The sequence below is a fragment of the Urocitellus parryii genome, chromosome 11 (genome assembly GCF_045843805.1).
Source record: "Urocitellus parryii isolate mUroPar1 chromosome 11, mUroPar1.hap1, whole genome shotgun sequence".
NCBI lineage: Eukaryota > Metazoa > Chordata > Mammalia > Rodentia > Sciuridae > Urocitellus > Urocitellus parryii.
Window position 1 is genome coordinate 80,157,632 of NC_135541.1, and position 72,089 is coordinate 80,229,720.

Consider the following 72,089-nt stretch of genomic DNA (forward strand, 5'->3'; position numbering starts at 1 on the left):
ACCCAGATGCATTCCCTCCTTTCTGATAATGAGAATTATACAATTCATTGTAGAGTCATGTGCTGAATGCAGATGCTTTGATCAACAAGGCAACCTTATACTTGGTAGCTAGAAGATACAGCTTAGTATGTAGTGGGGCTATGCCACCTAGGTTTGTGTATGTGCACTCTGGTGTTCACTCAATAACATTGTCTAAGGATTGGTTTTTTAAAATACATCCCTGTCATTAAGCAACATGATGTCATTTCCCTTTATCATCTTTTTAAAGTTCTTTAGTCTTAATTTTTATTCTCTGAAAACTCTAAAAGTGTCTCTAAGATCATGTGAATTCAGGGCTGAGGTTGTAGCTCAGTGGTAGAGAACTTGCATGGCACATGTGGGGCACTGGGTTTGATCCTCAGCACCACATAAAAATAAATAAATAAATAAATAAATAAAGAAAGAAAGAAAGAAAGAAAGAAAGAAAGAAAGAAAGGTGTTGTGTCCATCTACAACTAAAACAAAAATGAAAAAAAGAAGAAGATAATATAAATTGAGGTAGAACTGGGTTGGTAATTGGTTTCATACTTTACCCGGCTGCAATTCTCAAATGGGGACAGGGTAAAGGTGTGCAGGGTGAAGAGTGCTCTGTGATTATTTAAGGCTTTTTAAATTTAATGTATGGTACAATTTTAAAATAATTTGTTTCTTATACATTTTATAAATGTAAACATAAATTAAAATACACATTAACTGGAAATCTCCTTGAGAAATTTTTTTTTAACCTTGCAATAATGTGGCCATAATTTTTACATAATAGAACTTTTTGGACTCTACTTATAGTAAAATTTTACTATATCTTCCTTTATTTATTAATTCTACAGGGTTAATAAAATTTACACACTATTTGTTGACAATGATCAGCATACATTTTATGTTATACTTATTGTATAATGAATGGGTTATCTTATTATACACTTCAAAACTCCTGTACAAGATAACATAAATATCATGAATATGAAAATAAGGTAAATAAAAAAAATTAGTTGAGCACATTTTGGTATGTATCTATTTTGATAGAATATAATATATTTGGTACTCATTTCCATAGAGAAAATACTTTTCTTCCTTTTAAATATTTCTTTGAAGACATACAAAATAGCCTTACTATTTGTAGTGGATTGAAAAAGGAATCTGCAAAATTCATGTCCATTGGAACCTCAGAATATGATCTTGTTTAGAAATAAGGTCTTTGCAAATGTAATTATTTAAGATGAGGCCATACAGGATTAGAATGTGCCCTCAAACCCAATGATTGATGACCTTGTAAGAAGGTCATGGGAAAACCCAGAGACACGTATAGGGTGAATACCTCTTATGACAAAGGCAGAGATTAAAGTGATGCAGCTAAAAGTCAAAGAAAACCAAAGATTGCTGGCAGCCACCACACATTAGAAAAGGGGCTAGGGAGAGAATCTCCTCTGAGCCTTTAGAAGGAACACACTCTGCCAACACCTTTATTTTGATCTTCTGCCTCCTGAACTAGGACAGAGTAATTTTCTATTGTCTTAAGTCATGGGGTAACTGGTAATTTGTTACAGAAATCCTAGGAAACTGCCCTAGCTCAAATTTAAAACATCATCTTCTGTGAATTCTTATAAGTTGAGCATTTACTGGAGCTCCACAAATAACTGCCAGCTGATAACTTTCCAAATGAGAGTTAACTAACTCACTGGTACCTATAGGAGCATTTCCACAGTAATCTTAAAATATGATGAGGAAAAGCCATTTTCCCCTTCTTTTTCATAGAAAACAAAATGTGGATTAATCTAAAATGCTTTAGTGCAATTTAAATAGCTTTGATCACATGAATATTTTTATATGAATTATAGTCAAAGGAGATGACATATATAAAGCTTGTCAAATTTTATGATGTAAAGAGATGCTACTCACAAGTAATTTGAGGAAATTTTTTTATTCTTCTGTCAAAACCCACAGATGGTGACCACATTGTGTTTGATTACTTAATCTTGGGAAGACATCAATAAGAAAGAAGTGATCTACAATACTTATGAGAAAAAAAACAGATTAAATGTATTTTCTTGAATGATGAATTTTCATGATTTTATAACACGGAGAAAAAAATATAAAAAATGATAAATGCCACAGGAATAAATTAAAATTATTATTTTTAAAAAATATTTTTTATTTGCCAATGAACTTTTATTTTATTTATATGTGGTGATGAGAGTTGAATCAGATGCCTCACACATGCTAGGCAAGTGCTCTACCACTGAGCTACAACCCCAGCCCCACAAAATTGTTATTTTTGTCAAGTCATGAATGTATTTTATTCAGAATGAATTTGTGCAATTTGTATATTCATAGTTAAATATGTTATTGAGTCTGGGGAAAAAAAAAACACTTGGTTGAATAAATTGCTTTTATAGAAAAAGGCCTACAACATGGTCCACAGAGGCTAACTCAAGCTGTCATTTTGATGTTCTGTTGCCCTCTGCTGCTCAGAGAGACAAATTACAGTTAGCCCTTTTCTCTACCAAAGTTGATTTCTTTTCTACAGGTTAAAAAAAAAGAAAAAAAAATTGTCCATTTGCTTAATCAACTACTTATGTTCAGAAATAAATAAATAATACTGGAAATTAGAATACATAAAATCATCTGTTTATGTCTCTGTGAACTCCTCAATGATAGGGACTCCTTGTTTTATCTTCATATCCCTGGCAGCCAATATGCTGTTTAGTATGGTTGTGTACTCAATAAATGTTAGGTAAAGAAAATGCTGAGGCAATCTGTGCAAATATTCATGTCTTCATTTATCATTTTTTATGAAATTCCTTATTATAAATATCATTACCCTATATTTATAAAATTAGTAAAAAAAATTCTAATATATGAATTCCATAAAGAATTAAAGTTATTTTAACATCAATATTACTCACCATTTCAGACCCTTTATTTGTAGACATTTTGACTGTGGTTTAACATGAGTACTTTTGTGGCTATGTTATTCTTTTTAGTTAATTAGAGATTTTTTGCTAGTTAGTTAGGATCAACTGTGGGAGGCAGAAAATGTGAAAATACTAGTGACTTAAGATCTGAGTTTGTTTCTGTTACACACAAATCTATGTATATCAGGTCTGACATAAAGTTTCCATTGTCCACAGGATCCTGACTCCTCCTGTCTTATAGCTCTGTCATGTATCAGCCATGTGTACTAAGTGTTACGAACAGACACAGAGCCTCTGTGAGAGTGCATTAGGATGTCTGTATGCCACATCAGAGTGGAGGTTGGCATATGGGTATACTGACAGAAGGTGTGATGTAATTGTCCATTACAACTCTATAAGATTGGTGTGCTCAATGCTTTTTATTTTTTATTTATAGACAGAGTATTCATAATTTGCTTTCGGACCTCACTATGCTCAGGCTAGCTTTGAACTTGTGATTCTTCTGCTTCAGTCTCCCAAGCTGCTAGGATTATAGTCATGTGTCAGGGCTGGTGTGCTCAATTCTGAGCTACATGATGCCCAGTAAATTTCAGAAATTGATATCTATAAATTCATAGCCCTAAATTAGTACTCATAGGGCCCAAATAACTTGTTTCTTTTGTAACATAGCCTTCTCATTCTTCACAGTAATGATCTTGAATCTCTTATTTCCTCAAATTTCTGGTCCTCGCACCCTGTCCTTCTGATACTTTCTGCTTTACATTCTTACATCCTCATTTTTTCCATAGTTCTTCATTTTTCATTTAAGAAATGGAAGCTACTGAATGGGCCCTTTCTCCACTAGGTCATATCTTTTTTTCTACTGTTATATCTCCAAACTCTCAATAGAGTTTGCACCTATTTTTTTTTCTTTTTTTGCATTGAAGGAGGACTATCTACAGCTGAAGTCAGCTACAGGTGTGAATACAGAGAATTGGATTTTCTCAAGAACAGGGTTTTGAAAATGAGTAAGATAAATGGATTATAGAGCAGGGAATAAAGGGATGTGTAAGATACGGATTAAGATGATGGATCATGGAATCTAAGTGGGACTAAACAGAGAAATGAGGACATGATGAAGTGAGGACTGTGACAATATGGAAACATTAATAAATTGTAGGTCCTGTGAGGTCCTTTTTCTTTGACTTTAGGTTATTCGTCTTCTTATTGATTTATAGAATTCCTTGTGTATTCTGAGCACCATATTTTGTTGGTTTTAAGGTTTGTAATTTCACTCTATCTGGGGGTTTCCCCCCAAATTTTTATGATATATTTTGATGCACAGATGTTTTAAACTTTACCAAATTTATATTTTATGATTTGTTTTTTATGTTTGAATTTGGAACTCCTTTTCTATATTGAGGTTTTAAAGGTTTAATTTAAATCTAGGAGATTAAAATTCTCCTAGAATTTAAAGGTTTCACCTTTTTACATTTTTAGAACTTCACCTAAAATGTATTTTTATTTTTAGTCCTTAATGCTCATTAACTGATTTCTGTCCCATCAGTTCATCAAAGATGCTTAAAAAAATACTGATGCTTTTTTTTTTTCCAAATTCAAAAGACACAATTGAGGAACGGGCTCCAAATTTCCTTGTTCAGCTACTCTGAATGTGTGAACATAAATTTATATATTGTATACATTTGCAATTGTCAATTCATGTTATATATCAGAAAGTTAATTTTTCCCTTAGATGCACACGCACACCATGAAAGACACACACAGACACAGACACACACACACACACACACACACACACACATTAGGATTTTGTTTTAGATACATACACATGCATATATATTCATATATATGTAATACACACCCCCACACACACAGACACACATCCAAGGAGAAAATAACATTAGGACTTGTTTGGTATTATATATGCATATGTATTTCTCCCTTGGCCCAGGAGGACCAAATGGGAGCTTATCTACAGCAGCCTTGATTTTGAGCACAACTGAATAAAACAGCCACCTCATGAACACAAGCACTCACAGTTTAGAGGCTGAATCAAAATTGTGTGGGACTCTCCAGCCAAACACAACTAGGGGGAACAATGTGGTCCTCAGCTGAGACCTGAGTGGCCTCAGGATGGGAAGGGTCACAGCCTCCTGAGCCCTGCGTTCTGTTGGCAGTTGCAGCGCTGCGGAAGCCCCCTGGTGCCCACTACCCAGCTACAGGGCTGGGGCTCTTCTTCCTTTTCGGGCTCTTTGGCACTCTGTCAGCATGCTGCGCTGGGTGTGGGGCTTTCTGCTGCCCATGGTGGCCGGGCTTGATTACGATGAAACTTACTGCGCTTTTGAAGAGCTCTTCCGGAAGCTGGAACTTCATGGGTCGGGGATGGTGGACATCGAGGAACTGCCGAGAGGCCTGGAAGTCATGGGCGTCCCTCTGATGGAGGACTGCAAGGTGGGGTGAGGTGGCATCTGGCCAAGGGGGGGCTGCAGTAGGCCACTGGAGGCCTCTCCATCCTTCCCATCTCTCCTCAGGGACTCAGATGTTCTTTCCCAGTGAGTAGCTTCCTGCAAATGATGGGGCTCTGGGAACACTTGGTGCAAGTTCATGTTCTATTATTAAGCTGCTCTGTGAAATGCCCAGGGAACCTTACTGTTCTGCCTGAGGGCCCAACACCACCCAAATACACAGAAGGAAACATGAACCAACTAAGCCAGTGGAGGGCCCCTCTTGGTGGCTGATGATGGTTCATCCAAGTGCTCTCCTCAAGGGCATCCCAGCTTGGAAACTGGGGCCTGCCCCCCTGCAGAGGAGTTGCTCCCAAGGCCCCATCCCTGGGCAAGTGCTCATCAGGGAGCAGGAGCATGTCTTGGGCTTTCCCCTGTGCAGTCACCTTTTGGCTGATGCAGGGAGGGGGCATTAATTACAACCACAGATTTACAGCACAACCATATACTAAAGACATATCGATAGTATAATACTGTACACTATGCTATAGAACTGTCATAAACAAATGACAGTATAATTACTATTGTATTTTCAGTGTCTCTTCATTTCTATAGCTGTGTATTTAACCAGTTGACCCAATAAAGTAAAAAAAACAACAACACAACAGTGTTTTACTTTAAGCTTCTCTAAGAGATTACATGGCCCAATGGGCAGTGTGAGAGAGGTTTTGGGGGTGCAAAGATGTTTAAAAAGGACTGTGACCCCAGATTTTGTAGAAATCTATTTTCAAGATAAACAGAATTATATTCAGAAAGAGAAAAGAAATAAGAAATCTACTAACTTTCTCTCTGGAAGACTTGAATTAAATGATGGATGTGAAGGCAAGGGTCTCTGAGTCCAGAAAAAAAACATGTTAGCATAGTAACAATCAACATTAACTGTATCATCCTTAAGATTTACAAAGTACATGCCAGAGAAAATGAGACAAGTATGTAGTATGAATAATGCTTTCTCACATTTTACTTATGGAAATTGATGGATTGTTCCCTGAGGCAAATCAAGCCACAGATGGCAGTGTTAATAATAGTCAGTATGCATTGGTTACACTGGATTCTGGGAGGCCACGTTTTCTTTCTAGTTTTTCTGCATTCACCTTTCATTATACAATTCAAAACAAACAACAATAGCAACACCCTCCCCAGTGGTTATATCATTCTTCCCGACTGAATTTAGCCCTAGAATCTTACAATAACATTTATCTTTTCAGCAAGAGCTAGATCCTCTCCTCTTCTTCATCAGGCTGCCTAGAGTTAGCGCTGTCTTCTGTACCTCCACCTAAGGGATGACTTGGTTCCCCAGGGCATTGGAATTGTTTTGTTACATTTTTGAAGATTCTGACTGTGTATGTGCCTGCACATATGTGTGCAAAGGGACAAGAATATTGCTAAACATGTCATATTGCACAAGACAACAAAGAATTACCTGAATCCAAATGTTAATAGTATTGACATTAAGGTACCCTGACTTATTTCAACTGCAAATTCCTAGTGTTCCTTGCTCCTCCCTTCCAATGGATGAACATACCAATTACTTCACTGACTACAGGGAGGTGGCCTGAACAAACCTCTTCAGAATTTTGTTACTCTCACAGTTTACTCAGTTGTAAAATGGGGACAATAATGGTGCTTACCTTTTAGGATTATTTTGATGGTTAATGAGCAAACATATGGAAAATGCTTAAAATTGCTTGCTGAGATTTAAGCAGATAATTAGCCTATATATTAAATATGTCAAGTATTAGTTTATCTTTATTTATGCCTGTGCTTACTTTCTTTCCTTTAGTCTCAGGGAGTGAAGTGTTTCTTCTCCTTTTCAAGTTTGGTACTTCTTGGTCTCATGTCCTCTTATCTACTTTAAAAGAGGAAAAGTAAAACTTTCTTTTGTTTTTCAATGCTTTTGGTGTGTTTTTGTTTTTTTTAAACAGTGCCGAGTATTATACCCAGTGTCTCTCTACCTCTAAAATACATTCCCAGTTCTTTTCATTTCTTTCTTTCTTTCTTTTTTTGAGAGAGGGTCTTGCTAGGTTGCCCTGGCTGGCCTCAAACTTCTGATTTTCATGTGTCAGTCTTCTGAGTTGCTGAGATTATAGGAATGTTCCATGGTCCCTAGCCAACTTTCTTTTCTTTATTCTATATTTTCAATTTCTTCCTGTCTCATAACAATGATCCTCTCTTGACCCTGGCCCTCTCATCTTTCCCTTTTCCAACTCTCTGCTCCACTTTCAGTCAAGGTTTTGACAGAGCAAGGTCTACACTTTCTGTCTTATTTCCCTTACTCCATTTGTCTGTTTCCTTGGTCCCAGGCTTGTTCACCACCAGGTTCTGACTCAATCTGTGTACACTTTGCATTTCATCACACTAGAAGCACATCAGAGAAGGTACCCCGAGCACACTGCTTACACTGGACATCTTTGTTCTCTGTCCCTTTATTGTGCACACCCCAGCCCACAGGACACACTGTATTGGGGGGGGGAGAGGTACCATTAGACTAGAATGTGCCAAGTGGGCAAGTGCATTCTCGGTCAGTCAAGGCAGCACAAGGTAATTTCTCAACTATTGGCCTTGGGCATGGCTGACTACAGTCATAGCATCACTCTATGCCATTTTCATGTCTAGGAAAGGTCCCTGGAAGACAACTGCTGCAAACACGCAGGCTTGTGTTGGTACAATGCTCAGAGACATAGGTTCCTACTGGACACTTGTCACAGGTTAGTACATGGCCAGTGGCATGGTCAACATGGTGGTATGTGCAAGTGAGACTTGGGGCCTTTGGTTATGGCTGAGCCATGATGGTGGTGCTAAGGAATCTAAGCAGGAGAAAGGATCCAGTGATCATAGTGGCTCCAGTTCCCCATGTGATGCGGCTGCAATAGGCAAGAGTGGTGCTGCTGCTTGCAGAGGTTCCCAGGGCTGGGTGGGGGGGCGCTCGCAGGGATGCCCAGGGAGGGGCTTGTGGCTCCATGGTAGCTGGAATCTGTGGGTGCTATTGCCCAGCGCCATATCCACAGCCGCCTCCTGGGTCCGGAGCCCATCTACCTCCAACACCCCTTGTGCACTGCGGCAGCCAGGCAGCCAGGCAGAGGAGAAAGGTGGCAAAGGAGGTACTCAGCAACTGCCAAGTGGCTCACCTGCCGGGGCTGGGAGAAATAGCCTCGTCTGTAGCCTGGGCCTCCTGGTGCACTCTTCAGCGGCTGAGGAGAACCAATGAGGAGGGCTGGCCCAGAGAGAGCAAAGGGACAACTTCCCATAGCAAAGCCTCCAGCCACTACCAAATACCCTCCTCCACTGCCCAGACCCACAGGCAAGGAACTGTCCTTTCTTCTTTAAGTTAAATATTTCTGGTATTTTGTCACTTTGAATGGAAGCTAATTAACACAATATCTTTATAATCACTTTAGAATTAAGGTCCTGTCTTACTTTCTTAAACTTCAATAGCACCAATCCTATTCTTGGTCCTTTGCTCTTATTATCTTATAAGCTTTCATAAATTCTATATAAATTTTAGAACCAGCCTGTTTAGTTACCTACTTAAGCATACACACACATATACTCCCTTTTTGGATTTTGATTATAATTTATTAAATGTGTAGAATGATTTACTGGTGAATTGGCAAATTTATAATATTAAATTTTCTCTCATAAACATTACATCTTGGGGCTGGGGATGTGGTTCAAACGGTAGCGCGCTCGCCTGGCATGCATGTGGCCCAGGTTCGATCCTCAGCACCACATACAAAGATGTTGTGCCCTCCAATAACTAAAAAATAAATATTAAATATTCTCTCTCTCTACCTCTCTCTACCTCTCTCTTTAAAAACAAAAACAAAAACAAACAAAAAAAAATTACATCTTCATTTATTTAGATTTTTTTTTAACATGAGTACCTATTTATTAAAAAAAAAAAAAAGCAATAACAGTTCCAGGGTATGAGTGGCTACCATCCTCCTAGGACACAGCAGCACAGTTGCAGGGGAGTCAGACCCTTGAGTTCTGGAGACATGGGGGTTCACCAGGGATAGCCAAGGCCAAACCACTTTCTGGATGCTCACTGGATCTTATACTTGTCCCACTTCTTTTCAGGGTCATAGGGCTCCCAGCAGATGGCAGGGAAGATGTGCTTGTTCTTCTCATAACAGCTCCTCAGCATCACTTTTCCTGCATGAGACTCATACTTCTCCACAGTGGCATCACTGAGTAGCCACCCATCATCATGAAGATCAAAGTTAAAGAGTGGCCAATTCTTCCCACGTACCTTGGTAACAAGAAAGTCACAGAAACTGTGATGATTAGTCCTCCTTGATGTACATGAGCTGGTCCACCCCTGCTGACCTGAGCTCACAGAAATCTTCATGCAGGATCTCAAGTGCCTTCTGGAGGAACTGCTGCATTGTATTGCTCTTTTCCATGTTGACTGTCTGCTGGTGTCCAGAGCCAGCCCAGTAACTGAAGGTGATTTCAATCTCTTCACTCTTAATCTTCTCCTGCTTGACTTCTCACTCGTGCTACAGCTCTTCCCAGAGACAATTTTCCTCCTCCTCCCTGTCTTGGTCAAGCAAGAAGCTGGTGTCCACATCTGGGTTCTTCCCCAATTTCTTTCTCTGTGGTGATCTCTTCCCTTTTCAGCTCTTCCTCATGCATGGCCACCTCCTCCTCATCTTCTTCTCCCTCCTCTTCTTTTTCCCAGGTGAAGGGCAGGCTAGAGATCTTCTGCTTGGCCTCCTTCTTGTGCTCTTTTCTCGCAGCTTCTCCAGCTTTAGCTGCAGCTCCTTTGACTGCTCCCTCTTGGCCAGCTGCTTTTCCTGCTCCTTCACCAGTGCTTCCTGTTAGGCTTACATGTCATTCAGGGTCACAAGATGGTGCTGTACTTGAGCTCTACCTTCACAGCATCGTAGTGTGCAGAGAACTTCTTGTCAATGTTGGATTTTACTACATTCTCTTCTGAGATCTGCTGCTTCCTCTGCTCCATATGCTCCCGCTGCTCTTCCCATTTCTTCATCCGATTTTTGGTGCATCCTGCCTCGCTTGCGGCACCCTTGTACTGAGCCTTGGTGGTGGCAGAGGTGGCGGCAGTGGCAACAACTGTGACAGCAGCCCTGCTAAATCCTAGATTTTTTTTTTTTTTAACAGAAGGGATCAATGCTGAAAAATGTCCATTGGGAGATTTCTCAGTGAAAGCAGTTTCAGCAGTGTGACAAATGGCTACATCAGACTGCAGAGGGCTATTGAATGAAAGGGAGGTGAGGAGGTGAGGTCTGTTATTGTGGTTTATTGATTTAGAAATATTGAGATAAAGAAAGAGAACAAATGAGCAAGTCTAAATGTTATTTATTTTTTTAAGGATAGGTGAGCTTTGAGGAAGAATATCTGTCAGAGAAGGACATGTTGCACATGATGTAGAGAGAGGAGGTGGCTTATAGCTGACAGGGAGAGGTTGGAAAAAACAGCTCAAGACGTGTGTGTGTGTGTGTGTGTGTGTGTGTGTGTGTGTGTGTTGAGGTGGAAACAGTTTATCCATGGTAAATAGAGAAGACCTTGAAGGTGACATTTGAGTAGATCTGAAGGAAGTGACATGGAAGACTTAATGAATCCTGGGGTGGGGAGCTTTACAGAAAAAAAAGAAAGATGTAGGGGCTGAAGGGAGTTTGGAATAGAGTGAAAGAGAATGAGGATGCCAGGAGGTGTGTGATTGAAGAGGTAACAGGCCAGATCACATGAGGTCTTGCAGGAAATTGTGAGGACTTGGACTTTTACTGATATATTATTGGATGGTTTTAAACAAGTGTGTGACATGATATAACTTAAGTTGTAACACCCTCACTCTTGGTGGTGTATTGAGAGTAGCTAGGGTAAGGATGAAACCAAGGAGAGCAGTTAATATAGTTTTACAACACAGACAAAATTTGAGGGTGGCTTGTACTAGGATGGAAGAAGTAAGAACTGTTTGGATTATTGATGTATTTTGGAATGGTGACAGGATTTTCTTCTGGGTCATGTGTATGATACAAAAGAGGGTAGTCAGGAGTTTTGATATGAGCACTTAGAAGACTGTGGCTGCCATGTAGTGGGATGGACAAGATTGTGAGAGAAACTGGGTTAGGACAGAGTGCATATCAGAATCTAGTTTTGTTTTTGTTAAGTTTCAGATGCTAATCTGACATCTAAGTAAAAATGTCAAGTAGGCAACTTGAACTAGTAATCTGGAGTTCAAAGAAACACCCTAGCAAGAGAGAGGAGGTGGCTGATAGCTGACTGGGAGGGGTTGGAACCAACAGCTTTCAGAAAGTCTTTAAAGCCATGAGACTGGGAGAGATGACTACGGAGAGAGAGAATACAGTGTACTGAGTCCTAATGTTTTCCAATGTTAAGAGACAGGGATGTTAGAGTCTGTAAACAAGTCAGGATGGCACCTGGCATTTGCCAGAGGGAGTGGTTTGTGAAGTAACGCCAGCGTGCCATTAAGTGTGGAGATTCCTTATTGGTTGACTGCTGTATCTAGTTTATGTTAATTAAGATAAGCTGTGTGTCATGTATATATATCCCTCCTGTGCTACAATAAACGGCTCCCACTCCTGCTGTATCAATGTACACAAGTTGCAGGTCACCCACCAGTTATTTTGCTGAGCCATGCTGTGGCAGATAGTGTCCCATACAGGGAACCCCGGGACACTTGGGGGTAAGTGATGAAAACAAAAGTTGCCCATCCATAGATAGGATGGGAGTAAATCTACTTGTTCCTAGGCAGATGGGCAAGAGGAAATATGGTCATTTTGAGAAAATGGAGAAGATTGATACAGTATGTTTTTGTCTTGATTTGTCTCAGTGTATTGAATTATCTTTGTGATGAAAATATGGAAGGGGTGTTAAGAAAATTACTAAGGGAAGAAGGCACCCCAGTGGAACCAAGAATAGTTAGGGCATGTGTTGATGGAAGCCCAGGAACTCTAGTCAGAAAGAAGAAAGTTCAGAGGAGGAAGGATTATCAGAAAAAAAAGTTGCAGCAAAAGGCTATTACTGAATACTTTTCATTACTGGAGGGTGCGTGAATTGGTGCGGCAGCTGCCACGTGCGCGAGCAGGTCATGGCACAGCAAGGACTTTCCAAGTGGTGGCAGCGGCTCTTCCCCGCCCCCTGCCCCAGGAGCAGGATGCCACTGTGAGAGCCCAGATAGAAACCTGACCGGGAGGCACAATCTCCTAGGTTCTTGCTCCCTGTGCCTAGTGACAGTTTGAGTCTGGAATACTCCCCGGACTCTCCCCAGGACCATCTGGGGCTGCCCGGGATGCTTCAGGTGGAAGACAGCCGCATCCCTGAAGTTTGATCATTTCCAAGGCCAATAACTACAATGGTTCTCTCACACCTGGAAGCTAATGAATAATGAGCACTATTAAGGCTTATTTCAAATGTAAAAAACCTTGAGATAATGTACTAAATTGTTCAGAAGGTTGTTTTCTTAGTGGAATACTACAGGATTTTCTTTAGCATCATTGCCAGAGTTCCTGCCTTCATCCCAATGCTGGTTAAGACAAGGGTGGAAAAATTTCCAGTGTTGCTGAAAACTGGACAAAACTTCAGGTGAGAAATGGACAAGACTTCTGAGCTGTTGCTGTTTCTGCTGCTACAGCTTAGGCTAGCTGCCTGCAGAACTTACCTGGACTGTGATTTACCTGGACTGTGAGTTAATCTATTGAGACACTGCTTTACCTGGACTCAGACAATAAATTGTAATCTACAACAAATTGTAACTCAGTATCTTTGCTAGCAGTGTTATTGCTGCTATAATTTTTCCAAGGGCTTCTTGCATTGAGCCATCAATTGGCTTGTTATTGTGGCGTTTGGTATCCTCCCCTTCGGCTTGTAGCAGATTATTTATGGTGTTTGTGTAAAAACCACTATGGTCATTATTTAAATTAAACAAAAGGGGGAAATGTTAGAGTCTGTAAACAAGTCAGGATGGCGCCTGGCATTGTGACAGAGGGAGTGGTTTGTGAAGCAACAACTATGAGGCATTAAGTGTGGAGATTCCTTATTGGTTGACTGCTGTATCTAGTTTATTTTAATTTAGATAAGCTGTGTGTAATGTATATATACCCCTCCTGTGCTACAATAACAGGCTCCTGCTCCTACTGTATCAATGTACACAATTCACCCCCCAGTTATTTTGCTACAGCTAGACTGTGGCATAGGGGAGATGGGCAGAATCAGACAAAGTTACCCAGAAGGAGCAACTAGAGAGAAAAGGTGAAACCAGTAGAATACTCTGTTCTGGAAGCCAAATACAGATGACAGTTTGGGAGGAGATAGTTCTTTCTGTCAAATGACTCTGATAAGCTAAGACAAGGACAGGGGATAGACCAATGGATTTAGCCCTGTGGAAGCCATTGGTGGAGTAATGGTGGTAAGATCTTAGTGGGTTCAAAAGTGGCAAGGAGAGATTGGAGACAAGGGAAGTAACTGTTGATGAAGTGTTGTTGCAAGGACAGAGACAGAAACAGAGTGATAGTGGGGAAGGTGGAGACAAGAGTCTTTTGTTTTTATTTATTTATGATGAAACTGCTTGAGCACTCATGTTTTGGGAAGAATTGGGATGACTTGGGGCTTGAGAATGAGTGTTAGAAATTGAACTGGTGGCTTGAGGAGATGCTTTAGGATTAGCAATAATTCCTGAAAAAAAATCAGGACAGAAGTTGGCTGAGGCAAGAATTTGAAACCAAAATTAGTAAAGCAATGTATCTCACTGTCTTTCTTCAAATTCTTAATTTCATTTAGTTATTTGAGAAATTCTTTGCTTCAATTTTTTTTTTCTACTGAGGTACTGATGATTGAACCTAGGGGTGCTTAACCATTGAACTATATTTCCAGCCAGTTTTTATGTTTTATTTAGAGACAAGGTCTCTCTGAGTCTGGCTTTGAACTAGCGATCCCTCTGCCTCAGCCTTCCAATCCACTGGGATTATGGGCTTGTGCCATTTTGCTGGCTCTGGTGGCAAATTTAAAAATTCATGAAATTGGCTTGAACAGTATCATCTCAATGGGAATTATAATCCCATGGCTATTTATATTTCTTTTGACATTTTGGATACTAGATATTTCAGATCCATAAAAATGGAAATTGTCTTTTAAGATCTGCAACCACAAAGGGTATTTGTCAGCCTGACTCTATTGCTAGAGATATTAGCAATGAAAAGAAGTTATAAGATGAGGTTGTAAGCAGAAAGAAGGAGAAATGTTGAAGAAGAACCACTAGCAGATTGGGATGTAATAATAACGACTTAAATTTCTGCAGTTCTTTATAATTTATGGTGACAATGTATATACCATCTCATTTAATACTCTGAATAGTTCCTTATTGTATGAATTATCCCCACATAAATTGGGGTTCATGGATGTTAGGTGGCCTCCATATCACAAAAGTAACAATGGACAGAGCTCTAGTATAATCCAGATTTTCTGACTTGATGTCATTTTGAAGTTTTTGAAATGTATAAATCACAATTTCTATTTGAGCACATACTTTCTTAAAAAATGTATAGCACACATCTTGATGGGTCAATGACAGTGGACCTTGATGAATGGAAGAAGCATTTCCTATTGAAACCTGTCAGAAATATTGAGGAAATTGTTCATTACTAGAATCATTTTACTGTAAGTGGTCTCTTTTTTACTATTTGTTTATTTTATGTCATGGGCATAAAAATGTAACACAGGGTGTAAAATGATGTGTCAATGTGACCTATGCCTTAGGTCTTGGTGGGGATTAAATAATTAATAAAAGAAAATCATTTAGAATAACAATTGACTTGTTAAACACCATACTTTTTTAGGTATTATGATTACCAGTAGAAAGTAAAGAACTTTGAACTGAAACTGGTATTTCAAAGCTGTGATGTCTGTTGTTTCTTTGTGAAATTTACCTTTTTTTCTTCAACACTTAATTTTCTCTTAACATTCTGTGTTATGGCTGGGTGCTGTGGTGTACCTGTAATTGGGAGACTGAGGCAGGGGAAGCACAAGATCTAGTACAGCCTGGGATTACAGGTGTGAACAACTGCACCTGTCTTGTCACTTATAATCTTACAAAGAAGGTGTTAGTATTGTTTATACTTCACATTTGAGGTAACCGTGGTCCAGAGGAGATTTTCAGTTAGGATTAGGGAGGTCAGGATTTGATTCCATCTGATTCCTGGGTCCAGGTTCTGTCCCCTCAAAAATTCCAAGTTATGATACTTGTATAACAGAACTTATTTTCTGCTTTAGGTATTAGGTGGAAATTATCAGACTTTCACCACTTCCACTATATGTCGAGTTCTAAAATAAAACTATTTTAAATATGTTTTATATATTTTATATATTTTTTGTTAAAGTATATTCTGACTGAAGATAACATAGCCATCCACTAGATCTTGAACTCTAATGAGACTTTGACATTATTGCCAATTAAATAGATATTAGCTCACTAGTAGTTTGTTTGATTTGAGTTTTGCCATAGCTAAAAATATTTATTAGAATTTGAAAGAATATTCTTTTAGTATTCCATATTATATAAATAGTTTTCAATTAAAAATATGATAGATTTAAAAATTGGTAATGTAAAGATTGTCATAAACATGATAATCTAGTTATTTTTAATTTACAATTGACAACATTATTATCTACCACTAGTGTTCTAGGGTGGGGCAAAATTAGAGAATTATCTCCTTTCTTTTGAAGATGGGTGATAAACATACAGTATACTTTGATTCATGGAAAGAATCAAAATTGTGTCATGAAGAGACAGAGACTGGTCCAGGAGTTACACTCACTCTTTATTCCCTATCAAATGAAAGAACCTGTAATTGCTTGTGGTCCCTTTGAAGTAGGCCATACCTTAAATTGTTTGCCTCTGCCTTGGGGCCAAGTTTCTATGGATCTGGTGATATAACTGTGACAAGGGGAGAGGAAGGGTTTCCACTCTTTCCATGTTGTACTTAAGGCAGAAATTATGGGACTCTAGCAACAATCTCTATCTACTTTTACCTTTTTGAGCCATGGAAGAACATATTTCTATCTAATTTTTAAAGAAATAGAGATGAAGCAAGTGTGCTTGGTTGCAGCTATTCTGAATTTAAAGAAGGGAAAAGGGGCACAAGACTTTTTTCAGTGTGCATATTTTTTCACCTGTATTCAGTCCTGTGCCTCATTGAATGAAAGAAGGGAGTAATTGATTTATAATGGGAATTGCTTCCTGTGATTATAGAGGGTAAGAAGTTCTGTGATGTACTTTCTGCAAACTGGAGAACAAGGATACCTGCTAGTGTCCAAATCCACAGGCCTGAGTACCATGGTTCAACTCTCAGTCCAAGATCAAAGACTTGAGAACTAGGGTGAAGGGTGAGTCTACTGGCATAAGTCTTTGAGTTCTGAGATTCTGAGAGCATGAATACAAAGTTGTCCCAGCTCAAGAAAATAGAATGAATTTGCTTTCCTCTACCTTAATGTTCTATGATGACAGTCAAATGTTTGGATGATGCCTACCTATGGTGTATCTATGAATTCAAAACTAATCTCTTCTAGAAATACCCTCATAGAGACACATATGAAACCAACTACAGGGCATCACTTAGCCCAGTCAAGTTGGCACATAAAATTAAACATCACACTCTCTATGCATTTTATTTTTTCTTACGTATTTTTTATTAAAATGTCATTTTACTCAACATTTTTTGGAACTTTCCTCAATCATATTTTTTAACTCTTCTGTCAACCTTATTATTTTAGCAATCAATACTTTAATGGTTCCTATTTTTTGGTACTTTCTATTGAACTCAAGTGTTATTAACCACTGATCCATATCCCTAGCCTTTTTTATTCAACTTTTAAATTTTTGAGAAAGGGTCTCAAAAAGTGAGGCAGATCTCACTAAGTTTCTTAGGATCTCACTAAGTTGCTGAGGGGGTTGAATTTTTGAACTTGCATTCTTCCTGCTTTAGCCTCATGACCTTCTGGGATTACAGGTGTGTGCCACCACACCTGGCTTTTATACTTATACTATCTTTCTTTTCTTCTTGTTCTTCTTCTTTTTTTTTAATTGAGAGGGGTTTTGCTATGTTGCTCAGGCTGTTCTTGAACTGAACTCAGATGTTCTTCCTACTAAAGCAATCACATAAGTTCTAGTAAATTTTTCCAAGACCTGTTGTATTTATTGGCAAAACAAAGTATTTTCTTCTATGAGTAGTAAGTAAATGTATCTATTACTTGTTGTAAGCAGTTACTCTACTCCATTTTCACTCTGAGCTGTTGTTCCTTCCTCCTCACTTAATTCCATGCCTTTGGACACTGTCAGATCTGTTTCCTGAAACACTGTTCCATCATATTTTATTGTTCAACAGTGGTACCAATATTTACTGAGCAACATTCACCTTTCACAAAAGTTTTAGGACATATGTAGAATGTTATTTTATACTGTCTTGCTTTCCAGATTTTTTGTATTTAAGCTTTATTTCCCAAATTTTTCTTCCCTTGAAGGAAAAACTTTATATTAAGTTTATTTATTTCTCAGAATATACCATATACATAGTTCATAGATTCATTTCTAACTAAATTTAGTTTATATCACTGAAACTAAAATAACATTTTTAATAAGATGGGAATGATTATTTTTTAATTTTTATTTTTATTGCTTCTTTTTAGTTATTCATGACAGCAGAGTGTATTTGATATAATTATATAAGCAGGGAATGTGTTTTATTCTAATTAGGACATCATTCTTATGGATGTACACCTTGGTGGGATTCACAGTGGGGTATTCATACATTACATAGAAAAATTATGTAAGGAGTAAAGATTTGTTCCCAGGATGTAGGCTCCCTATTTACCTCTATTATTGTTTCTTTTGCTGAGAAAAAACTTTTTAGTTTGAGTAAGTCCAATTTGTTGATTCTTGTTATTAACTCTATGTGCTATGGGTATCCTATTGAGGAATTTGGAGCCCGACCCCACAGTATTTAGATTGTAGCCAACTTTTTCTTCTATCAAATGCCGTTTCTTTGATTTGATATCAAGCTCCTTGATCCATTTTGAGTTAACTTTTGTGCATGGCGAGAGAAAGGGATTCAGTTTCATTTTGTTGCATATGGATTTCCAGTTTTCCCAGCACCATTTGTTGAAGATGCTATCCTTCCTCCATTGCATGCTTTTAGCCCCTTTATCAAATATAAGATAGTTGTAGTTTTGTGGATTGGTTTCAGTGTCCTCAATTCTGTACCATTGGTCTACCCACCTGTTTGGGTACCAGTACCATGCTGTTTTTGTTATTATTGCTCTGTAGTATAGTTTGAAGTCTGGTATCACTATACCACCTGATTCACACTTCCTGCTTAGCATTGTTTTTGCTATTCTGGGTCTTTTATTTTTCCATATGAATTTCATGATTGCTTTATCTATTTCTACAAGAAATTCCATTGGGATTTTGATTGGCATTGCATTAAACCTATAGAGAACTTTTGGTAATATAGCCATTTTGATGATGTTAGTTCTGCCTATCCATGAACAGGGTATATTTTTCCATCTTCTAAGATCTTCTTCTATTTCTCTCTTTAGGGATCTGTAGTTTTTATTGTAAAAGTCTTTCACCTCTTTTGTTAGGTTGATTCCCAAGTATTTTAATTTATTTTTTTTGAGGATATTGTGAATGGAGTGGTTGTCCTCATTTCCATTTCAGAGGATTTGTCGCTGATATACAGAAATGCCTTTGATTTATGCATGTTAATTTTATATCCTGCCACTTTGCTGAATTCATTTATTAGCTCTAATAGTTTCTTTGTAGACCCTTTTGGGTCTGCTAGGTATAGAATCATGTCAACCTCAAATAGTGATAATTTAAGTTCTTCTTTTCCTATTTTTATGCCTTTAATTTCTTTTGTCTGTCTAATTGCTCTGTCCAGTGTTTTGAGAATTATGTTGAACAGAAGTGGTGAGAGAGGGCATCCCTGTCTTGTTCCAGATTTTAGAGGGAATGCCTTCAATTTTTCTCCATTCAGAATGATGCTAGCCTGAGGCTTAGTATAGATTGCTTTTACAATGTTGAGGTATGTTCCTGTTATCCCTAGTTTTTCTAGAGTTTTGAACATAAAGGGATGCTGTAGTTTGTTGAATGCTTTTTCTGCATCTATCGAGATGATCATATGGTTCTTATTTTTAAGTCTATTGATGTGGTGAATAACATTTATTGATTTCCGTATATTGAACCAGCCTTCCAGATAGAGCCCTAATAACCAGAGTATACAAAGAACTCAAAAAATTAGACAATAAGATAACAAATAACCCAATCAACAAATGGACCAAGACCTGAACAGACACTTCTCAGAGGAGGACATACAATCAATCAACAAGTACATGAAAAAATGCTCACCATCTCTAGCAGTCAGAGAAATGCAAATCAAAACCACCATAAGATACCATCTCACTCCAGTAATATTGGCAGCCATTATGAAGTCAAACAACAAGTGCTGGCGAGGATGTGGGGAAAAGGGTACACTTGTTCATTGTTGGTGGGACTGCAAATTGGTGCAGCCAATTTGGAAAGCCTTATGGAGATTTCTTGGAAAGCTGGGAATGGAACCACCATTTGACCCAGCTATTCCCCTTCTCGGTCTATTCCCTAAAGACCTAAAAAGAGCATGCTACAGGGACACTGCTACATCGATGTTCATAGCAGCACAATTCACAATAGCAAGACTGTGGAACCAACCTAGATGCCCTTCAATAGACGAATGGATAAAAAAAATGTGGCATTTATACACAATGGAGTATTACTCTGCATTAAAAAATAACAAAATCATAGAATTTGGAGGGAAATGGGTGGCATTAGAGCAGATTATGCTAAGTGAAGCTAGCCAATCTCTAAAAAGCAAATGCCAAATGTCTTCTTTGTTATTAGGAGAGCAACTAAGAACAGAGTAGGGACTAAGAGCATGAGAAGAAGATTAACATTAAACAGGGATGAGAGGTAGGAGGGAAAGGGAGAGAGAAGGGAAATTGCATGGAAATGGAAGGAGACCCTCAGGGGTATACAAAATTACATACAAGAGGAAGTGAGGGGAAAGGGAAAAAATACAAGGGGGAGAAATGAATTACAGTAGAGGGGATAGAGAGAGAAGAGGAGAGGGGAGGGGAGGGGGGATAGTAAAGGATAGGAAAGGCAGCAGAATACAACAGACACTAGTATGGCAATACATAAATCAATGGAAGTGTAACTGATGTGATTCTGCAATCTGTATATGGGGTAAAAATGGGAGTTCATAACCCACTTGAATCAAAGTGTGAAATATGATATATCAAGAACTATGTAATGTTTTGAACAAGCAACAATAAAAATTAAAAAAAATTAAAAAAAGAAAAAATTTCGTAAGATTAATTCCACTACATTTTCTTTTTCTATTCCCCCTCCCTTCCCTTCATTCCCCTTTGTCTAATCTGAACTTCTGTCTTCTCACCACCCTGCCTTATTGTGGGTTAGCTTCCACATATCAGTGAAAACTTTTGGTTTTTGAGGATTGGCTTATTTCCCTTAGCATGATAGTCTTCAGGTCCATCATTTACTGGCAAATGTCATAAAGGCTGAGTAATACTCCATTGTGTATACATATAACGTTTTTTTATCCATTCATCTTTTGAAGTGCACAGAGATTTCATTTCACTCCAGTGAAATTGCAATCATCAAGAATCCAAGTAACAATAATAAATGTTGGGAAGGATATGTTGAAAAAGGTACATTTATACATTATTGGTGAGACTACAAATTGGTGCAACCACTCTGGAATACAGTATGGAGGGAGATTCCTTAGAAAACTAGGAATGGAACCACCATTTGACCCAGCTGTCCCACTCCTTAGCATATATCCAAACAATTTAAAATCACATAATACAGTCATGCAGGCACATTATAGCAGCGTAACTCACAGTAGCTAAGCTATGATTATCTTGTTGAATGATAAAAGAAATGCAATTGTTCTTTCATTGAAATAACAGACTCATCTATGTACACATGGACATTTTAATGCATCTATTTGAGAATTTTGCCTAATAATCAATAATTTTGCCTAATTGAGAATTTGCCTAATATCTCACTTTGATAATTTGCTTAATTTGAAGTGCCTCCTCTGAGTCCCTCTAAAGCAAGCTTTACTCTTCTTATCACCATAGGTATTCTTGCTTTCTCTGTGACCAGTTTTGTGATTTTCTTAAATCTTGCCTGAATAATAACAAACCTACTACTTTTTAACATGGGAAGATACAGGATTATATATATATTTTTTTTTCTATTTTATGCCTTAAGGCAAAAATAAAAATGCCAATTGACTTTGAATATTATAACATTAAAAAAAGTAGACCAGTGCTACAAGTTATAACTTTGGAGAAGGTTTGTATGAAATGTGGCAGTAGGCTCCCTCAACATGCCTTTGCATCTGGTTCCAGTCCATACAGCCACACTTTCCTCCTACTAAGCTGGGTGCCATAGTAGGACTAAGTGGCCATTTTGTCTGCTTTTTTGTTCATGTCAAATCATCAGGTACTTGCCATAACTCAACTATGGGAACATTTTGACTCTACCAGCAATGCAGCATGGCATATCTGAATTTTCATGGCTAATGTCCATATTGGCAGAAATAAGACCAAAGAATAACTTGGGGCATCCTTTTTTTGAGCATTTGAGGTCTGAAGATAGGATGATCGATTATGTCAGTGGCCAGTTTATATCACGATCAGGAAATATTGCTGAAGTAAGTATTAAATAAGTAAGGTGTGTTCTAGTTCAAAATAAGCAAAGGCACAAGAAGAATTATATATATATATATATATATATATATATATATATATATATATATATATATAATCTTTATCTGTTTTCCTTCCTTCTTTGCATTTCTAGTTTTAATACATGGGAATTTGATTCATGAATTATTGGATAGAACAGTTTTATGTTATGATTTATGTCTTAAAATATGCATAGCCTGTGAACACTCCAAATTAACTTTTTAAATTATTTTTACAACAGGTTGACAAATGGTTGCAGGCTATCTTCTTCTACTTGAAGCAGATCCCATGATACTATCCCATGTTACTTTGATGCTATATTAATTGGTGCATACACCACTCTTCTGGATGCAGCATGGAAGCAAATGTCAAGGTATTTCCAACAAAGCTTACATAAATAGGTGTGTTTACATAGAAACTATACACAGAGTCACTTTACACATGCTCTTAAAAGACCAAAGCATGAATTTTGGAGACTCAGAGCTGGAAAAGTTTTTAAGTGAAGAGTAAATTTATTAACATCCTTTAGTCTGAAACACACAAAAACAAACCCATATAAATTCTATTCTATATAAAATATGTTTGGGGAAAATAACTTGTTTTATGTTATTTGTTTCTATTTATTTATTCATTGATTTTTTAAATTTAATTGATATAATGTTTAGAATATGTACATATAGTTCTTTCTCTAATTTTCATCGATTAAAAGAAAAGTATTCTGCTATTATTATGAATGTAATCTGCCTTTTACACTAAAATTTTCTAAAATAAAACTACAAATGGAAATTAACTATGAGAGCCAGCAGGTTGATTTGGGCATGTTTTCAGATTTTTCAGAAAGAAAAATCACTTCAATTCTGCCATTTGTGTTACAACAATGCCTGGATTAAAGCCAGCTAAAATAATGGATGCCATGTAAGCAGTTTTGAAATCTAATCAAATTTAACATTTTTCCTACTATATTACTATGTTTATACATTGTTTGGAGCAATCATTTGAAGGGGGAAAACAGAATAAAACTGCTAAAAAGTTTTGTATTTTTACAGATTATATTTTAAATCCTATCTCTTTATTACAACTTTGTTCAGAATGGTTCAACCTTTGTGAAACACCTTTCACTGGGTTCAGTCCAAATGCTTGGAGTAGGAAAATTCCCTACTCTGCCACTTCTTTCACCTTCCCTTCTGGTTGTACCATATAGGTTGAATGAGATCAGAAAGGAAAAACAGCAGTGCTGTGCTTCTTTAGCTGCAAGTAAGGAATTTTTTAGAAGGTTAATATGTAAAAGTGAATAGTATTCAAAAGGAAAACTTACAAGAAAAAGACTTTTTAAAAAAATTCATGAAGTTATCCGAGACTGTATGTTATTGCTTAGTAAAATTTCTTAGATACTCATAAAATACTAAACATGTTATTATTTACTTATAATTGTGTATGAGGCATTTATGTGTGTTTTTGTTGTGTCTGGTTAATCCTTTTCTTCTAACTCATGGTATTACTTTAAATCATATTTAAAATATATGTTTTAAATCATTATTTTACTATCCATTTTCCTATATCTCTTCCCAGTTTTTAAAATAAACTTATCTAAAGATCATTTAAAGTTGTCCTATCAGTTACAAAACACAAAACTGATTTTAAATAATTATTATTGGAGATTGGGGTTGTGGCTCCGTGCTGCAATGCCTGCCTAGCATGTGTGAGGCACTGGATTCAATTATCAGCACTGAATATAAATAAATGAATAAAATAAAGGTCCATCAACATCTAATGAATTTTTTTTTGTTTGTTTTTTTAAGTATTTTTTCAGTTGTTGATACACCTTTATTTTATCTATTTATATGTGGTACTGAGAATCTAACCCAGTGTCTCACACATGCCAGGCAAGTGCACTACCACTGAGCCATAGCCCCAGCCACAAGTAATAAAAGTTTTAAGAAATTATTATTGTTGTGCATCCAGATGCTGTCAATTTGACATAAAATACTTCCAGCCATGTTTATTGGTATCTGTTCCTGAAAGTAGATTAAAAACTTCAATCAAATAACAAGTATGAGTAAGCAAAATAGGTTAGAGAACAGGCTTTCCCTTTAAAAACATTCCATCATATTTCTAGAAAATATTTAATACTTGAGGTCACTGAAGTTGAGAATTCTCAAAACTAACCTGAAATATGTGAAATTGTAGAAAGTATTATATATCTTCATGGCTCTCTCTGTTAAATTTATATTCCTTTAAATTTGTTTCTGCTCAGATCAAATTAAAAGGCTTCATGGTACCAAACAACTACAGTAAAAATTACCTTTTCATTTAGAATGATCATAAAAAATCATAAAACTATTTTTTGGGAGTGGAGATGTAGTTCAAGTATGTGTGAGGCCCTAGGATCAATCCCTATCACCACAAAACTAAAAAATAAAACAATTTTATAAAAGAATAAAATTAACACTTTGGTTTAGTTTTACAATTATTTCATACTTTCACTTGAGTGTTTGATCTTCTATTTCCTGTCATTTCCCAATGAATCTATGCAAATAGTCATAAAACTGAACTGAGCCATTGTGGGGAAAAAAAACATGCTGATATGAAGAATTTTAGGGTTTAGCCTATTTTATAGAAGCCTATTACATCAAATAGTAATCTCAGTCTTTTGATTATATGCTGTTGCTGTTAAATACCCCTAATATATACATTTATTCATAAATTGTATACCAATATATGTTAATGGTACCTGATACACTTACATACCAAGTATAGTATAGTAAGTAAATATAAATTCTGGTATTTTCTTCTAGCATGGAATGTTTTGCCTAGTGCTTACTGGCAAAATTATAATAAACTCAGATTTGCAGGTAGGTTTTTTGGAGGTGCATTTTAAAATGACTGGGAATTCATTTCTTTGGTGATACTATTGCAAAACCTGCTATAATTATAAACTTCTATAATAATTGACAAAGCAGAAAGTATTCCAAAGATATATAATCTATAAGCTGTATACTTTCAGAGATGAAAAGGTTAATATGGGTGTGTGGGGAGGGAAGAATAAAAGTTTATTCATTGGATTATACAAAGGGAAGTGAACAGAAGTAGGGATGGGAATAGGAAGCCTGTAGAATGAATTGGGCAGTAACTTTCCTGTTTAATTATGGACACATGATCAGTGTGTTATATGGGAAGTTATATTCCATGTATGTATAATATGTCCAAATATACTCTACTCTCATGTATATCTAAAAAAGAACAAATAAAAAAGTTAATATAAGTATTTCCACATATCAGTGATACAGATTTTATAGCATTTTTAAACAAAGACAGACTGTACATATTTTAGGATATACAAATTTAAAGTCACCTTTGAATCTCTCTATCCAGGTTTCATACAAAATGTTGAATGGGTTAAACTATAGGAATGCTTTCTGACACAGACTGCTACATATATGTTAGCTGCTGTCATTGTCATCATCATCAAAGTTTGAAGCCATCAATAGTGTATATCAACCATTATTTAAAAATACACAGTGTGGGCTGGGATTCTGCCTAGCAAGAGTGAGGAACTGGGTTCAATTCTCAGCACTGCATATAAATAAACAAAGTTCTTTGACAACTAAAATACATATTTAAAAAACACACAGTGTGTTCAGGGAAACTCTGTACCATCATTTTGGAGATAGCATAGAAAATATGTATTATGTTGCCTTTGTTCTAATATTTCTTATTTTCTTCTTCCTCTTCATCTCTCTCTCTCCCTCTCTGTTTTGGCACTGGGGATTGAACCTAGGGTGCTTAAACACTGAGCTACATCTCCACCCCTTTTTAAATTTTTACTTTGAGACAGCTAGCAGTCATATTTCTTCAAATGTTTTATTAAAAAACCCAACTGGACTGGGAATGTAAATCAGTGGTAGAGCACTTGCCTAACATGTACAAGGACCTTTCTTCAATCTCATGAATCACAGGAAAAAAAAAAAAAAAAAACAAAGAAACTCAAATCAGTCTAAAAGTAAAATTTTAGAATTTTTTTCTATTACATATCCTATTTTTATCTTATACATAAAAGTTATAATTACCACAAATGTTCATTGTTTAGCATACAAAATCCCATTTTCATCTGCAAAAATTTTTTATGAAAGTATAACAGTTTTTAAAAATTCTTTTAATTTTACTTTTCCTTTTTTGAGGGGGCAGTTCTGAAGGTTGAAATTAGGGGTGCTTTATAACTGAGCTACATCCTAGCCCTTTTTATTTTATTTTTTTAAATTTTGAGCCAGGATCTCACTAAATTGCTTAGGGCTTTTCTACATTGTTGAGACTGGCCTCAAATTTGTGAACTTCATGCTTCAGCCTGCCAGATTGTTGGGATTACAGGCTTGTGCCACAACACCCAGCCAAAATATATTTATTTTCAGTTGACAAACATTATATCTATTCATTGTATACAAAGTGTAACAGTACTAATTTATTTTAAATTAATAGGAAATTTGGTAATATGTTTAACTCCAGAATAATAGAGTAAATATGTATATAATTGGTTATCATTCAGGTAATCATTTCATATTTAGATTAATTTATTATCCTTAAAGGAAGGGTAGAATCTTTAAAGCCTATAATTATCATATTATATTACTTTATATGTTAAATACTTGATTTCTTGCTTTTAATTCATTAAAATAAAGTTTTTTTGTCTGTTTAAAGATATCTTGAAATCAATTGTCTAGCACTTGCTCTTGGGGAAGAGGATGTAACGCAGTAGTAAAGTGCTGGCCTAGCATACAGGAGTCCCTGGGTACTATCCCCAGAACATAAAAAATAATAAAAAAAATAAAAATAAATAAAAATAAAAACAGTGCTAGATTTTATCTCTTTTGGGTGTTTTAAAAATCTGGTACATCAGATGTTTTGGTACACACTGTATTATGAGCATCAGAAGCTGAAACTGGAGAATGCCTGCACAACATAGAAAGAATCTATATCCAACAAACAAGCAAAAAATATAACCTGATAAGATATAGAATTGGGGCTGGGGTTGTGGCTCAGCAGTAGAGCACTTGCCTGCCATGTGCAGGGCCCTGGGTTTGATCCTCAGCACTACATAGAAATCAATAAAATAAAGGTATGTGTCCAACTACAACTAAAAACTAAATATTAAAAAAAAAAAAAGAATTGCTCTGGGGGTGGTGGCACATGCCTATAAATCCTATTGACTCAGGAGGTGGAGGCAGGAGGATCATGAGTTTAAAACTAGCCTCAGGAATTAAGGCATGCTGACCATAAGGAATGTAGGAGACCCTGTCTCAAAATTAAAAAAAAAAAAGCCTGGAAATTTGGCTCAGTGGTTAAGTGCCCCTGGGTTCAATCCCCAATACAAAAAGAAATATGAATATATATATATATATATATATATATATATATATATATATATATATAATTTTTATACATATAATTTATTCCATAAAAGTTGACATAACAAACATACATTTTCCAGATAAATTTTAGACAGTTTGCAGACACATTTTAACTTACTTTTCTACCCCTTGTTTAGAGTAACTATTGTGTGATAATAGAGTTCATGGATTTGTATTTATTTTTGTGATTGACATATATGATTTTTATGATTGACATATGTGATTATCATATATTTATATTGGTATATATTTGTCTTTTCTGTTACGCTTACCTAATTTTTCTTCTGTTTTTTTCTGCTGCTGGCGAAGGGATATTTTATTGCACTTAAAGGTTTACTGCTGGTTACTGGACGATATTTAGAAGCCAGATAAGAGATCATCTAAAAAGTTACAATGTAAGTTTATGTCTTAATGTTTTCTATATGTTCTTCAAAAATCACACAATAATATAAATGAATTTATTGGAGGTTGAAAAGAAAGTTCTGCAGCAGTGTGATTCAGAATGTTTCATAAATCAGTACTAACACCATTATCTGAGAACTTGTTAGAAATGCCTATTTTTCGGGCCTATGGCAGACCCCCTGAATCTTAACCTGGAGATGGAGAGGGCAAGGTTGGTAGGAGAAACTGTCTTCACATCATCTAGGTAGCAATCACCAACTGGAAGTATTGTTAGGAAATGTGAAATGGAACAACTATTTTGAATACCTATACCACAGGGGTGATTTTCCTTCCTCCCTTTGTAGAGGTATTCATGGATCAGAAATCACTTTATTCAGTTTTCACATGTTTGACATTTATCTGGATGGTCAAGATTGCTAGAATTCTCACCTTTTATTAATTGGGAACATCATGTGCATATAGACCCTTTTGCATTTTAGAAAACAAAACTTTCCTATTGTACTATGACTGGACAACCATTAAACTGAAGCATAGAATTAATAAAATTTCTGAATGTTTTAGTTAAAAAGCATTAAAGTCTAGACATTGTTAAATGACTTATTCCAAGGTCATACAGGTGGCAAACCTAGGATTTAGACCTCAGCCATCTTATTTCTTAATTTTATGATCTTTCTAGAACACAACTCCATCTTACAAATGAGATGCACCAAATCTTCCATCTCATTTGGTGTATTATATTAGAATTCTATTTTTAAATTTTAAATACCAATTTTTAAAATTGAGTGTTTTTTTAAAGTCAGCTTTTAGTCATTGGTTTTCTTATATATTTGCTGTGCTTTTAGTACCTTATAAAATAAAAGTTTATGCCTAATAATTACTTAGATTTTGAAATACTATGGATTTCAAAAGTAGAATCAATAGCTATAAAGAACTTTAAAAATCACCCAGCCCAATTCCTGACTGCACAGATGAAAAAAAACTGTTCAAAAAAGAGAAAGTCACAAATTGATAGAGAAAAAAACCAAAGCTGCAACCAAAATCTCTTACTTTTAATTCATTACTTGTTTATCATATTATGACTGCTTTCTAAAAATACATATAAAATTAAATAAGGACAGGTGAGAAAATACTTCCATGACACAGTCACCAAAAGTGACTATGTTTGTCTTCAGTTTTTAAGAGTATGTTTTCATTTTAAATGATCCACTCAATTCTGTTGTTTAGGAATATTATTTTAGCATTTTCTGGTACCCTGAGGCATGGTCTCATTCCTAATCTCCTCAGTGAAGAAACTTATGCCAGATACAATTGCCGGGATGCTGGGTGGTGGTGGCTGCAGTGCATTCAAGATTGCAGTAAAATGGTTCCAAATGGAGTAGAGATTCTCAAGTGCCCAGTTTCCAGAATGTATCCAACAGATGATTCTGTTCCTTTTCCTGCTGGTACATGAGTAAAGAGAATTTATTAAAACTTATTTCCTAATACACAGTCAACATAAAACTGCTCCTTGCTTAAAGAGCTTGTAACATGGTAGAAGACATGGTGTATCCACATTAACATGGTCATTGCAAAGATGTACAAGTAGTACTATGCAGTCTCATACAAAGGAGAGAGGAGTACTAGGTGGGACCCAGGGAGGGAGACTTATAAAGTAACTAAAATTTCACCTAAATGCACTCTGAAAATGTGAGTAGGATTTTAGGAGAGTTTGTGGGGGAATATGGGAAGACTTGAAAGATGAAAGGTACAGTGAAGAATAGTGAGTTGAAGGACAATTTAGGACATACTGCTCAGCCTAGTTTTAATTTCTGTGTACAACACGTGAGGGTAGTGAGAGAATATTGAAAGGGTGAACCAGGTGTAGAGGACCTCAGCAACCAATCCAGGTAGTTCAGAGTTCATCTTATGAAAAATGTTGAACTGGTAAATATATTTGAGTGTTTTTCCCTAATAGGGAATGTACAATATTACGTTTTTGTCACTTCTGATCTGCTTTTGTTATCATGTGTTCGGGATTAAGACTTCAGGGGTGGTGAAAACTGCTTCAGGGCTAGCATGTTTGTGTCCCCATGATGTTTATATTTATCACAAAATACTCAAAAAACATATGTCAAAAAATAATTTTTATCTATGTTCCATTGTCCTACATGGGTTAATATTATCAAGTAGGTATTTATTTTAGACCTATTTATGTTCTCACAATTTGGTAAAAGTTATAAAGTATTTTTATGTGCTTCATACATTTTAAAACTATATCAAGAAATTTATATGATAGATTCAGATTTATTCACAGGTTTTTTTAAAATAAAGTTTATTCAAATATATAAGGACTCTAAATTTCATTTTTAGTTTACATGCTTCACCTTATTTTTAAAAAATACAATTATATATCTACCTATTGTCATCCTAAGTATTACTTTATTATTAATATGGACAAAGAAAATTATCTGTGGACTCTTTACATTCACTGGGGATATTTTCTGAAGTTATGATAGATTCCCATGTTTGAGAGTACCACTTTTTTACATACTTTAATCACTATTACATATGTGTGCAGAGGAGTAAGAATATTTAGGTGATAAATGACAAGCTAAACTCATTTATTGTTTATTGTTCTGCTAGACACTATTCAAGCTCATCATTTCATCTACCTGCAGCATTACAAATCATTTTGTCACAGGCCTGAATAGTTAAAACTACTAATGTTAATTGTTCATATGACAGATTGTATTATTTTGTGTAGTAGGAGCTGCTGTTTTCCCTGGGCCTACTCCAATCCTTATTTCTCCCTCCAAAGAAAAGTATGTGTTTTCACATTACTTAAGTTGTGGGATTTAGGAGAAGATCAGTATGTAGTTTCTAATAGAGGTCACATCCATTCTGTCTCAAACAGGATCAACCATTGTTTGAAGTAATACAGGAAGCTATGCAAAGACACATACAGGGCATGCAGTTCCGAGAAAGGAATGCTGGACCACAGATAGATTGCAACATGAAGGATGAAGGTATGGAACTTTAACTCCATAGTGAATATTCACTGATACAGAGAAATTTAACCTTGTAATCATTCTTTCACTTTGCAGTAATGGATGCAAAACTTAAGATATAACAATGAGAAAGATAAGACTATTTCTGATCTCATCAAGTTTTTAGTTTCTACAGAAAATATGAAATTTCATATCATTCTAGTCAGCCAATATTAACAATAATATTGATGATTACAATTTAAAATGATAACATCAATATCAATTGCCATAAATTATCTGGTAGGCATTGTGCTAACTATTTAACCTATGTTGTTCCAATTTAATACTCTAAAGAACATTTGAAACAAGTTATATTGTTTTCATTTTTACTAAATGAGAAAACAAGAGTAGCCTGCCTAGAGCTAAAGAGCTACTAAGTGGCAAACTAGGATTTTTTTCCCTGGTCTCTCTCTTTGGCTTTTACCCCTGTAAAACAGTTTTTACAAAAATGATATATGTATATCAAGTTAAAGTTGATAAACTTTTAACTTTTAACTTCTTTATTTTATGGCACATAATCATTACCAGCCAATGCAAGGCTAATTGTTTCATTTTTCCCCTCTTTCTCTTACAGAATCATTCTAATGCATTTATTGTATATTTATTTTTTATAAAACACATATTATTTTATGTATATGTCATTTTAATGTTTTATTAGTGCATTACAGTTATATATAATTTTGGGTTCATTTTGAGGTAATCACACAAACATTTGCTCCACTTCACTCCCTAGTACTTCTTCTTTCCTTCCCCTCTTTCTGCCACCCATGTTCACCTCACCATATTCCCTTTCCTCTACTCTACTGGTCTTTTATTTACTTACACATTTTTAATTTTAAACACCATTTTAATTGGTGTTTAATAGATGCACATAAAGGTGAAAATCACCGTGGTATATTCATCTGTATACATAGCATACTTTGGTCAATTGCATTCTATCGTTCCTCTCTTTTCCCCTCCTGTCTACCTCCCCGTCTGCTCCAATGATTTTCATGGGATCTTTACCCCTTTCTTTTTTTCCTTGTTTCTGGCTCCTGGATTTGAAAGAAAACAGTTTACCCTTGACTTTCTGGATCTGTCTTATTTCACTTAGATGCTATTTTCCAGTTCTATTCATCTAATAGCAAATGCCATGCATATCAATTTTTTAACTTTATACTTTAGAAAGAATTTGAGATTCATAAAAGTTTGCAAAAAAATGATACATGGAGAACCATGAACCATTCACTCAGTTTCCCTCAGCTTGTCCCAATGGGGGTGTCTTATATAACTGAAGTATGGAATCATTAGGAAATTGACATTAGTGTGATACTGTTAACTAGCCTATAGACCTGATTTGGTTTCTAGTTTTTACATTATCTCATCTGTGTGTCTGTGTGTTTGTGCATACATGCTCACACTTGCATGTATGTGTGCATGTAGCTCTGTGAAATGTGACTCCATGTGTAACTTCATGCAACCATTACCACAATCAAGGTACCGAACTAATCCATCACCGCAAAGGTCTTTGTGTCTGCCTTTATAGTTAACACCTACCCACTCTACTGCCACACTTGAACTCTAACAACTGCTAATCATTTCTCTCTATATATGATTTTATTATGTTGTGAATGTTATGTAAATTGAATCCTACTGCATATAATTTTTTGAGTGGTTTTATTCACTAATTATAATGCCCTCAAGATCCATCCAAGCAGATGCATGCATTGGTAGTTTATTTCTTTTTGTTGCTGAATAGTATTTCCTCTTAAGGATGTCAGAATTTATTTAAACTTTCATCCACTGAAGGACATTTAAGTAGTTCCATTTTTTTACTAATACAACTAATATGAATATTTCACATGTAGATTTTTACATGACACTTATGTTTCATTTCTCAGGGAATGGCCAAGGATGTGAGTCAGTCATATAATGAGTGCCTGTTTTATTTTATAAGAAATTGCTAAACAATGTTCCAAAATGTTTGTACCATTTTACATTCCTCTCCAGCAATCTGGAGAGGACCAGTTTCGATTTTCATCCACACTGAATCACCATTTATTGTTATGGAGTTTTGTTTTGTTTTGTTTTGTTTTCAAAGAAGTTCTAATGGTTGTGTAGACTGCTATACAATATTTGCATATCTCTAATGTTAAACATCTTTTCATATACTTATTTGCCATTCATCTTCCCTAATTTTGTCATTTGCTTATTTTCTAATTGGATTGCTGATTTTTTGACTGTTAAGCTTTTTAAAAATATTGTTTTAAAAATTTTATCATAAAATGTCCCAGTTTAGCCATTTGAAAGTGTGCAGTTCAGGTTCTTTAACTACATTCACATTGTTGTGTAGCGATCATCACTATCCATCTCCAGAACTTTTTTGTCATCCCAAACAGAAACTACCCAGTAAATAATAAGTACTCATTAGCCTTTTCCCAGCTCCTAAAAATTGCTATTCTACTTTCTGTGTCCATGAATTTAACTATTTGAATGTATTTGTCCAGTGTCTGTTACTATAACAAAATACCTGAGGCAGGCCACTTTATACAGAAAAAAGATTTTTTTAGCTCAAATGTTTGGAGGCTGAAAGTATAAGCTGAAGCATCTCTGTTGAGTTTGGTCTCTGGTGAGGACCCTCTTTGTTATATCACTTCATGCCAGGTACCCTTATAGTGGGAGAGATTATGTGTGGGGGAGATCCCATGAGAAGAAAGAAAGCCAGAGATTTAGAGGTCAGGACATTATTATTCTTTGGAACCAAATCCCCTCTGAAAGTCATCATTGATCTTTTCCAATGGTAATGTCTCCAGTGACTCAACCACCTTCATCAGGCCACACCTCTTACAGCTTCCAGAACATTTAAATCATAGTCTGTGTACCTCATATAATTGAAATAATAATATATTTGCCCTTTGTTTCTGGCTTATTTCATTGAGCATAATTTTTTACATTTCAATCATGTTGTATGTGTATCAGAATTCTATTCTTCTGTTTTTGTTGGTGTTTTGAGGTTTTTTTGTGATAAAAATTTATAAAATAAAATTTTCAATCCAACATTTTTAAAAACTAGAAATTACAACCAAAATAAGCTGGAAGAAAACAAACCCTCTTAACACTTACAGAGATTCTCCTCCAGACTGTTTCCATGATTTTCATTAGAGAATCATTAGAGAATCTCAATGGGATAGAGAGTCTTTATGTGCCAAAAAGAAATAAAGGACTTCCCCTGGCTGTTCCCCTTGTTGGTAAATATTCTCTCCACATCCCTGGCTTCTTAGTGAAGCAGGCCTACATTCTCAAACTTGAAAGGATGCCAGTCATTTTGTAGGCATCTCTCTTCTGGCACCACACAGCTATGTACCAAGTCTACAGCTGGGTTCCAAAAAGGCCATACAATTTTGAGTTGCAAATCTGTGCTAAGTATATAAGACATTGACTGACAGGAAACTTTTTCTTTTAATTACAGACTCAATCCATGTGGTTTATTTATTAGTGGAAGGAGTTAGAAATTAATTCCCTCCCACCCAAAAACCCCAGTAAATAGCAACAAATTTCCTTGGAAATCACAGTCACATGTAGAGTGCACCCTAGAAAAGAGAAGGGGCACAACAGTTGCCACCCACTTTCATCAAATACTGGATCTATTCAAGGGTGAAGAGAAAAGGCAACTTTAAAAAAGGCTGTGAGGGAAAATCTGTTCCAAGCCTCTCTCTTTATTTAGTATGGGATATTCATGTTCACATGGCATTCTTCCTATAGTTCACATCATCTTCCCTTGGGGTATGTCTGTGCCCAAATCTCCTCTTATAAAGATACCAGTCAGATTGGATTAGGGTCCACTCTTATGACCCTTGAAACTTGATTACCTTTGTGAAGTTCAGTTTCTAAGTAAAGTCACACTCAGATACACTGGAGGCCAGGATTACAATTTTTAAATTTGTGGGGAGGGATCCATTCAAACAAAATAAAAAATGTTTAGTTTTGAGAAGTGTTTATATACTAATGATGGCATTCCTTTTTTATTTTATTTTTAATTTTTTAATATATATTTGACAGTGGAATGCATTACAATTCTTATTAAACATATAGAGCACAATTTTTCATATCTCTGGTTGTATACTAAGTATATTCACACCAATTTGTGATGGCATTCCTTTTTTAAAATAATTTACAGTCAGGCATGGTGAGGCATACCTGTAATCCCATGGCTTGAGAGACTAAAGCAGGAGGATTCCCAGTTGAAAGACAGCCTCAGCAAATTAGTGAGGTCATAAGCAACTTAGCAAGACCCTTTCTCACAAAAAAAATTACAAATGTATTTATTGAGATATAAAATATTCCTCCCATATTCCTGTTCCCTATCCCACTCTAGATAGGGCAGAGGGGTTGTAAGGGAAGGAAGGGGGCATAGGTTATTAATGATGGTGGATTGTGATGATCATTATTATACAAAGTACATGTATGAAGATATGAATTGGTGTGAATATACTGTGTATACAATCAGAGATACGAAAAATTGTGCTGTATATATGTAATAAGAATTGTAATGCATTCCGCTGTCATATATAAGTAAAAGAGAGATATAAAATATTTATGTTTTTATTAATTTAATCTGCTCCTAGGTATCTAGCCTATGAAATAATCTAAAACACACAAAAATGTCATATTATATGATGATATTGATCATACCATCATTTATAATTATATAAAAGGAAGAAACAGCATTTACAATTAACAGAAAATATTTACATTGACCAGAATGAAAAAAATTACAAAATTAAACCTATGACACACAAATGTGAAATCTAGTAAATAAAAAATATTTGGATATAAGCCATTTATAAAAATATTACTGTATAAAAATATTAGAAGGAAATATATGTCTTTTGATTTTAAAATATAATTATGATTTTATAATTTATGATTTTAAAATATAATATTACATTTAAAATATATTAATATGTTAATATTAGTATAATGGCACCATTTATAACATAATGAACCTATGAGTTTCTAAGTAACTCACTACACTCATTGGCAAATATTGTATGCTCAAAATTACATTTTATATATTAATTTAAAATCATTAATTTATTATTTCTAGCAGCAACATCCAAATACTAACCCTGCTAACTGAAGTTAGCTTCTAACAATTACTTATAGTTCTTTTATCTTTCAGTAAGTCAATAGAAATAGATTTTATATTTAAAGAACATATTTTGTGATATCTTTGAATTAATTTCATTTTTTTATTTCAAATTACAGATAGTGGTATAAATTTTACCTCAAACTTAGTACTCAAATTAAGCAGATATTAACATTCAGTTATATTTTCTTCAAATCATTCTGTTTTTGTTTGAAAAGAAATAAACCATATCAGGTATATCCAAAGCTTCATCTCTTCTTTTCTTCCTTTTCTCTCTAGATTTAATGACTATCCTATAATCAGGGTTCACTATTTCCATGCATATTTTAATGCTTTAGACTTTTGTGTGTATTTTAGTATATGCAAATTACATGTGATCTATGTTGTGTTGTATATTTTCAGTGTACTATAACATATACATTGTATAAATATTTGATATATTTTAAAATTATACACAAATACGTGTATAATTTCATGAGTTTTATATAGACCAGATAGACATGCATAGCTGTATACATTAGTAATATCTATGTTTTAAGCTTTTACAGAAAAAAGTTTTTATTATATATCTCCTTTTATGACTTGTTTACTCAATCATTTTGTCTTGGATATTTTTGTTGACATAAATCTACTTTTTAAATTTTATATGATATAGGGTGTTTCCCAATATATAAACAGCATTTAATCATTCCTCTACTGAGTGGTTTATTTTTTTGCTGATAAAAGCAATGTAATGATGAATATTCTTATAAGCATCTCCATGTACACAGAAATAAGGATTTCCCTAGAGTATATTTAGAAAGAAATGTAATTACTGTTCAATTTTACGTCTCTAATTTTTAAGGTATTACCAAGTTGATCTTTAGAATAGTTGTCCTGGTTTATTATATTCCTATAAATTGTATAAATATTTTAAATAAAATATTAATTTTCATTTGCTATATAAAATATGTACCGGTTATAGAACATTTGTTTTATACAAGTTTTGGGTTTTTTAGGTTTTAATATAACTGCAGGGGTTGGTGACAATACAGGATTTATTTATGGAGAAAATCGCTTAAATTGTGGCACATGGATTGATAAAATGGGAGAAAGTGACAGAGCTAGAAACAGAGGAATCCCAGCCACTGCAAGGTAGTGTTTATTTTAAAGTGCTTTTGTAATTATGTCCTTTTTTAAAAAAATATTTTTAAATATATGTATATATTTTAGTTGTAGGTGGCCACAATATCTTTTTTTTTTTTAATTTTCATACAGGACAGCCTTAGGAGGCAGAGATGATAAGGACAGGTAGTAGTAAAATGATATAAAGCTACCAGCACAAAATAATTTAAAATTTTCTAATTCATTTGTTAAAAGTAAAAAGAAATGGATGGAATTAATTATGTTTCATTTAAGATAATGTTGGTGAAATATTATTCAATATGTAGTCAATATAAAATTATTCCTGAACTATTTTATATTTTGGGAAGTACTGAGTTTTTGAAATACAGTAAATGTTTTATATCACATCTCAATTGAGGCTAGCTACATTTTCAAAAAGTGGCCAATTTATTTTTACCTAGTAGATAAAAAGTAATAAGTGTACTAAATATGACTTTTTGGCTCTTATAAGAGGTTTGAATTGCTTTTAATGTCTGAAACTGCCATGTCTTTTCATCATTTTCCAGGGAAAGTTGTAACAGTCTCATATGAAGAATGGAACAGAAAAATACAAGAAGACTTTGAAAAACTGTTTCATGTTTCAGAAGATCCTTCTGTTTCTAATGAGAAGCATCCAAATCTAGTTCACAAACGTGGCATATACAAAGACAGTTATGGAGCTTCAAGACCTTGGTGTGACTACCAGCTCAGGCCTAATTTTACCATAGCAATGGTCGTGGTAAGAGAAGTGTTTGTTACTGTCAAAATTGTAATAGAATTTACTATTTTTATTTTATTTTTTTTAATTTTTTACTGTTTTCATTGCACTGCAGAAAAGGATATTGCTTATTAGCTAGTTTTAGATAGTCTTGTATAATTACAAAGGTCTGCTTATCACCTTTAACATTTACCAATCAGTATCAAAAAATAGAAAACAATGGAAGATGATCAATGAAGTGTTTTTCTGATGTATTTTTCACATCCTGAATACACTTAGAAAATGATATTTGTGCAAGACACTGTGATTGGATTTTGCTATTTATGCCAAATCCAGCTTCTTCAATGAGACCCTGATCTACCCAGTTGTCCTGAAAGCTAAAGATGTATGTATTTCCAATCATCTGTGCCACAAACAATGCCTCAGCATTCTAGATGGGAAGTTCCGGAGTAGTGAATTACTAGGAATAGCTTAAATCCGCACACTCTTTTATTGATAATTAATAAATCATGTATAGCCAAGGATTCTAGAGTCTCTCTCTCTCTTTTTTTTTAATTCTGCCTAAACTATGAGGGCAATAAAATAGAGGTTTGTGTTTCTCCATGCCTGCCTAGCTGTTCCCATTTTGTCAAAAACATAACTAAACATGGTATTATAAATTACAGTAGAATGAAAAACACACAGGCACACAGGACAGCTTTGATTCAATGTGCATTTGATTAATCTGTGCAAAATTAATGCAGATCCTCTTCTCCTTCTTCTCTGTATCATAAGTAATTATATTGTTCTACATTTTATTATGCTCCTAGAAGAAGAAAGTGTGTTCAGATACATCTTAAAGGAAATTCTTGTGAATATTATAAAGAATAAATTACATGCGTTGAAGTGAGTTCTATATTCCTAATAACTATGACAACTTCCTGTTGATCTAATACATTTTTGAAGAATATCCACACATTTTCCAAACTTCTAAGGCCTATAACAGTGCTTCCCAGTTAGCCTCATGGAATTAAATCTGGTTAGGCATCTACTCTTAAATTCTGCCCACACTGTATTTTTAAATATATTCTTTTTTTTTTCAAGACAATGATGTGTGTATGTAGGTGAAAGTAATTCTTCTGTGATGTGAAAAAGTTGTATATTTGTTTTCGACATTCATTAGGCCCCTGAGCTGTTTACTACAGAAAAAGCATGGAGAGCATTGGAGATCTCAGAAAAAAAAAATTACTTGGTCCCCTTGGCATGAAAACTTTAGATCCAGAGTAAGTTGGAATCTAAGTATTAAGAATGTTGTTAGTATTATATTTAATCCAAATATATTAACACCAGCTATCAATTTTTCTTATCGATAACATCTCCAAAATTTCATTCAGATTGAGTTTTTAAAAGTGTCATCTGTACTTTCATTAAGCATCAGTACTCAGAATGCCTCTGTCTTATTCTGTATTCAATAATCAATTAGAGTTTTAGTTTATAAAACTAATGTCATGAATATTTTCTGATGTGCATTTTTCTGATCATAAAGGTGGTAAATGATTATTATAAACATTAGAAGTTACAGATATATAGAGAGAAAAACATAAAATTACTTTAAACCCCTTTATCTAGAAATAAGCATCATTATCATCTGATCTATCTGGGCATTTTTGTACAATTTGGATCACATAGGCATATACCTAAGAGAATTTATGGAAAACAATATATGGGGTCAATCCCCAGCACCACCAAAAGAAAAATAATTCATTCCCTTGCTTCCTTTCTTCACCTCAATTCTACTCCTCAAAGGTGGTCATTATTTTCTATATTATTTCTACTAATAGTTGTTTCTACATTTCTAAAAAAAGTATATGCTGCTGTTTGATGATATTGTAAGTACTAGGTATTATTCACATATAGTGATGACAGATGAGGATTTAATTCTGTTCTCAATATTAGTCTTATCCATCTTTTCTTCGTAATTATACTACTCTTTTTACTTATATCCATAAATGATTTCATTTTTAATTTACAGTTGTGGGTTTATGCCATCATGTATTTCTTGTCCTTTCAAACTTTGTTTTTTTCTTGAGTTTCTAATAACCCTTCTGTCTTTCCTTTATGATTTTTTTTAAAACTTGATAGTTGTTATTAACTTGCTTTCTGTATGAATTGATGACAGAATCTCACCTTTGAAGAATTTTCCTAGTGCCTGCAAGCTAGGCGAACCTGCAACCCATGGGCGGGTCAGGTCCAGCAACTTGCGGAGTCACAGAACAGCCACAGGCGCCTGCAGGGAACGCGGACAGGACCCACAAGTAGGACAGGGCTGGCAGTTGCTGAGGGGCAGGCCCGTCCCCTCCCCCAGTGTCTGCAAGTAGGCGGGACTGTGAGCACCGGCAGATGGGCCAAGCACCCTGCTGAGGGGTGGAACCGGCCCCTCCCCCAGGGCCTGCCAGCATGGTCAACGGATCACACCAATTGGAGGAGGATCACAGCCACTACCTGCCCTGCAAGGGTGATTTTTCAACTATACAAGAGCAATATAAATAAATAGAGGGAAAATTTTCAAAAACACAACAGTTTCACCAAGCAGAAAGAAACGTCAGCAGTATGAAAAGACAAGGAAAAAAGGACCACAGGCAATGCAGGTCAACTCAACTTTTGAAGAGGTAATAGGTGCAACAGATGGAATGTCAGATAGAGATGTCAGGATATACATGCTTCAGATGATCTGGAGTCTCAAGGAAGACATGAGACAGCAAAATCAGATAATGAAAGATCACATTGACAAACAAATCCAGGAAGTAAAAGATCAATTTCACAGGGAGATAGAGGTAGTAAAAAACAAACAAATAGAAATCCTAGAAATGCAGGAAACAATAAACCAACTTAAAAACTCAATTGAGAATACTACCAGCAGAGTAGATCACTTAGAAGAGAGAACATCAGACAATGAAGACAAAGTATTTCAACTGGAAACGAACATAGAGAGCTCAGCAAGTCTGCTAAGAAACCATGAGCAGAACATCCAAGAATTATGGGACAATATTAAAAGACCAAATTTAATAGTTATTGGGATACAGGAAGGCACAGAGCTCCATACCAAAGGAATAAACAGTCTATTCAGTGAAATAATACGAGAAAACTTCCCAGACTTGAAGAATGAGACAGAATCCCAAATCCTAGAAGCCTACAGGACGCCGAATGTGCAAAATCATAAGAGATCTACACCTAGACACATTATAATGAAGATGTCCAACATACAGAATAAGGAGAGAATTTTAAAAGCTGCAAGAGAAAGAAAGCAGATTACATTTAGGGGTAAACCGATCAGGATAACAGCTGATCTCTCAACACAGACTCTGAAAGCTAGAAGATCCTGGAATAACACATTTCAAACACTGAAAGAAAATGGGTTCCAACCAAGAATCGTGTATCCGGCGAAATTAAGCTTTAGGATAGAAGATGAAATTAAAACCTTCCACGATAAACAAAAGTTAAAAGAATTCACAGCTAGAAAACCATCTCTTCAAAAAATCCTTGGCAAAACATTACAGGAAGTGGAAATGGAAAATAACATTGGAAACCAACAATGGGAGGTAGGACCGTAAAGTGGGGAAAGTAGTCAAAGAGGATAACAAATCAGGTTTAGTAACATCAATAAACAAATATGGCTAGAAGAACAAACCATATCTCAATAATAACACTAAATGTTAATGGCTTAAACTCACCAATTAAGAGACACAGGATAGTAGAATGGATCAAAAAACAAGACCCAACAATATGCTGCCTACAAGAGAAGCATCTGATAGGAAAAGATATTCATAGACTGAAGGTGAAAGGTTGGGAAAAATCATACCACTCATATGGACTGCGGAAACAAGCAGGAGTGTCCATATTCATTTCCAATAAAATAGATTTCAACCCAAAGTTAATCAAAAGGGATAAAGAAGGACACTTCATACTGCTCAAGGGAACCATACACCAACAAGACATAACAATCATAAATATATATGCCCCAAATAATGGTACAGCTGTGTTCACCAAGCAAACTCTTCTCAAGTTCAAGAGTCTAATAGACCACCATACAATAATCATGGGAGACTTCAACTCACCTCTCTCACCACTCAACAGATTTACCAAACAAAAGTTAAATAAGGAAACTATAGAACTCAATAACACAATTAACAACCTAGACTTAATTGACATATATAGACTATACCACCCAACATCAAGTAGTTACACTTTTTTCTCAGCAGCACATGGAACCTTCTCAAAAACAGACCATATATTATGTCACAGGGCAACTCTTAGACAATATAAAGGGGTAGAGATAATACCATGCATCTTATCTGATCATAATGGAATGAAACTGAAAATCAATGATAAAAGAAGGAAGGAAAAATCAAGCATCACTTGGATAATGAACAATAGGTTGCTGAATGATCAATGGGTTTTAGAAGACATCAAGGAGGAAATTAAAAACTTCCTAGAGCTAAATGAAAACACAGACACAACATATCGGAATCTATGGGACACATTGAAAGCAGTTGTAAGAGGAAAACTCATTGCTTGGAGTTCATTCCTCAAAAAAAGAAAAAAACCAACAAATAAATGATCTCGTACTTCATCTCAAAATCCTAGAAAAAGAAGAGCAAAACAACAGCAAAAGAAGTAGAAGGCAAGAAATAATTAAAATCAGAGCTGAAATTAATGAAATTGAAACAAAAGAAACAATTGAAAAAATTGACAAAACTAAAAGTTGGTTCTTTGAAAAAATAAATAAAATCGACAGACCCTTAGCCATGCTAACGAAGAGAAGAAGAGAGAGAACCCAAATTACTAGCATACGAGATGAAAAAGGCAATATCACAACAGACACTTCAGAAATACAGAAGATAATCAGAAATTACTTTGAATCCTTATACTCCAATAAAATAGAAGATAGTGAAGGCATAGATAAATTCCTTAAGTCTTATGATCTGCCCAGATTGAGTCAGGAGGATATAGACAACCTAAACAGACCAATAACAATAGAGGAAATAGAAGAAACCATCAAAAGATTACCAACTAAGAAAAGCCCAGGACCGGATGGGTATACAGCAGAGTTTTACAAAACCTTTAAAGAGGAATTAACACCAATACTTTTCAAGCTATTTCAGGAAATAGAAAAAGAGGGAGAACTTCCAAATTCATTCTACGAGGCCAACATCACCCTGATTCCGAAACCAGACAAAGACACTTCAAAGAAAGAAAACTACAGACCAATATCTCTAATGAACCTTGACGCAAAAATCCTCAATAAAATTCTGGCAAATCGGATTCAAATACATATCAAAAAAATTATACACCATGATCAAGTAGGATTCATCCATGGGATGCAAGGCTGGATCAATATACGGAAATCAATAAATGTTATTCACCACATCAATAGACTTAAAAATAAGAACCATATGATCATCTCGATAGATGCAGAAAAAGCATTCGACAAAGTACAGCATCCCTTTATGTTCAAAACTCTAGAAAAATTAGGGATAACTGGATCATACCTCAATATTGTAAAAGCAATCTATGATAAGCCACAGGCCAGCATCACTCTGAATGGAGAAAAATTGAAGTCATTCCCTCTAAGATCTGGAACAAGACAGGGATGCCCTCTCTCACCACTTTTGTTCAACATAGTCCTCGAAACACTGGCCAGAGCAATTAGACAGACGAAAGAAATTAAAGGCATAAAAATAGGAAAAGATGAACTTAAATTATCACTATTTGCAGATGATATGATTCTATACCTAGCAGACCCAAAAGGGTCTACAAAGAAGCTATTAGAGCTAATAAATGAATTCAGCAAAGTGGCAGGATATAAGATCAACACACATAAATCAAAGGCATTCCTGTATATCAGCGATAAACCCTCTGAAACGGAAATGAGGACAACTACTCCATTCACAATATCCCCCCAAAAAATAAAATACTTGGGGATCAACCTAACAAAAGAGGTGAAAGATTTATACAATGAAAATTACAGAACCCTAAAGAAAGATATAGAAGAAGACCTTAAAAGATGGAAAAATATACCCTGCTCATGGATAGGCAGAACTAACATCATCAAAATGGCGATATTACCAAAAGTTCTCTATAAGTTCAATGCAATGCCAATCAAAATCCCAGCAGCATTTCTTGTAGAAATAGATAAAAGAATCATTAAATTCATATGGAATAATAAAAGACCCAGAATAGCAAAAACAATACTAAGCAGGAAGTGTGAATCAGGCGGTATAGCGATACCAGACTTCAAACTATACTACAGAGCAATAGTAACAAAAACAGCATGGTACTGGTATCAAAACAGGCGGGTGGACCAATGGTACAGAATAGAGGACACAGTAACCAATCCACAAAACTACAACTATCTTATATTTGATAAAGGGGCTAAAAGCATGCAATGGAGGAAGGATAGCATCTTCAACAAATGGTGCTGGGAAAACTGGAAATCCATTTGCATCAAAATGAATCTGAATCCCTATCTCTGGCCATGCACAAAAGTTAACTCAAAATGGATCAAGGAGGTTGATATTAAATTAGAGACACAGCATCTGATAGAAGAAAAAGTTGGTTATGATCTACATACTGTGGGATCAGGCTCCAAATTCCTCAATAGGACACCCATAGCGCAAGAGTTAACAACTAGAATCAACAAATGGGACTTACTCAAACTAAAAATTTTTTTCTCAGCAAAAGAAACAATAAGAGAGATAAACAGGGAGCCTACATCCTGGGAACAAATCTTTACTCCACACACTTCAGATAGAGCCCTAATAACCAGCATATATAAAGAACTCAAAAAATTAGACAAAAAGATAACAAATAACCCAATCAATAAATGGGCAAAGGACCTGAACAGACACTTCTCAGAGGAGGACATACAATCAATCAATAAGTACATGAAAAAATGCTCACCATCTCTAGCAGTCAGAGAAATGCAAATCAAAACTACCCTAAGATACCATCTCACTCCAGTAAGATTGGCAGCCATTAGGAAGTCAAACAACAATAAGTGCTGGAGAGGATGTGGGGAAAAGGGCACTCTTGTTCATTGCTGGTGGGAGTGCAAATTGGTGCAGCCAATTTGGAAAGCAGTATGGAGATTTCTTGGAAAGCTGGGAATGGAACCACCATTTGACCCAGCTATTCCCCTTCTGGGTCTATTCCCTAAAGACCTAATAAGAACATGCTACAGGGACACTGCTACATCGATGTTCATAGAAGCACAATTCATGATAGCAAGTTTGTGGAATCAGCCTAGATGCCCTTCATTAGATGAATGGATACAAAAAATGTGGCATTTATACACAATGGAGTATTACTCTGCATTAAAAAATGACAAAATCATAGAATTTGGAGGGAAATGGATGGCATTAGAGCAGATTATGCTAAGTGAAGCTAGTCAATCTTTAAAAAACAAATACCAAATGACTCCTTTGATATAAGGGGAGGAAACAAGGTCAGGGTAGGGACGAAGAGCTTGAGACGAAGATTTACATTAACAGGGTTGAGAGGTGGGAGGGAAAGGAAGTGAGAAGGGGAATCGCATGGAAATGGAAGGCGATCCTCAGGGTTATACAAAATGACATATAAGAGGAAAGGAGGGGTAATACAAGATAATACAAATGGAAGAAATGATTTACAATAGAAGGGGTAGAGAGATAAAAGGGGAGGGTGGGAGGGGAGGGGGGATAGTAGAGAATAGGACAGACAGCAGAATACATCAGACACTAGAAAGGCAATATGTCAATCAATGGAAGGAATAACTGATGTGATACAGCAATCTGTATACGGGGTAAAATTGGGAGTTCATAACCCACTTGAATCAAACTGTGAAATATGATGTATTAAGAACTATGTAATGTTTTGAACGACCAACAATAAAAAAAAAGAATTTTCCTACTTTACTATGTACTCATTTCCATCATGAGATGCAAAATTTTGAATGTTTTTTCTTAACTACATTCTGAGATTCTCATATTTTCAGAGTAGTTAAGATGCACTGATTAAAACTAAAACACAAAGTTTATTTTTGTGGCAACATCTATCTTAAAAAAAAAAAAACTTTGTATTTAAATTAAATCAAGTATACATAGCTCTTGTATTTTCTGTTACAATAATTTTGTAATATTGTTTGGTGCATAAATATGTTATAAATTCTACATACTATCAGAATGTATGTTGAATTGCTATTTGTAGTGTGATGATATGCCAAATATAATTTTAAAATAACATCATGGAGAAGTTTCAAAAACAACCTTTATAATCTATAACCAGTAAAACCTTATCTATAATATTTAGTAATTCAATTTAATATATGGCCATTTTAATTATTATTCATATATTAGAGACCTTTTGAAATACTTGACTTTAAACCAATGGTTAGTGTCAAGCTAACTCCTGGAAGGCAAGATACCTGAATATTTAATATTTTTTATATTAGTTAGTATTTATTAATTATTCCTGAACACATTGCTAAAGTCCTCTGGACTCATTATATACTTATTTAAGGTTAAATTATGTTTTAATGCTGAGCTTATTCTATGAATTGGAAGATAACATGATTATTTCTCTTATCATTGCTATTGAAATGTTTTTAATGCTTTCTATGATATCTGAGCTTCTTTTATTTAACTTAAGTTCCAATCATTTTGCAGTGATATGGTTTACTGTGGAATATATGACAATGCCTTAGACAATGACAACTACAATCTTGCTAGAAGTTTCAATTATCACCAAGGATCTGTAAGAATTTCATTTTTCTCTGAGTTTGTAGTTATTTTTCAAATAGTTTTACATATTCACAGTTCTTTCACTTTCCTTTACTTTTAAATTATCTTTTATCAGGAATGGCTATGGCCTTTTGGATATTTTCTTCATGCAAAGTTATATTTTTCCAAATTGATGGGTCCAGAGTGTAGTGCAAAACAATGTTTTTGGTTAAAAACGTTATTTCTCGACATTATGCTCATCTTGAGAGGTAAGTTGTCACGGGCATGTATTGTCTATACCTGATGTGTCCTCAGTTCATTAGATATTAGGTAAGTTGGGTTTTCTTAGGATTCATTTTTCTGTGCTCTAGGTATCGCAATGAAGCTTGAAACCTTTCTTGTTTAACATGGCAGAGTCCATCATGGAAATTTTACCTTCCCTTCATTACTTTAGGTAGTAAGTTACTTAAAGCTAAGGATTTGATATTGTATGATTTGAACATATGGAATAGCCGTTGATTTTCAAAATTTAGCTCGTATTTTTAGAATGTGATTAGCAAAGAATAAATACAAAAAACAAAAATATTTGAATCAGGCCTTTTGAACTAGTTGATATATAACAATTTTCAAAAATGTTCCAATTATAGTTAAAATATTGGAATTGGCCTTTTGACTGTTATTTCAAAAACAGTTTCTCACCTCCTCTGTCCTAAATATTAGCAGATTAACAGTGTCAGAATTACATATTTTTCTAAAATGGTACAAATTTCATCAAGTCTATCTTAATTTCTCAAATTCTAGATTATGCCTTCATCTTATTGCTCAGACTAATTAGGCGTAATTGGCATAAATTGTACACCTCTCTTTCAAGAACATAAGGGACTTCAATGTATCTGGCAAACATTGCATGAAAAATGGTTTTCATTAGCTTAAATATACTCACAGAAAGCCCAATTCTGTCGTTGCCCTGTACTGTTTCTGGGAGTTTTGTATTTCTTTTCTCTTAGTCTTACTTTTAACAGATAAAAGGGAACAATCTGGCATTCCTGGCATCATTCTACTTTTACCTGTCATCTCATCACTTCAGACCTGTTATGAGACCTTGTTCCAGTAATTAATTGTCTTCTTTGGTATTCCACTTTATCTTTCCTACTTAAGCTACAGAGATATCTGTCAGCCCATTCTAAAACAAAATTCCTTCATATAGTTATTAACTCAAACCTGGTCCTGTCAGGAGTAACCTCTTTTTTCTCTTTCCATTTTGACCACCCACTTAGTCATTACCACCTTCATCTGGCTTTCACTCTCACCACTCTGGCAAAGCCACTCAATAAGATCTCTCCTAATTTCCAGACCCCATGACTTCCCTTCAGTTCTCTACTTTGAGCTGGCTACTGCTTTCCTTTTTTCCTGAAAAACCTTATGGTACCATAAGTATTAGGCTTCCCTTGTTTACATGGTATAACTAATGGTAATAACAACAAATGATATTCATTGATCACTTAACCCTGTTCTAGGCATTATTCTAAATGCATGTGTGTAAAATGACTAATTTAATCCAAACAACTATATAAAATTGCTACTATTACCATCATCATAATCTCCACCACCACCACATATTACTGTTGTTATCCACTTGTCCACTTACTCACTGTGTGACCATGAGGAAGTTGTTTAACTTCTCTAAAGCTTGGTTTTCTCATCTGCATAGAGTGAGTTGGGATCTTTGGAGGTTGGATTGTTTCAAGGACTGATATATTAACATACGTTACATAGACAAGATAATAAGAAAGATATGAGCTATCATTAATTATCTTCATTTTATAAACAAAGTTAAGAAGGTGAAGTAACTTAGACAAAGTCAAACAGCAAGTAATCTACTTTAGCTTTTACTAAGATCCAGAGAGTCAGGTCCTCCAGGTTGTGCCCTTAACTGCACTAGTAACTCTGTTTACACTTTCTCTGGCTTTTATTTCCAGCACCTAAATATGCTCATTCTCTAAAAATCCAAGGGATTTTGTTTGTTTGCTTATTTCTTATTAATGTTTTTGCTTTGCAATACTGATTTCTAAACTCAAGGCCACACACATGTCTGGCAAACACTCTACCAGTGAACTACATCCCCTTCCCAGGCAGGCTTCGAACTTGTGATTTTCCCACCATAGTATCCTAAGTAGCTTGGGATATAGATGTGTACCCTGGTTGCCTCTTGTCCTTTCTAATAGAGGCGTTTAGTGCTATACATTTCCCCTTAAGTATCAGTTTATCATATTCCACAAATTCTGATAAGTTGTATACTTATTTAGTTGAAGTACTTCCTTTCCTTAAAATTTTTATTTGTTCTTTTTAGTTTTACTTTGCAGTAGAAAACTTTTATTTTGACATATTATACATACATGAATTATAACTTCCCATTCTTGTAGTTGTGTATGATGTGGAGTTACACTGGTTGTGTATTCATATATGAACACAGAAAAGGAATGTCTTCTGTCTTTCCTATTTCCACCCTCCTTGCCTTGCCTCATTCCCCTTCGTCTAATCCAATGGCTTTCTATTCCCTCACCCCTTATTGTGTGTTAGCTTATCAGAGAGAACATTCAGCCTTTGATTTTTTGGGATTCATTTATTTCACTTAGCATGATAATCCATTTACCTGGCAAATGCCATAATTTCATTCTTCTTTGTGGTGAGTAATATTCCATGGGTATATATTCCACCTTTTCTTTATCTGTTCATCTCTTGAAGGGCACCTTGGTTAGTTCCATACCTTCATTACTGTGAATTCAGCTGCTGTAAACATTGGGGTGGCTATATCACTGTAGTATGCTGTTTTTCAGATCCTTTGGGTATATACAGAGGGGTGGGATAACTGGGTCCAATCATGGTTCTATTCCAAGTTTGGTTGAAGTACTTTCTGTTTTCTCTTTGATTTCATCTTTCACTCATAGGTTATTTAGAAATTTATTATTTAGTTTTCTAATGTTCATGAATTTTCCAGGGCTATTTCTATTATTGTTTTTAAAATTGAGTCCATTGTAGTCAAGGATTATACTCTGTGTGACTCAAATCCTTATAAACTTATTAGTAGTTATGATTCAGAATTTTTTGTCTAAGTAATTCATCTGTTTTCAGTTGCAAAGACTATATATTCTGGGGCTGGGGATGTGGCTCAAGCGGTAGCGCGCTTGCCTGGCATTCCTCCGGCTCGGACTCGATCCTCAGCACCACATACAAACAAAGATGTTATGTCTGCCGAAAACTAAAAAATAAATATTAAAAAAAATTCTCTCTCTCACTCTCTCTTAAAAAAAAAGAATATATATTATGCAATCCTTAGGTGGCGTGTTCTAGAAATGTCAGTTGGTTCAAGTTGGTTGATGTTCAAATTCAAGTCCCTCAAAGGGATAAATAGATCTTTATCGATTTATAATTAGGTTCACAGACTGGGTCTTGCTCCAGGCTAGGCCCCAGAGAAGAGAATAGCTGTATGAAAAGAAATTTGAGAGATTTACCTGCATCTTCTTGCTGCCTTTACAATGGAGGTGCTGCTTTGGGCTTTGCTGTCATTCTAATTTTAACAGACATGCTGAGAACCTGGGTACAGGTGGGTTAAGGAGGCTTTGTTTCCTGTGGGATTACATCATTATGCCAGGAGGCGTCAGGTGTGTTTTCTGGGGAGGAGAGAGAGGGCTTGGTATAAGGAGATATCTCTGAGGGTCAACAGGTAGATATGAGTGGTCTGCAGCAGGCAGCTTGGAGAGGGATCCAAGGAAGGCCTCAGGGCCCTGCCAAATTTATTCCAGCATCTGTTAGAATAAATTAAATAAAGAAGTATCAGCAACATAATGAAATGTTTGTAGAATTATAGGTGATTTAGATAGTCCCTATCAATTCAAAATATATAAATTTAAATTATTCCAAACTTGACAAAGCTAACCTCCTAATTAGCCTATCCTCTTTAGTTAAGCACTGAAACTCAAGGCTTTAGTAGAAATTGTTTCAAAGCCCAGTCCTGGAAGAAGAACATACTAATTTCAATTTCATAGACTCTTTGTGCTGTTGGAGGGTAAAATGTTATAGTAGTCTCAAGAAAAGAATTTCTCAATACCTAATGTTTGAATCACCTGCAAATTCTAAAATGTATATATTGGGCCACACCCATCACAATCTATGTGATAGGGTCTAGGCATCTCATTTAAACCAAGAACTTTTAGTGGCTAATTTGCACATTAAAATCTAAGAAACACTGAGAGATAATGAATTGTTTTCTTAGTTTTCAGAGTTCCATAAAACTATGCAAGAGACTATTTCCTGGGGTAATATATACATATTAATGAAACTCTAAGAATATAAACAAAATGCTTTTATTTTTTAATAAATTTAATCATTAAACTAAGTTAATATTCCATCAAGTAAGTTTCCTAGTGAATTCCAATTACCATACGTAGATGTAAAAGAGGTTGACTAACTGAAAAGTGAACTAGTGGTAAGCCAGCAGAAATCATGTTCCAGAGGTTTCTGGAAGTATACTCGCAGCAGCAGCAGCAGCAGCAGCAGCAGCAGCAGCAGCAGCAGCAGCAGCAAGATAAGCCATCTTTGCTGACATCTGAGGTTCTGAAGCCAGAAGTAGACAGGCCGTCAGTATAGACAGTAAAATCCTCAGGTCAGATCAATGAGGCCCATTTTGAGTGAGTCCAGAAAGTTGGAGATGTCTCCTGGGGGATGGAAATGTTAATTTATCAGAAACCTTCCTCCACTCTTATCAAGAACCTGCCCCTGCTCCAGTCTGTTGCCAGGGTTAACTCTCCCAGGAATTGCCCCTTCCTACAAGGAGTCAAAAGGTTGTTAATTAGTGTGTCCTGGCCTGCTCCATCCTGCCCTTCCTGCTTCAGCCCACCAGTTTTCCACCTTTTGGCCAACCCACCAAGCAGCATTTCCTAGGCCTAGTCAGGAACACACTCAAAAGTCTTTGTCTCAGTGTGAATTCTGTTGTTTACTGAGAATGTGTTTGTGGCCAAAAGATTTCCCACACTCATTGCAATCATAAAGATGTTCTACACTATAGCTACTTTTATGAGGAACAAATGTGGATTTGAGTATGAAGACTTTCCCAGAATCTTTGAGCTTGTGAGGCCTTGCTCTCCTGTGTACTCTCTGGTGTACAATTAGGTAAGAATGATGGCTAAATTATTTTCCAATTTCACCACACTTATAAGGCAATTGTCCTGCGTGGATTCTCTTGGGCTGAATAAGGTTGCCTTTTCGACTGAAGGCTTTTCCACCTTCATTACACTCCTAAGGCCTTTCTCCAGCGTGGATCCTCCAGAGCTGGACAGTGTAGCTTTAGGACTAAAGGCGTTCCCACATTCCCTACACTTGTGATGCATTTGTCCAACATGCAGGATGCCCCTGCTTGCAGTTCTCTGGTCTGCTTTCCTCTTCTTTTGGGTGATCTTCTGCAGCAAGGGCCCAGGCTCCTCCCAGCTCTGCAGTCCTCAGAGCTCCTGGAGCAGCAAGGAGCCCACAAACCAACCTCCGCCCCTCTGCCCAGCCCTCCTGCGCCATGTGGGCCCAGCGCCCGCTCACCCTGAGGGTAGTGCACATGGCTAGATGGCCCTGCAATGTTGCCGCTCCTCGGTGGGGAGCGCTGCCACCGTTGGGCTGGTGCTCCTTCTGCAGTGAAGCAGGCATCTCACTCCAACCATCTCCTCACGTGGTGCTCCCCAGTGGGTGCAAAGGGGTACACAGCACCCAACTGCCAACTGTCTCCCCTCGCGACCTCCCCATGACCATCAGCACAGAATGGGCAGGCGCTGCGGGTCCCCTGCTCCCTCATAATTATACCAGCTTTTAAATGATCTTCTATATTCTGCATTAAACATAAAAGCTGCTCTAACCTTGGAGATGGAAACTAAGAAGAAAACGTTTCTGGCTGTGTTTTTATATTGGCAATGATTTCTTATATTTGACACACAAAAAAGACAAACTATTAAGGTTAAAAAAAGATAAACACCATGGAATCCTAAACTTCTACTGTTTGAAAGATTCCATCAAGAAAATGAAAAGACAAATCCCTATAATATTTATAATAATAATAATAATAATAATAATAATAATAATATACTTTATAGATTAACAGTGTTCAGATATCTTATTTTAGGCTTATATATATTATTGAATTATTAAAATTTATATACTTAAGGCCACATAAAAGTTAGAAATAGTAAGACAAGCAACTTAAAGAGGGATCATAATATTTCAATCCATACTACACAAAGAAGAGAATGTAAACATCAAAGAGCACCTGAAAAGATGCTCAAAAGCATGAGTCATAGGAAAACAAAAATGAAGACCAACTCACATCCATCACAATGTCTAAAATTCAAATGACAATGCCAAGTGTTGGAAGGATTTAGAACAAACAACTGCAGCTCCATTCACTGTTGGTGAAAGGGATAAAAGTTACAATCACTTTGAAAAACTGTTTGGTGGCTTCTCTAGGTGAACATGCATTTATCATGTGACCCGTCAATGCTGTCACCAGACATAGAAGCACAAAGCTACAAAAGGACCTGTAACATGAACTTCAGAAGTGCAGTACTCAAGAGCAATTCCAAATGGAAGCAATCAACATGTCCATTAGAAAGTGCATGGCTAAAACAAGTTATAGTCCTTACAATGGAATACTACTCAGCAATAAAAAAACAACTGATACTAGTAGTCACAGGAAAGAATCTCAGAAATAATATGCTGAGCAAAAGAAGTCTCAGATAGCAAAGAATGTATGACAAATTATTCCATTTATATTTAGTTGCACAGGCACTTTCCTTCCTGCAAGTTGTTCTTTTCGGGTATTTTGTTCACGGTGAGAAAAACCTGACTAAAACAATTCTATTTCATGAACTTGAAAAACATGATAACATTAACATATAAACAAATATGCTAATAATATATCAAATCAGTGGAAGAAAGGATAGCTTTTAAAAGAAAATCATCTATTCTGGCACAATTAGGTGTCCATCTAGAAGGAAATGATGCTGAGCCACTGTCTCATCAGACCCCAAAATAATTTATAAATAGATATAAGACTAAAATGTAAAGGAAAATTAACTTAAATATTAATTTCAAGATAGTAGATGTATAACATTGGCATTGGGGAGTTTTCAGCTAACACTGGAAACTCAGCACATGTAAAGAAAAAAGTAACTTATTTGATAACACTAAAGTCTTCCAATTTTTCTCCATGATATATCTCTTCCTTTGTTGATACTTTTGGGGGCTTGTTCATTAACCTTGAATCCTATGACCCTGGCAAAATCACAAATTAATACCAACAATTTTAGGAAGATTTCTTAGGAATTTCTACATACTTTTTGTAAATAAAAGTAGTTTAACATCTTCATTTCTGCACTATATTTCTCTCGGCTTGTCTTTATTTTTCCTTATTTTGTGGACTAAGATATCCAGCATGATAGTAAGTGAACATGGTTCCAGAAGCTATCCTAACCTTGTTTCCTAGGTTACATGGGGAATATTCAGCATGTTACTAGTACCTGTATAAGTTGTTTGTTCTTAATAGATGCATTTTGTCATTAAGAATGATTTCCTCCTATTCCTAGTTCTCATACACACACACACACACACACACACACACACACACACACACACAGAATTAAATCAGGAATGAGGTGAAGGAAGAAGCCACCAGCCAAGAAGTGGGTGGCTTCTATAGCCAGAAAAATTAAAGAAGCCAGATGTGCCTGAGATTCTCCACTGGGTGACAGGCCTGTTCCCAAGTGATTTTAAGCCAGTGGGACCTTCTGTGGACTCCTAACCTACCACTCTGATATAATGGATTTGTGTTCTTCTCAGCCATGATGCTTGTGAAATTTTGTTATGGCAGCAATGGAAAATCATTCCTAGTGCCTCTGTCACTCACCTCAGTAGTGAGGAGATCTGAGGGACATGATAAATTCTCTGTAAATTCTGAAGGTCTTAGGTCAGTAGGTCAGGAGATACTATTACATATTTGAAGTGATACAATAGATATTTGTCCTCTGTTTTCTTTTTGTCCTCTTTTCTGGGACTTTTCTTTCTCTCTTATGGGGATTTCACTCTATTTTCTGAAGTAAGCTGACTTACTAAGTATGACTATTTGAGTTGTCCTGTAATCATTAATAATTTTATCAAGGTGACCAGCCCTTGAGGCACAGAGATAAAGGAGAGAACTTTGCAGGCTGCTGCAATAACCTCAGGGCCAGAGGTCCTTACCATTGGCTGCTTTGTCTTTAAATTCAATAATGGGTCTGAGGACTTTCCAACCATTCAGCTGATTTGCCAGCAAATTCCTCTGTATTATAAAGGCAAAAGCAGTCATACAAATCCTTAAAACACCTGGTGAAATGCAGGTTGACTTCACATCTCCCCATAGGCGTGACCATGTCTCTACCCAGGGAGGTCTCTTGAAGTGTCTTTTGTTGTTGCTGCTGGTAATGGTCCTGGTTTCATTGATAATGACTACAGTTTTTGTTCTAGCTGCCATTGTTTGTGTTCATTCTTAACTATTTCTAGGACATCATTGTAGAGTAATAGCTTTATTTTAATTCTGGAAGGTAAAAGGACACAAGAATTTTCTGAAGGATTATTTTAAATTTTTATTTCAAAATTTATGGAATGATATGATTTTCAATTAAGGTTCATAAATGAGTTCATTGTTGTGACTCAGCGACATGCATAATGTGTGGTAAACTGTGGTCTGCAGCCCATCTGTATCAGAATCATCACTAGTGTGTTAAATTGTGCCTGCATCGGAATCACCTGGGATACTTAAAGAAAGATTCAGATCCTAGATGAGAGTTCAACTCCCACTGAAGCACTTGCCATTGCAGCCAGGGAAGTTGCACCCACAATCCCTCAGTTGATGTTGAAACAGACAGCCTTTGAAATGGAAATCTTCAAATTCTTTTAACCTTTGATCTTCTTTATACTGAGGATGGGGGCCAAGGTACTGCCTGGCCCTGGTGGGCACTGCAAAGGGGACCATGCACTGAGACAGGTTTCTGGCTAACATAGCCTAGTTACATGTACACTTGGGTATTTCCTGTCTTTATTCCCACTGTGCCCTCTGTCCTTATGAAAGCTTTCAATGACACTGAGTCACCAACAATGGAGACTCATGAAAGAAAATATTTTCCTCTATTTTACTCAACCCAAACTGGAAAGAGAACTATATTTTCATTTCCATCCTGACTCCTGAGTTTTAATGCTGCAGAAGAAACAGCAAAATATGTCCTTCCCAATGAAAACTACAAAGGCACATCAATTTTAAGAATCACTCCATCATATCTTAGATTGGAGATTTTTACAAAATGGCAAGAGGGAAAATTGTAATTTTTAATCTTAGACTTCAGAATTATTATTCTTTGTTTAAGTTTTTATAATCAAATTTTTTTCTAAGTAGTTATACATGACAGCTGAATAAATTTTGACACACTGTACTCAAATGGAGTACAACTACTCCTTCTTCTGTCTGAATATGGTGCAGTCACACTGATAGTGTAATCATACATGTATATAAGGTGCTGATGTCCTTTTCATTCCACTGTCCTTCCCACATCCTCTCCCCTTCCATCATCCCCCTCTGCCCAATACAAAGTTCCTTCATTCTTCTCTATCCCCCTTCCCCCTTGCATTATGAATCACCATCCTCTAATCAGAGAAAATGTTCAGCCTTTGGTTTTTTGAGTTTGGCTTATTTTATTTTCTATTCTTAACATTTGTTCTAGGGACTGGTCTAGAAATGGGAAACAACGCAAAAAAAAAAAAGAAAGAAAAAAAAACTATTTGTATATACAATTTTACTTTCAAAGAAAAAATGCCACTGAAAGACTGTTATTCTGTTTCACCCTCCATGTCCATGACTGATGTTTGCCTTCAACATATGGCTACAGCAACATAAAAAGAAATCTCTATCATACATGTATACACATCTACTCACATTTTAGGAAAACTCTGGAGACACAAAACAGACTTCAGCACAATTGCTGTCTTGCCCACACCACTAAAAAATAAGTAGAGGGCTGCCATATGCAAGACTTTGCATAGGCTTGGTGTGGACATCAAACTCCTTCCTGAGGGAAGTCAGGTTAATAATATGGGACAGCATACTTAATGGGGGACAGGAGGGCAGTAAATTTTGGAGAACATGGTAATAAAGGAAGCGGATTGTTATAAGCTATGAATGAGAGGACTTCTTTGAAGTCACCAATATCCTTCCCCACATGGACGCAAAGAGCTCAGACCTGATGGTGCAGTGCAAAGTCCAGCTGGCTTGGCTCAGAGGAGCTACCTGGTGAGGTGTGGATCTGTGAAAGGTGTTTGCTGAACACCACTTACACTGTTCAGAAGTGCCCTGCTGCTCACTAGGGTGCTTCTAGGACTTCCAAGGAATGCAATGTTGGAACCATATGACTCATGTGTTGGGGGCAGCTGTTGTCCCCAAGTTGATCATCTGAGGAGAGCTATTGAGGTGAGAACCATGCTGTGGCAGGTGTTGTGCCACACATGCTGTTCAGAAGCAGTGTCACAAAGTTTACCATGCAATCTTAGGTGCTCTTTCCTTAATGTTGGGCCTGGTGGTATTTGGCTACTTGTATTCCATCACTGCCAGGAAGTCATTTTGTCTTTCTGCCTACCCTAGTAGGACACATCTCTGATCACCTCTTCAGATCTGCACTAGTTTTGAAGAGGGCCCAAGATGCTCCTTAGCAGATAGGGTTATTCAGATAGGGGGTGGAGGTAGGCCAAGCCTTCCTTGTGCTTTAGAGACCTGTGGTTGCTTTGCTTCTTGTGTGGCTCCTGGAAGGCAAGGCTCTCAAGACAGGAGCACACAGCAGGGCCCTTAAGGACTTTATGAGAAAGCAAACAAAACAACCCTGTTCAGATGGAACTGTCAGACCTGATGATAGTGCCCAGAGGCTGTAAAGAGGGCAAAGCATGCAGGAAGGTAGGAACAGGGTGAGAGATGATTAAGAGGATGAGCCAAGGGGGTGCACTGGGTCTGGAGGAGATTCCAGGTTCCAGCTTAGAGGAGAAGTGTCCCTGTGCCCCCCAAATCCTTGCTGTCCCAGCCACCATCCCACTGCATACTGTGTGGTCATATCCTACCACTTCCTTTTCATGAGCCAGTTTATGCTACAAGTTATGTAGTCTAAAGGGAAATAAAGGCCTTTGTCATCTTCTTGGAAAAGTAGAATGGAGCATGAAAAACACACATGTAGAAACAACTTGTGGTGATTGGAGAGGACATGTTGGGGGAAGATCCCTGTTAAGTGTGTATATTAGTTTTCTTAAGGAGAGGACAAATTGACAGGGACCTCAGACATCATCTAAGTCTAGGTCCACCTTTTACAGATAAGGGGCATCAGCTCACAGAGACAAAGAGGCCAGCTAAAGCCATACAACCAGATAGTGACAAGTCTGGAGTTACAGACCAGACATCAGGAAGAAGACAGGGTGGTCTGCACACTAGAGGGAGCCAGTGGGAACTGGAGGCTTCTGGGTTAACTTGGCAGGGACAGGATGAGGCTGTACAGAGGCAATTTTGTAAGTGTTGTGCTAAAGTGGCTCAGGAAAGAAAGCAATCCTCAGAGAAGAACCAAAAGGAATTAGAAAACAAGAGCTAGTTAAATCATGGCCCTTGATCCTTGATCATGCTATAGGGGTCAAAGCTCTCAGAGTATAATTTAGGAACATTCCTAGGAGAATGCTCAGCTCCTCCGATGTTTACCATCTAAGTGTAAAGATTTAATTTCTGATTTTTAAAACAATCAGTTACATATGAAGTTTTTCTTCAAAGTATTTCTAGGGGAATTATAGCACAGCATTTAAGTAAATGTAGACAATATCTGGTACACATATTTAATTTTTTTCCCTTAAAGTTCAGTGTTTTTATTATCAGTTTTTTTTTTTTTATGACAATGAGACCACATGGATCTTCCTTCATTTTTTTTAACTGGTGTGTCAAAATAAAATTGCTGTTCTTAATCTAATATTGTGCACTCAAGTCAATTTATAAAGTTATGCCTTATTTGATTTTTCATAAATTAGTTCAGGAAAGTCCAGAATGTACAAATGGCTTCAAGATCTCCTTATAGACAACTAATTTACAGACTTTAAAAGTTTCTTCATTCAAGGACCAACTTAACTGCATTTCTCCCACCTTCTTGCTTGACTGACATCAAGGAGGGAAAATTGGGGTAAAGAGGAGAGACAATGACACAGGAGAGCAAGGTCAGGGCAGGGAGCTGAGGGGGCACAAGGGATGGAACCCTAGCTAGAGGCTATATAGGAGCTAAGACCTGTCTATTGGACCAGATTATATGCTTCTGGAAGGTCAAAGGAGGTCAGAGTCACTTACAGATCTGATGATAGATCGTGATGTGTTTGAAGCAGACTCTGTGACTATGAAAGGTGCAACCAATTCTTTAGCTTCAAGTTAGTCCCTGCCTTCTTCAAAACATCATGTGTCCTGGTCACTGAACAATAAAAGAGCCCCACAGAGCAGGAATTACCAACTGGGCCATACTTGCTGCGTGTGTAATTTCTAAAGCATTTTCTTCTCACCCCTTAATCTTGGGTCTCTTTCTCACCCTCTGCACCCACAATTATTCATAACACAGGAGGGTTGGCCCCAGGGCATTAGGTGCTCCCCTCCCAACATTTCTGTGCCTCTCTTCTGACTATTCCTCTGCAGCACAAGTGGGGCATGTGAAAGACCTCCCCTTTCCTTTGCAGCACCACAGATCAGGGACACTGATGCTGGCTGATAACGAACTGCTCCATGTTCTGCTTCTGCTGTTTTGCAGTCTTCAGACATTCAGCTGTGCTCTGTTTGGATACTTGGGCTCACAGATCCAGGAGCTCCCTTTTCATTGACTCAACCTGGGGAAGAGGGACAGGCTCTCAGTCAACAGTTTGGAGAATGGATGCATCCAGTGCTTTGTGGTTCCTACCAATCAGAAGCACAACTCCACAATCTTCTCAACACTACCAAGACTGAGTTCTCTCCATTATAGCCTCTCAATCCTCCAGCTCAGAACAGCTGAGGAAGAGACCACAGGTAGGAATGTTGAGAACCTTCAAGCCCCCAATCATACTAGCACAGACCTACATTTCTGCGGTCAAGGAGACCCTGACTCCACACCTGAAGAAAACTCAACTGCAAACAAGACCTCCATATCAGTCCTTGTAAAAGTTTTCTCTCACCCTTCCCCCATACATGCAGGACTTGGAATTTCAAAGATATTATGTCTGGGACTTGGGGATGCCCTGATGACAGTGCTCAGGTTTCAAAATGTCTGTACCAACCTGAAGAAGGTAAAGTACCTCCCTGGAATTAAAAAAGTTTCATCATAAAATAAACTAGCAACATTAATGTAGAACTGGAAAATGGAGAGGGGATCAAGAATCTAGCCCACTTCAGAGCTGGCAATAAGAAACAGCCTGATATATGAAGAATTTTTTGGTGGCAGAGGAGGGGTGGTAGTGGTGGCTGTCTGGCAAAGAGATAAAAAAAATTTAAAAGTATGTTAAGATTCTAGGAGCATGATCAAAAGAAGTTGCAGGGTCATAGTGACATCCTCTGACCTTTTGACCTAGAAGACCTAAGGAGTGAAGAAGTTTAAAAGGCCCCCGAATTTCTGCTCAAACTTCAGAATTATTGGAAGTGAACATTTATGCATTAGCAGGGTGTCTATGTCTGTGCTCTTCTATTTCCTTTTCTTCCCTTTGAATTATTATCTTGGGGCTGTGTGTGAGGAGGAGTTAAGGTAATCAGAGCTTCAATGAAAGCAGCCATGATAGACCAGGGGTCTTCCTCCAGAATCCTTCACTAAGGTCTAGGACATTCTAGAAGCCCATGTAGCACCTGACCCTCAGAAGCCCTGCAACTGAGAGTACAGAATCTTATAAGGCAGAAGAGCTAGGCTTTTACCAAAAAATGACAAACTGAATGTTTTATAGAAATTTGAGAAGAACGCAGATATACCTATTAGCCATGGTGTCAAAACACTAAGGATTTGTTCAAGAAATGCTGAAGAACCATAGGATTTTAGTGAACTATTGTGAATATGCAATTGAGTTCAGTGAAGCTAGACTTAGACAAAATTTTAAAAAAGGCCATAATCTGGAAACCAGTGTTAAACCACAATGCAAAGAAAAGACCACAAAAAAGAAAGAAAGAAAGAAAGAAAGAAAGAAAGAAAGAAAGAAAGAAAGAAAGAAAGAAAGAAAAGACCACCATTTCAAATTTTAAACCAAGTACCATGGTTTTCCAGGAACAAATAGCAGAATTTCCCTATAAATAAAGTCTGAGAATAGATGTAAATTTTAAATAGAAGCTAAAATTGTGCAACTTGTATTATTTCAAAAATGTTTTTTTTCCTTTTCTAAAATTCTTTTCCTCCCCTTGATATCAGGCAGTGAACCCTGGGGAGCTTTACCAGTGAGCCACATTCAGAGCCCTTATTTTTTGAGACAGGATCTCACGAATTTGTTGAGACTGGCTTTGAGTTTATGATACTCCTGTCTCAGACTCCTGAGCCACTGGGATTAAAGGCATGAACCTCCCATTTCTAAAATTGTAATTATCATATTTGTGCACCCAGCTTTCTTTCAGGAGACTTTAATTGAAAACTCTCCTGAAGGCTGGGATGTGTTTCAGTGGTAGAGAACTCTCCTTGTATGCTGAGTCCCTGGGTTTGAGCTCCAGTGCTAGAGGGAAGGAAGGAAGGAAGGAAAGAAGGAAGGAAGGAAGGAAGGAAGGAAGGAAGGAAGGAAGGAAGGAAGGTTGGAAGCAATGGGGGACTGAGAGAAAGGGATAAATAGAAAGGAAATGAGGGAGGGAGAGAGGGAGGAAGAAGGAAGGGAAGGAAGGAAGGAACAAAGAAAGGAATGGAGGTAAGGAAAAAGATCAGGAAACAAAAATTATAATGAACACCAATTAAAATGTCTTCTGCTAACCTACATATTAATCATCCAATACAGGAACCAAAGCCCTTATGTGACTGTTTAAATTAATTAAAATTTTAAAAAACCAAATTTCAGTATCTCAGTCCCACCACTTAATTTAAGAGTGCAATAACCACATGGGCTGGTGGCTATCATATCTGACAGTGCAGTGCAGATACATTTCTGTCATGGCAGAAAGGTCTATTGGACAACACTGATAAAGAGGAAGCATCACATCAAGGTACTGGTATTGTGGATGTGTTAAAAATATTCTATCAATGTGGAGAAGGCCCAGGACAGCAAATCACAGGAGCACTGGCTTGGAACCAGGTAAGAGAGGCCAGCAGTCCCAGGTGAAGAAGGAGGTCAGATGAGGTAATGAACCTGCAAGTGATGCTGGTGTGCACCTGTCTGCAAACCACTGCCCAAAGATGTAGGAGAAGAACCAGGTGGCACAATAGTATTTGGGGCTGTGAACATGGCCAGTGGCAAAACTGTCAGACAGGTGTCAAGGTGCACAGTTCCACTATCCCACGATATATAGTACATAATAAGAAATGTTGAACTTAACAAGGTGATTGTTAAGTGTACTGAGAATTTATTAGGTCAGGTATTGTTCTAAGCACTTTTCATCTCACTCAACAAAGTCAAATGAATTACTAGTTGATCTACAAGGTTATGCATCTATGACCTCAAACTTGACCATTTAATTAAATGCCATTCAAGTTTGGTTTGTAAAAAAAAAATGACACACACCAGGTACAGTGATACCCATTTGTAACCCCAGTGAAGTAGGGAAATCTCAAGTTCAAGGACAGCATTGGCAATTTAAAAAAGGTCTGGGGATGGAGCTCTGTGGTAAAGTACCCCTGGGTTCAGTTCCCAGTACAAAAAAAAGTAAGTAAGAAAGAAAGACACTTTTCCCTTTTATCAGGAAAAATTAAGTTCTTGCCCTTGAACCAAGGTGCTCTTGAAAAAAACAATTCAGTAGATGTCTAGCTCTTGCTCAGCTTCAAATTCTTGAACTGAGTGCAGAAAATATTGCAGCCCAAACAGGCCATGTTGTTCTCTAAGCCTCCTGAGCTCATTATGCACACCACTACATTTCGTGTTTTGGAACCTACAAAGACAGTGTGATGATTTAAAGTTCCATTTATTTTTCATTCCCATAATGAAAAAGCAGCCTCTTTTATTTCATCTTCAACAAAATACAGTTGTCAAACTGATAGAATTATCCAGAAATGACTTCATTTTCTAGACTGGAGCTAAGTGCCTAAGTATAGCAATAATATTTCTAACTACAATGGTTAAAATAAAATTATTACCACATAAACTATATGAGTGTAAAAAAGAGCTTGAGTTTTTTTAAACAGTTGTCCTGTTTAAAAATTATTTTCCAAATGAAAATTGACAGCTTCATTTTCTAATATTTTCTGTATCAGCCAAAGTTTGCCAACTACATTTACTTAACTTGTACTAAGATTTTTGGTTTTGCCAGTTTTTACCAGTGACAATTATAGGGATGCACTTAAAGTTCTTTCTAAATGATATTGTTTCATTACATTTCAGTATTTAGCTTTTTAAATATGTCCAAAGTCTTTCAGGACATGGGCTTCAACAAGAAAATTATACATTTCCAATAAAATTCAATGCTGACCATAAGAACATTGTATATAATGGTGAAAGAAGTTTAGAACAATTTTTAAGATTAAAAAAAATTAAAGTATGTGCAACAGAGCAGAAACATTTGAAGTGATAAAATATTACTGGTTTTAAAACAAGTAACATGGCTTCTTTAAGCCTCACAATTCAAAGAGCAGACTAACTGTATTTCTTTTATTGTAAAAACGATGATTTATAAAACTGTTAATTTCTAAAATTGTGGTACAATACAGTTTTTTCACAGATAAAGCTTGTTTTTGTTTTAAGGAGTATCTATGTAATCATCAAGGCCACTATGTACAGACACAAGATGGGAGCCTAATTTCTTGGTCTCTTCCTCCTTAGACAGAGTCTTGATGTCCTCTTTCTTGAACTGGAATGCTCCTCATAGAGCTTGTGTTCCTCCTTGGTCTCAGCCTGCTCAGCCAGAAGCTTCTTGTTGGCCTTATCTGACTTCAGTTTGGGAATATGTTCCAGGAGGATCCACTTGTTTTTGAACACATTGCCCTTTACCTTCAGATAGAGGATGTGATACATGTGGTAGTCAATTTTAGATTCATGGTATCTCTGAGCAGCCTACACAGAATCCGCATCCTCTGCACCCAGGTGACCATTTCCTGCATTGGAGCATTAACTGTACTCTTCTGCTTACCTATTCACACATGCCTTTGCCTCTGGGGAGTCAAGGTACTTTTCTGGCATGGAGCCCCAGAATGGACAGTCACTGATTTTGTGGATGATCAGCCATCTTTGATCAGCTTCCAGATCTGCTATTCAGAGTTGGCATTGGAGATTTTTTTGGTCTCATTTGAATCCAACGAAACCTTCTTTTTGCCACAGCAGAGGTAACTGGAGGCACCACTTCTAAAGCCTGAGCAACCTCCTGGCTGCACCTGTAGCCATGAAAGAAAAGAGCCCAATATAGTTTGAAGTTTTTCATAATATACCTATGATTTAAACATTAAATACTTGTAACATGTTCATATATATATATATATATATATATATATATATATATATTGTACACATATATTCACACAATTGTCTTCATTTGTTAACAGTGCACAAATGGTTACATACTACACAGATCATATTTACTTAAGCCTGTTAGCTTATTCCTGAAGAGTTCAGTGAATCATGCTAATTTTTCATCTTTCACATTTGAGCAAAACATCCTGAATTCAATGCATGACTCTCTCTCTCTTCATATATATATATATATGTGTACTATATGTATTTAAATAAATGTGATACAAATCACACAGGCCAACTCTGGCCTGCCACTTGGTTTTGTTTGTTTGTTTGTTTGTTTTATACTAAAAAATGCTTTGGGGATTGTTTTGGTTGAGTCAGGGTCTCTTCATATTGCCCACCATGCCTGACTTTTTTTTCTATATTGGGGTCTAGCTAAGTTGCCCAGGCTGCCCTTAATTTGATTCTCCATCCACAGCCTCCTGAGTAGCTGGGATTTACAGATGTCCACCACCTAAAAAATATTATTTTAGTAAGAAATATTGGACAAGATAATTGTGGCCCTTAACAAATCAAGCCTTTGAGATCAGATGTCAAACCCAATGGTTCTCAAAGTTTAGTGAGTATAGGAGACCCCTGAAAGATCTGCTTAAAAAGTGGATTTTTAATCTCCATGCTTCAAAAGCAAGATAACCCATCTGTGCATATCCAGCTCTCAGTCTTCAATTCCTGCTATACAAATTGTATTTGATGATTCAACATCAGAAATAGATAATAGACAAATATAACTATCTCAATTAAATACCTACTAATAGAAAAAAATAGTATCTCTAAATAGTATAATACTGTATTTTATTTCTGAATTTTAACACTTATGGTAATAAGCCTTTCAAAACTTCTTTTTCACAGTTGCCAATTATTTAGAAAAGCCCCTCTTTTTGGCAGATGAGCCAGACATGAGGAGACAGTACCTCCTAGTCTAGTTCCTTCAGTCCACAAGTGAGACTTCAACATCAGGGAATGTTCATGGCTTACCTGAGGTACTTCTGCTCTTCAATATTTTAGCCTCATTAGGATTCTCAGCTGAAGATTTTTTAGCAGCCTGGGGTTCTCTCTAAAAGAAAGATGTTAATTCTTCTTTTAATGGCAAAGTTGTTTTCTGTCATAAGTTTGTGTGCATGTTGGGATGAAGCTATGTCTAGGGGGACAATCAGTTGGAACCCAAGTCTGCACATTCTATTGTGCACTAATAGATTAGACTTGATTTTAAATTTCTCTGCCTCAAACCAACATTAGGCAATTAAAAAAAATCCTAAAGTTGGTTTAACACTAGTCATATATTGAACACAACTTGTACAGTATTAGCAAATATCAGCAAATTTCAAATACAATTTGATGGTAATTTCTATCATCATGTAGTATTAGAAGAATCATTGAGGAAGACCTTTACTCACAACTTAAATCATAGGACATACAAATTTCTTGAGAAACCATAGAAAAAAAATATTATTAAGGAAAAGATGAAAGAATAGTTCAAAGTTAAAAAAAAAATCAAAGCTAATCTCTTATGCACGTTGCATAATAAATTAACCAGAATGAATTTACAGGCATGAACAATGAACACTGAACAAGGTATTTGTAGACAATTGTCAGAACAAACACATCTTTGAAGCAATGCAGTGAGACCCCTGAATAGAGGTGACAAACTTGTCCTGTATGTTGATATCTAGATATCCAGAATAGAATTGAAGTTCCACTTTAAATTTACCTAAAGGAATTTTAATCTTTTTTTTTTTTTTTTTTGAGACAGTGTATTCCTATGTTGGCCAGTTTGGGCATTCCTCTAGTTCAGTCTCCCAAGTTTCTGGGATGACAGGCGAGTGCCACAAGGCCCAACAAAATTTTTTTTAATGATGTCAATTTAAATGTGAATCCAAAGAGGGACAGCTTTTTAAAAATTGAAAACAGTCCTTCACAGAGTAAGTTATTAAATTTTCATAGTTGGCTTAAAAACAGTCCACCAATTAAGAAAGAATTCAAGTGCAACAAATTCTAATACTTTCCCATTAATTCCATAAATGTCTAACATTTTTCTAGATTAATCTATGTATAAATAGAAGAAATCATGTTAATATAAGTAACAAGAAATAAATTGTCCTGTCATAAAATTACACAAGAATGGCTAGTGTCTAAATAAAAACAGATTAATCTATTGACTGTTTATTCAAATATTCTCTAACCTAACACAGGCATATACCTAAGAAAAGATTCTAAAGAGTAAAAGGATCTGGCAAACACAAATCTCTCCTGTTTACCAAAATCATCACCTATAGCATACTTTGCATCAGTCATGCCTTCTCAGTGACATATTATTAACAACTACAGTATCCTGATTGTGCAAAGGTTGCACAGTCATTTGTTCTTTAAATATGGATTTGTATGAATGACCATACCAGGTTAATTGTCTTAATTGACCTCTTAATTCACCTTAATTGTGAAATTGACCTCTCCATGAAAAGATAGGGATATTAAAATAAGATGAGAAGAGCCTCATGGTATATAATTTAAATCAACTTAAACAAATCTTAACCTAATTATAAGGAATAATGCTTAACCTATTGAAAACTTTCAGTTAGGGTGACCTTAGAGCAGAATACAAGCTCTGATGATTAAAACTTAGCTCATACCAGTTGAAGTAGCAAAATCAATAACTGACCCAAACATTTGATTGAAAAAATAACTTATTCTAGGGTCAATAGAGCAATCTTACTCTAGAGTACATATTGGCAATAGAATTTACGACCTGGATGTTGGATGGTGTAACCATCATTAATGATCCATTTGTTCAATGAGTAAAGTCCTACATAATCTGAGATTAGATCTGAGCAATTCATGTTGGTTTATATGAATCCAATATTTCTCCCAGTACAACAGAACAAGAGACATAAGGCCTGCTTGTAAGAGCATCCTGGATTTAATGGCTGATATAATCTACAATCTAATACATAACTATATGCCCTGACTCCAAAAAGGACTTGTTAAAATGCTGATCCCCTTAATGGCCTAACATTTTATAATCCAATGTTCAACTTCTCTTCCTAACAGCAGGTTACAGTTGATCTACTTATTATCCCTATTTTTCTCATCATAGTGTTATTAGCACTACTTGAATAAAATGCATTGGATTATATGCAAATTCCTAAAAATTCAAACTATGTTAAAAGGCATAATATTATCATTGTTTATTCTAGGAACTCTCATAATTTTATTTATATATTTATTTATTTTGAGTACTGGGAATGAGACCCAGGGGTGCTCTACCACAACACCCCAAGAACTTATAATTTTTTTGTTTGAGACAGAGGCTTACTAAATTGCTTAGTACTTGATAAATTGCTGAGACTGGGCTTACATTTCCTCTCCTCCAGTCTCAGCTTCCCTAGTTGCTAGGATTATAAGAATGAGCCACTATACCTAGTGGGACTCAAATAATTTTAATTATCCCCTATATTTAGCCACCTTTGTACCAATCATTTCATCAACACTTACATTCTGAGAAGCTACTGTGGGCCTAGCATTACTGAACAGTGTATAACACATACAGCTTAGACCACATGTAAAACTTAAACTTCCTCCAATGCTGAAAATTATCATATCCATAATTATATTTGCATTAGTAAGATGATACTCTAAAAATTCTATAACTGAATCACTACATAGCCTACCAATTAGTTTCATCAACTTATTTCTCTTAAACCAATTTGGCAAAAATAGCCTAAATTTTTCATTATTTTTTTCCAACTCACTATGAGCACTGCTTTTAAAATTAACAACCCAACTCTTTCTCCAAGCAATTACATTAAGTACCATCTTTCCAAAACATCAGATATAGAAAAACCTACATATCTACATATTGATTTTCTACAAATGTACTTAGTCATGGCATTTACTGTCAGAAAACTAGTTCAAGTCTATATTCTTTTTGAGGCGACTCTAATTCCAATTCTAATTATTATCACCTATTGAGGAAACCAAGCTGAATAATTAAGTGCAAGACTTTATTTCCAGTTCTATATGATGATTGGCTCTTCACCTGTACTGATAGCATTATTCTATGTTCAAAACTCTACAGGTTAATTCAATTTTTCTTAATAACCTACTACCAAATTACCAAGCTCCTTTTGTAATGGCCTTCTATGAATGGCAAACATAATAGGATTCACAGAAAAAATATCCCTTTACAGCCCCTGCTTCTAGTTCCAAAAGCACACATAGAAGCCGCAGTTGCTGGATCTACAGAACTTGCAGCTGTGTTACCAAGACTAGGAAGCTATAGTACAATAAGCACTACTATATTTTCAAATCCACTAATACAATGTATACCCTATCCATTTCTAATATAATTCCTATGGAGAATCACCAATTGCTACAAATAACAAACTCTATTTACTTGAAACAGCCTTAAAAATTGCTCATCACAAATTTATCCACATCATATAGCACTAGTAATTGTGGCCACACTTATCCAAAACCACAAAGTTTTACTGGAGTCACAGTTGTAATCATCCCACAGCTTCACATCATCAATGCTATTTTGCCTCACAAACTCAGACTATGAATCCATAGTGGAACTACTATTAGTTTGTGGAATACAGATATTAACTCCTTTAATAGTAACATGATGAGTACTGGTAAGTCTAACTAACCTATCTTCACCACCAAGTGTCAGCTCAGCTGGAGAATTATTTGTATTTATAGCATCATTTTCCTGGCTTAGTTTACCATTATCCTAAGAGGACTCAATATACTAATTATGGCCTTATATTCCCTCCACACATTAATCACAACATGAGGGCAATTCAATACCACCATGAAAACTTCCTTCACACTAGAAAACAATATTTATACATCACCAACCTAAATCACTCCTGTCACTTAACCCACAAATATTTTAGCATCCACATAAACACAACATTAGATTGTGAATTTTACACTAGAAGCTTAAAACTCCTTATTTACCAAGAAAGTGTACAAGAATTGCTAACTCATGCCTCCTTTGAAGTCATGTTGTAAATTTCTAGCTCATTTATAATGAAATGGCTCTCAACTTTTAAAGAATAGAAATAAATAATCTGTTGATTTTAGGAGCCAAATAAAAGTAAAAAAAAAAAAAGCTACATAAAAGTAACACATTTAGGGGCAGGGGGTGGGGCTCCCCTGTAGAGTGCTTACTTTGCACATGTGAGGCACTGGGTTCGATCCTCTGCACCACATTAAAAAAATAATAAAGGTATTGTGTCCATGTACAACTAAATATATATATATATATATATATATATATATATATATATATATATATATATTTAATAATATATAAATTAATAAATATAAATTTAAGTATATAAAATAATTATTAATTAAATAATTAATTATTCTACTTGATATATCTTTTAAGGAATTTTTTTTAGAGATTTGTTGTTTCACCTGTTTTCTTGCCACTTAATTTGTTGAAGAAATTGTGTTGTTTGTCCAATAGAATGGCCCACAGTCCACATTTTCTTGGGTGTAACCTGTGGCATAATTTAATTTTTTTTCTGTCCTAAAGCTTACAAAGAGGTAGTTGGATCTAGAACCTTTTGGCACTGATAACCATTTGGGGCTGATAATTCCTTGTTGAGGATGGGGGCTCTCCTGTGCATGTAGGCTGTTTCATTGCATCCTTGGCCTCTAACCACAAGATGTCAGTAGAGCCCCCTTAGCTATCACAATCCTCCCCACCGCCTTGCCCCCCCAAAAAAAAACCAAAACAAAACAAAAAAACACAGGTCTCCAGAACTTATCAAAGGTTTTCATAGCAGACCTATGTTCTGCTGTGAAAAGTAGGTTACCTATACTACAAAATTAACAATATGGTTGATGTCACCACTGCAGATTAAAAGATCATTCATTCTGGAACCAGATACTTTGAAGACAACACCTGAGCATGATTTTAGGAATATTTAATTTCAGCCTGAACAGAATTTAATTCAAGGCTGATTTAAAAGCAACATATAGAGAATGTGAATTTCCTTTTGAGAAGAAAAATACTAGAGACAATAATAAAATAAAGTAGTAAAAACACAAGTAACTTCTTCTCCATTATGGAAAATTCTTTTCCATTATGGGAAACTTCTTTTTCCAGAAGTGTTTTTTAAGACTTGTTGAACAACCTAAGATATTGGACTTACACAATAGATACAGTGGTGGTTTTTCTTTTGGAGAGGCACTTTATACTTTTATTATAAACCAAGCATTTTGGTCTTGCAGAAAAGTATCATTTTAGTAATGCAGTTTTCATACTCAAAATGGATTTGTGTGCTATAAAATTACTTTAAACACAACACAAGGGAGATTAATAAAATAATACTTTTAATTTAAAGGAGAGATGAAAATTGTGCTGCTCACCTGTAATCCCAAATGAGTGAGGAGGAGCCTAAGTTCAAGGCCAGACTCAGCAACTCAGTGAGGCCCTGATAAACGTAGTGAGACCATGTCTCAAAATAGAAAACCCAAATGTCTGAGGATAGCTCAGTGGTACATCATCTCTGTGTCCAATCCCTAGTAGAAATAATAATAATAATAATAATAATAATTTAAAAGTGAACTACCATTTTTATTTGTCTTTGCAAGTGCCATAATTTTCTGGATGCAGGATGACAGATAATATATTTAAAAGATTTAGGAGAAGGATTCAGATTGAAAAACAACCCTACTTATAATTTAACCAATGAATAGTAATTCTTAAAAAACCTTCTCTGTGTCAGGTTTGACATGTAATACTTGGATGTTTGAGGATGCTTTAAATACAGATCCATTGTGGAACTTGTTGAGAATAACCTGGAGTAGATAGAGTGGCAAACTTTGCTTCCTTGAACTCTTGAGAGTTGTCCTCTACCTAGTGATCGACTTTCAGAATCCTTACCCCTTTTGTTGGTATCCTTCAGTTTTGAGACATAAGGAGTTTTATGAGTTGTACATGGTGCATCATTCCTCTAGTGGTTCTGAAGGAATGTTTGTTTGGGGGTCTTCAGTACTATTAGTGCTATTGATTTGGGAACAGGTATGTTTAAGCCTTATGGGTAAATTTTTAAAAAAACAAATCTGAAAAAAAATTGTGGATCCAGATTCTATTTATCATATCCAGGTAATTTAAGGATGAATTGGCCTCATTTCCACCAGACCCTTTTGCATATGAGAAGTGTTTCTCCTTTTTCTGTCACTGAATGGTGTCTCTCTTTCCTTATCACCTGTTGTCTATCTTCCTTATCTCTATCTCCATATTATTTTCTCTTTCCCTGAATCCACTTTTCCCTGTATCTTCTCCTGTCTCATTTGGTCTACTTTATTCTCTTCTCTTTCTTCTCCCTTCATAATTTCCTCTCCTTTCCATACCTCTGTCTCTATTTGCTTTTCTCTTCCAAACACCTTTGCTACCCACTACACCCACCATTTATCTTCATCAGGAATTTGTTCATGATATTGTTAATGACATAGCCAGTTCCATTTTCATCAGGAACACTATCATCTTTATTAAAGGGAATGGTGGATAAATTCAAAAGTAATTAATGCATTTTAAAATAGACTTCAGAGGGTGTTTGAGGTTAAGGAAC

At 36.0% G+C, this 72,089-nt stretch overlaps 1 pseudogene; it reads right to left on the reverse strand.

Annotated features, from left to right (window-relative positions):
- Positions 1-9,497: 9,497 nt before the first annotated feature.
- On the reverse strand, positions 9,498-16,771 carry LOC144249276 (protein FAM50A pseudogene; annotated as a pseudogene).
- Positions 16,772-72,089: the final 55,318 nt, after the last annotated feature.